The following is a 56574-nucleotide window of genomic DNA, read 5'->3' as shown; positions in this document are numbered from 1 at the left end:
TTCAAGCCTTTTAACACAGCAACACTGTTCTTGGCTGACTTCACATAACATTTGCTAATTCTTAATGCTAATGAGTCATTTAGACTTCCAGATCAAATTGGAAGCCCCTTATTCTCGCTGAGTCTGGTGCAATAGATAAAGCATTTTGCTAATTACAAAGTTTGCTTTTTTTTACTGAATAAATAATGTTGATTAATTAGCAAGTCAAAATACGTGAAGATGATCTATGTAGTATATATCACTGTCATTGCAACGCGCTGAAACGTTTCATTTACATTGCTCGACTTCTTAATTACCTCCGTCCAAACTTTCCACGTCTGATGGAAATTTAATAAGTTGTAAGGTGAAAGGTTTCATGGAAAACCTGCCAACTTCAACTAATCAAGGCGATTGAGCAAACAAAGCATAGACAAAAAAACATCTTAAGGCGTCAAAACAATTTATACTGTATTCATAATAATACCATCATGGATTGCAACAGCTAATGTTTGTTCTTTCTGTCTGTCCTCCTGACAGACAGATTTTTTATTTTCTTCAATTCATTGTATCTATTATTTATTTAGATTTTTGCTGCTACATTTTTACCCTTGTTTTTATGAAATTATATTCTTACCGCTAACCAAAACTAGCACAACCTCAATTGTATAATACTTCCAATAGCTATCACTACCCAAAACACAGAAGATCAAAAAATGTCTGAAATTAATGAAAGAGTGAAAGACTGCTGTAGACAAAAAAGGTTATATTGTGTAATAGTAATAGTGTGTGGATGGAAATTACACAGCTTGTGCACAGCGTTAGCAAACGGCCCTACTGAGCAGAATGGAAGCAAACGTGCCAGGTAATCGCTATTACACCCACGTCAAACATTCATCACCACCAACTAAAGTCCCAATTAAAGTCAAACATATCAAAATACATTCATGGGGGAAAAAATGAATACAGTGTAATGACATATCATTCATTTTGTTCATTAGGAGCATTACTGTGAATTTAGAGGATTCTAAAAGCTAATTTGGTCATTCAACCTTTGAATGTTTTGGGTCTGTTAGCTCTTCGAATGGAGAAGAGGTGGAACACGAGCACGATTCAAGGGTTTAGAGGTTCTCTGGCTGAAAAATTGCCTGTAATTTACCTGTAATCACCTTCTCCATAAAGGAAAAATGTCACGGTTTATAGCTACACATCATATTACACTGAATAAATTTGCCACAATCTTGCTAATTAGTTTAGCTCTCTCAGACAGACCACCATATATTCATATTTATCGTTAAACGAAAATAAACGTTTGTTTTTGTTAATCAATCGGGCAACATTCTCCCAAGATTATCTTGCCCTGATTTAAATAACAACGCACAAACAAAAGGGTGAAGAAAATCTGAATTGCTACAAAAAACATCTAGTTAATTATCAACATAAAAATGCCAATTGTCTACAAGTCTGGTCAGCACATGGCAGGCTCCTTTCAAGACCTGTTTCCCTCATTCAACTTGATTACACTGCAATTGATATTTAGGTAATTGATAATGCCTTTGTGAGTAATGTTGTCAATTTGGAACCTAAATCCTATTTTGGTGGCCATCTGGGCTCAGTAAATTGCTCCCTTGGGTTATAGATAGTAATTATTCAGAAGTCATTTACTTTAGAGGTGTTTAGTGCTTATCTGTTTTTTCTGTTTAGTGGAAATGATTGCAAGCTATCAGCATACCTCATTCAAATGTCGAGCCACTTTTAAACTTTGCCTCCTCTAACATTGTAAGGAAAGTGTGAATGGGGTCATTTGCGCGGCATAAAAAAAACGATTAGGATGATTATGTCACCAAATGACAACTAATCAGACAATGTGTTGCCAATGTTTAGGCCTAACTCTGCACATGATTATTAGCATAAAAGCTTTACTGAATACTTATATTCGATTTTATTGTATTCATTAATAGTATATATACAAATTCCCTGTATTAAAATACAGTCTGATAATATAATTAGCAGTTATCAGTATGACGTTTAATATAACGATATTGAAGAGAGACTTTTGTCCTAATAAGCCAATGGGCAGTGTCTTCAGGGTATTGTCTGGATTAGCAAAGCTCAGCCTGATGTACACAATCCATAGACTTCAGCCCCCATTCCAGTGTGAGGACACTTTGTCAAATTGATTACCCGTTCAACTACTGTGTCTTCAAGTCCCAGTCTATGTTTAGCCAAAGTATGATAGAATCATTGGCTCCCAGGAGCCCAATTCTCATTTGTGTGTCTGTCTGTGTGAGCGAGTATTTATGGGAGAGGGAGTAACTAATCAAAGAACTGGGCCAGGAATCGAGTGATAAACCAAAGGGGGCAGTTATTGGATGTGCTTTTTTTTTGTTGCAGTTATCAATGGCCAAGAGATAAACATGGTACGATGGGCCATAACTTTGAACCATCCTATCGAGGAAGGAAACCAAAAATACAGCATTGCCTGTGACAGAAGCTTTTCTCTAGTAAATCTATTCAAATAAAAATAAAACAAAAAAAGATATATGTAGTATTTAATATATAACCTAAAATATATATAATATATAGATAGTATAATCTCAGATTTATCCAATTTAGTTGAGATCATTGCAGACTTGAGATCCTTGTCCTCCTGCCATTTTTTTGAACTGCTCACAACTAATTGTTAAGGTTTTGACCATGATACAGATTTAATCACAGCAGGGATAAAAAGCTGCTTCCTTTTAATCAGATGGAGCTGCGCTGCTTGTAGCTCGCGCCATAGCCTTTGGGGGCTCCGGCTACGTTAGCACGTTAGCGCAGGACCATGTGAGGTTGAGCACGGTTCAATGGCGGTTGGTCACACAAGGACACGACAAGGTACTTTATTTGCTAGTGGAGCAGAAATATCTTTATTGCATTATCCACACGGCTCCTGGCCGGGCCCCGGCCAGCCAGCAGCGTCCACGGAGGGGAGGGGGGGCTGTGTGTGTGTGTGTGTGTGTGTGTGTGTGTGTGTGTGTGTGTGTGGAGGGGGGGGGGGGGGGGGGGGGGGGGGGGGGGGGGGGGGGGGGGGGGGGGGTGAGAGGGGTCATGTAGAACCAGACAGACACTGGTGTGACACTGTGACGTGTTCAGATCCCCTCCACTGAGCTGTGCCATGCACAACAACGCCGGGCGCGAGGAAATGAGCCACAAACAATGTTGTCCTGACCTCCTGAAGCCAGACAGACGCAGGGCCAGGCGCATGCGGGGCATGGGGCCACGCATGGACGTTCACGCATGTCCACTCACACCACGCACGCTAGTGTGCGACGTGCGCACAAACACAGGCATATGCACAAAAGCCCACAATAGTACATAGTATTCCAAGCAGGATTCCCCCCCCCCCCAATGAAATTCCAGACAATGAATGAAAACAACTAAATTATTGACTAAATGGACTTAATGTGGACTAACAATATCAAAATGATCTTGTTGTTATCACACATAGGGAATTCTGATGTTTATTTTAATCTTGCGCATGCCTGGAAGCTCTTAAGCACTGCAGGATGTTATTTCTGCACAATGGGAAGGACGGTCCGGTGTGCAGGATATCGCCGTGCCGTTCCTGTGTGTTCATCTTGTTCACGCGCCGGGGCTGACAAGGCTCCAATGGAAAAGGGAATTATAAGTCCTCCACAGGGTCTTCCCTCTAAATGAGAGTCATTGCCCCTATTAGATAAAGGTTAATAGTCACTTGGTGGAGGGGCAGAAAAAACGACACATTTTTATGTCTGATCTGAAAGCAAAATATGTTGGCCACAGGATAATATCCATTCCTTTTCTTTACCAAAACCCCTAAACATTTAAATTTTGACCGTGTGAAAAGGTTTTTTTATGTTCATTTCGTCGTCTGTAGCCCGCGGGCAGGAATCAATGACATTTGAAATAATTGTTGGTGCAGGGGTAATCTCTTGAGGCAGAATAGGCCCCCCAAAAAAGAGAAAGCGGCAGAGAAGATTTGAGTAGATTACTGTGTCAGCTTGTATTTATTTGCGACAGCATTGCCAGAGGCAGCACTTCAAGATGGCCATTAGGAGTCGGGGGGGCAATAAAGACAGAGCATGTAGCCATTGTGGAAAAGTTAGCGTGTAATGCTGCAAGTTATCATCAAAGCGCTCCCCGCCGTGAGCGCGGGGCGCACACTGAGGAGTGTACATGTGAGGAGAACCAATTATAGCGTCTCAAATCCCACTTTCACAGGGGGAAAGACCATAAATAGATTCTATACGATTGAGTTTGCGCTATCAGGCAGCGGGCCCACATGGAGTTGCAATCTGTGGGAACTCCACCTTAAACAGAACCTGCATTAGCCACCCGCCATCCCGGGCCCTTTCACTCACAACCTAAACATATGGTAGATCTCTTAAACCAAGATATAGCTAACAAACTGAGGAACAGGAGTAGCCAACTTATAAATGAACTGATGAATTAGGTAACTCGCTAACTAACTAATTGGCAAATTTTTGCATTTGGATTTTCGAAATAAACTTGTTAATTTATCGGCCTGGTAAAATAGTTAACACTGGTAAAGTTGTTTATGAGAGGTTCACTCAATATGTGTATATTAGTCAAAGACACCTGCAGTGTTTGAGTTTGATTTTATTATATTATCATGTCATATTGTGTCAAGATTATTAGGAAATGACAAGGGTGTCCGGGGAGGCCCTGGTTAATAAAGAAATCGCCATGACAATTTAAAATCCTCGCTAATCCTTTTTTATGCTGTTTACAGAACAAGTCTCACCTCTTAAACCCGAATGTCTGCGGTTATGAATTGGAAATAACGATAAAACAATGAATATGTAAGGTACTCATAATCCCGGGGCAAAAACGACATTTCTTTAAACCCCTTAGCTATTCAAATATATTGTGATAACCTGGCGGAGGCAGTTGACTTTTTAAATCCCCCTGACTTAAGAGAGGGGCTTGAAAGGATCAAACAATGAACAGGAAGTGGGGTTGCGAAGGGGAGGGCTGCATTAATTAGATGCCTGGCGATAGGCTGGGGCGTCGTGGGGGCGGGGGGGAAGGCCCCGGCAGAAGAGAGGGGGTTGGAGAGTGTCTGTAGGGCCCTGCTAAACAAATGGTGCGAGGTCCCTGCGGGGAAAAGGGATTATTACAGGCTCTGTGTCTGTCAAACATGCGAACACAATGCAGAGGAGAGAAGAGAAGAGGTGGGTGGTGGTGGTGGTGGAGGCAGCGTGTGTGTGTGTGTGTGTGTGTGTGTGTGTGTGTGTGTGTGTGTGTGTGTGTGTGTGTGTGTGTGTGTGTGTGTGTGGGAGGGGGGGGGTACCAGGCAGGCGCTACAGCCGCTGAGGGCCACGAGGGCCCTCGCTGTCCGCGGCAACACTGACCCTGGCAAAGAATGCCTGTAATCTGGTTGGGGGGGGGGGGGGGGGGGGTCCCTGGCTTCTCCCCACCACCCCATTGTCCGGCGTGCCTCAAAGCAGAGCTTGGAGGAGAGGAAGCCCGAGAGAGGAGGGAGAAGGTTTCCCTTTTCTCAGCCTTCTTCTTCTGAGAGCCCCCCCCCCCCCCCCACTTGCCGCCATTGTCCGAAAACTACAATTGCACTTTTTTTTTCTGATCTTTTGTTTGCGGCCCTGTTGACTGTGGTTCTGCGGTTATTGACTAAGCGGTTGGACATGGAAAGGATATGACCCCCAAGACCCCCATCCCCACCCCCCTTAACCCCACCACCACCACCACCACCACTCTCTCTCCCTCTCTTTTTGGGGGGCCTTGACAAGAGAGGAAGCGAGCCCGGGGTTTACATGTAGCATTAGCCTCAGAAAGAGGCTTTGAGGAGGCTTACGGGGAGTAGCAGCGGAGCAGCGGAGAGGCGGTGGCCGGGGCCCTCCGACAAAGCCTCTCTACGCCGACACACAATGACCAAGAGAGAGAGAGAGGGGGAGAGAGAGGCAGCCGAAGGAGAAGAAAGCACTTTCTCCTCAAAGCGGAGATTTCTTCTTTCTACTTTTTTTTTTTTTGTTGTGTTTCCATTCTCCACTCAAACAGATGCGGGGGGCAGATGGTAGCAAATTAGCAGAAAATGGGCAGAGAAGGAGGAAGGAGACAGTATATTACAACAGGGTCCGGGGAGGACGGACATTACGAAATAAAGATTAAAGTGGCAGAGGGAGAGGGCGGCACGTCCGACCGGGAGAATGTGGGAGGTCTGTGTTGTCGTTCTAGAAATATATAACGCTCAACACAACAACAGAGATGAGGGATACACTGTGGGCCCTGTGAGCAAGGAACCACATTACACTATTAACCAACAGCATTGTTTTCCTGTGTGTAAAATACTGTGATAACTATAATGACTATAGTAGCTACTTATTGACGTATTTAGTTAGTGAAACAGTAGACAAATATGCAAACACGTCTTAAGCTTAATTAATACCATTTAAAAAAGGATTTCTGCATTTTTGCTAAAACAGATGGTTGCTGAGAAGTAAAGACAAATAAGTGTGTGAGCGATATGTCTTGCCCGTATTAACGTTACAGTCATAAAAATCTGCTACCAACAAGCTGCCCCACCGTCAGTTAGCTAAGTCAATTAAACGTAGGATATAGCCCATAGGATACGGCCCGGTTCGCTTGCGGTTTGAAAACGTTTGGGTTGAATCCATGCCAATGTGAAAAGGAGGATTCAGAAAGATAAACACAAGAGAACGGAAGAGCAGACTAGGTTAAGACTACACAACATCACCACCTGTGATTGTGGCTGCCAGGGAGATATATCAGGCGCCGTGCTCGACGAGAGGACGCACTTTGTCTTCGGACATGAAAACAGCATCTCAAGTGTTCCCAATTCCACAGGGGTGGGTGGGAAGTGGAATTGCTGTTCTTTTACATTCCTGTATCTTTTTTTTTTTTTCATTTTTTGCCCATAAGGAATATGGATAACAAATGAAATATTCAGCCCCATTGTCTGATTTATTTCTTTTATTATCTGCACATATCACCGGGGCAATTTAAAGGCTAGGATGGGCCGCCTCATTCCCATTCTGTTCGCTTGGGGGATGGGGGGGGGGTGTTCTGACAGCCTATCAACTTCCTACTGCATAAACAGGTCAGGATTGTCTGAGCGTTCCAATGTGCTATACTTTAAGGTTTTGAGCACACTGAATTTCTAAATAGATATTGAAGAAAAAAAATGGACAGGGGTGGGAGAAATGCATCCTTGAGGGGATGGCTACAACAAGCACCACACACACACACACACACACACACACACACTCACACACTCACACACACACATACACACACACACACATAAACACACATACAGGAATTATAAATTTACACTGTGTCCATTTTGAAAACAGGAGGGAGAGGATTGGGGTGAGTTAGGGGTGGGTTGGGGGGAGTGATATGTTATTAATTTCAAACCAACGGGAGACCACCCTATCACAATTTCTCAGACTTTAAATAATATGAGGCTGGCGGTAAAGATGGCTGACTGACAGGTGCTTCTGTGTGGCTATTTCTTTTCGGCGTGTGTGCGTCTCAGAGCTCATAATAGGGCTCCCCAGTTCTAGGTCTCCACTGTTGATTCACTGTATACTCCCATTAGTGGTCAATAATTGCTCAGTGATATGTCTCCCCTGTCAGCGGGAAAGGGCCTGAGCCTGTATACAAAGATACAGGCATTGAGAATATCACTGGGGCCCAGAAGCATATACATGCCTCTATGAAAAATTATTTAATGTTTAATTTTTAATACAGGGTGAGGTTATCCTAATGTATAATTTACATCTGCCCTTTGTCTCAAACAATACTCCTTTTATTTTGTCAATAATATACTATATTTGCATTTAATAATATACCAAAAAAATAATAATTACATTAACAGTTGCCATATTAATTGTCGTTTGCGTTTCTGTGACACATGATCAATGGGATATTTCACATTAGCCATAAGCCAACCATAACAAGAACAACACCAACCCTAGCCCTTTAAAAGACAAACTAACACAAGTCCACCGTGAGTGAATAATCACTGCTACCAGAGTGCGAGTCCACTCTTATAGAAGACCTCCTCAAATATTTACCCCGGGAGGCATTGCACAACACCATGATGAATAAACTCCCTGTGCCACCACAACACCATGACCTTGACAGTGAACGTGAACGGGTGCCTCTCCGGAAAGCTCTCTCTGCTCCTCGGTATATACACTCTGTCCCTCGCTTCGAGTCTCCACCTCCACCACCTCCTCCTCCTCCTCCTCCTCCTCCTCCTTCTCCTCCTCCTCCACCTCTTCCACCTCCTATTTCTGTATTTCTGCTTTTCTAAACACACCGGCTAAAGATAGTTCTTTCCCTACCTTGAACCGATCTGCAGCGCCTCCCGGGAGAGACACGCTCTCCCACAGGCAAAACCCAAACCTCAGTACAGCAATGTGTGTGTGTCTGTGTGTGTGGGCGGGGAGGGGGGGGGATAGGGGGGAAGGATGGATGGAGGGACGGAGGGATGGTTTGTGAGAATATTCAGAGGGAGAGACCCAGTTTAAATCAAGATAAAAGACTGAAATAGAAAATAATAGTTGGGTGTGGGTGTGGGTGGCGGGCGGGGCTAGACGGTGGACCCCCCCAGGACCCTAATGGAAACACATGGCTGAAGGCTGAGGTGTTGTCAGCCTCATCCAACGAAGAGACGTTCCCCTTCTGATAATCTGGCCTGCCACCAAATTAGGCTAGCACAACGCCCGGTGACAGAGATGCATGTTCCTCCTCCATAGGGCCATCATAAAAATAAGAAAGAGGGAGAAAACCCTCTATGGGTGACTCTGAGCTCCACGCAACTTCAATTTAAATTTACAGCGCCGCGAAAAAAAAAAAAAAAGGTGGGGGTGGGGGGTGCGAGAAGTGATATGCGCTCAGAAATTTTAATAACCTATTAAGTTACGACTTCAATTTCATTTTATGAATATTTTCCTTGGGGAGCAGAGCCATCACCAGAGAAAGATAGAAATTTAAAAAAGATAAATAGTGCCATTAATCTCCAACATTTCTCTTCCATTATCCCTGAAAATGAGGAGTTATTTTTGCTCAGATCCTCACATAATTAGCTCCTTACACTTGATTCACTAGCCAGAAAATGACCATGTTCAGAAAATTAAAAAATTGTCATTAAGTGGGATTTAACATAATACCATTTATCTTTATATATTCCTGGGCTGACATGCGGCAGCCTCTGGAGTGTGAACAGGCTATTGTTCCACGGCAAAGACACTTTAAAAGGGGGACTTTGTGCTTTAACAGCATCTGAAAATTGTGGGTTACCAGCTTACCACCAGGTTCACTGCTGTGGGGGACTTGGTCCACGTCTGAGAATATTTATCCCACTAATGGCGCTGTCATTTGATAATAAGAAAGGGACTTGCTGCCATTTGTGTTGGAATGAGTGTCGGGAACGAAACACACTGTGTGAATCCGCTGCCTACTTGAACTCTATTATGAAGATGAATGCAAACGTTTGGTTCACTTTATGTGTTCGGTTCGCTGTGAAGAAGGTTGCTGCTGAGCCTGTCCACCTCCAGCATGTGTTCTTTAACTGTAAAACACTAAAGCTTGATTGAAGTATTATCTATATCATTTTTTTCAAAAATGTGCAATCATTTATATTTCCAGACAGCGCCACACAACTCAACTTTCAACACCATGAGACATTTAGTCTACGTTTTTTTCTCTTTTAATTTACATTTAGCCGGGACACAAGGAGACACATTGCCCTTCTTACATGACACAACAGATTCACCAATGTCACTTTTTCTCATTTGGATAATCATTAACTGAAACGTGGTTCCATTTATTTAGATAGATTGGGGCAGGGACAAACATTCCACTCCATGTGCCGTCGCTGAACTGTTGTGTCATTTAGTTCAAGATACGGAGAAGAAGAAAAAAAAGAACGCAAAGAAAAAAGAGAAAACAGATGAAGACGAAGACGACGATGGGGAAAACGTTGAACGTGGTCATCATCAGAGTGCACAGCAGGCTATCCATTAAGATCTAATTGATCATCAGAAGGAATGGGGCAAAGAAATGGAGTTGATAATGGCGAGAGAAATCATTTTGTGTGGCTCCTATTACGTGGGGGGCCCGATGCTCTTGTTTAGTTATTATTCTCCTGTGACTAAGAAAAGAGGAAGTAAAATAGCCCACCTGCTGTACTATTCTAATGTGGTCCCGGAAAAACCCTGTCTCTGAGACCACAACACAGACACCAAACTACCCCATCATGGTAATAAGACCCACTGTGGTACACCTGTGGGTACTGGTGGAAGATATGTCGTTGGATGGACACTTTTACACAAAACAGAGACAAAACTGAGACCATACTCAAAGCATAGAGGGGGAAGAAAGGTACAAAAATGGGGCAATGTTTCTATGTAAAACTTCCCTTGTCAGGATGCAGAATCCTAACCTATTGTCACTATATGCTTAATGATTAAATAATTTGTGTGATTGCGTTGCATAGCACTGAACCAAATGAGATAGACGAGGTAAAAAGAAGAATTCAGGTGAATTCATGTGGTTAATAAAAAGGCCCACGTCACCCATGCCTGCTCCCCTAAAGCGCAAACACATTACCGCTAGATTTAAAACTAATAAACTCATTTCATAATAATATGTGCATCTGGGCAGGTAATAAATCATTATGGGAGTTCTCGTTCCCTTGGTACAGTATTGAGGCATTGACCCCAATCAGGCACTTGTGACAAATACTTGGAATTACAATGGGCGGAGTTGATTAATTTCCACAGATTGTATTAGGCACCATGCATCGAAACATGGCCTGGTTGTGTGAGAGAGAGACAGAGAGCGAGAGCGAGAGCGAGAGAGAGAGAGAGAGAGAGAGAGAGAGAGAGAGAGAAGCAAAGAAAGAGAAAAGGAGAACAAAAACAGAAGAGTAGAATGGAAAGAGGCCAGCCAAACCGAGAAAGGCATTCAGATTTCAGTACAATGGAACACAGAGCCTTGTGATCTTTCCCACTCATGATGACAAAACACCGGCCTTTACACAGCTTTCCAACACAGCTTTCTTTCTTCCAACATCTTGAAATCAAGCGAAACTATTGAGTATTGTTTTGAGAAAATTCTTGTGCAGTGATAAAGAGGACATCTTTAGTGTAAGAACCTGCATATAAACAGAGATCATAATGAAAATGAAGACGATGGTCCATTGTGCATAATGGCAACGTGAGAACATGCTGTAGAGCTGCCAAACTCAACCATAGATATTTTTCAACAACATCACCACCACCACCACCACTACTGACCCCCCCCATCTAAACAACACGGCACAACCTTACATGCAACTCACATCGATTCAGTTTCCCAGGGGCTCAAACCAATTTCTCTTGTCTTCTTTTTCGGCCAGTCTTTTATTTTTTTTCTTCTTCTGCCTCAACCTCAACAGCTATCAAACCCATTAATCCATCCGCCGAAGATGACTATGAGCGATTTGGTGGCCAAACAATCAATTTGTTACCGCTCTCTCTCCCTCACTGTCTTACTCTCTCTCTCGCTCTCTCTCTTCTGGTGCGGATGTACAACATATCATGAAAAGGTGTCAGAGGTAATAGTTCCAGTGGTGTGAAATAATAGAGTAATAAGCCAATCAGCGTTGACCTTGGTGGACAGCTAATTCATCTGCCCATCTATCTTAATTATTTCCTCTGAAATGGCTGGGAAAAACAGAACAATTTGTTTGTTTCCTGGTGACAATTCCATTTTTTTGTGTGTCATGTCCTCGTAATGGTTTTATTTTATTTTATTTGAGTGTGATGCAGCAGTTTCTAGGCGGGGCTCTGTACCAATACATGATGAGTTGTACTAACTGCACTGTATTCAAACTCCTGAGAGCAGCCTTAATATATAGCATTAATATTATATATTAATGTATTAATATATAATTGAGTTGGTATTATTACAAACATCCTCTGCATAAGCCACAGAGGCCCAAGTCTCTGAAGAGAGCTCTGTACCCAAGGCAGAAGACAGAGCCTAAAGGAGAAATGATGAAACGTTTGTATGTATTTCAGTCCATAGGGAAGAGGAGGGCAATCTTTGCTGGATTAACATAAAATACAGTTGTTGTTGTTGTTGTTGCGGTTGTTGTTATTATTATTATTATAAACAACTTCATCCATAATACACGTTGGACACAAGGCAGAAAAGAGAGCATATAGGATCAATTATTAGAGTATTAAAAAATATATATATTTTGTCAGTCCACAAGGAAGAGTGCATAATATCTTCATGTCGCTATACATATTTCCTTATTTCTCCTTACAAGTTCCCCTTATGCACAGGAATGAATTCCAGTTTGATAAGTATTATCTTATCAAACAAACATGTAAGATCATCTACTAAGCTAATAGTTGAGTTATTCGTTTACTGTAATGGCAGCCCATAAAAAGTATTTTATATAGCATCATTGTGGGCCAAAATCATGACATTATATATGTCTCATTTCATTACAGTCGAAGTAGGTATGTTCTATTTTTTCACAGTTCAAATACTTCCAAGACCAGAATACCGTGGTTTGTTACTGTCTCTTTTGGGTCATTACAATATGAGAGATATGTGCATTTTACACTTTTACATTTCATGTTTAATAATAACTGACCGACCATGAAACATATTGTTAACATTTTGGAATAATTTTGAATTGAGCAAAAGTAACCCATTTTTGTCTAAACCGTGTCTTTCCGAAACTGAAACATATTAGATATGAATAAATACATACATACACACATGCATAAATACTCTATTATATATACAATATAATTTATTCAGCTTTTTTCCTTAAAGTACATTTACCAATAGTGAAAGGCAGGGAAGATAACGAAAGAAAAAGTACATCCAGTGATGTATGTTTGGATTATATTTGCATTACCCCAAAGGTTATATTGCATTATTTACACAGATACACAAATTTCTGATAATGAAAAAAAGTGTCTTTCAACAATTGCTATACAAAACGTAATTGGAGTATGATAAAATCCAAGTCATACCGGGGCTTAGTTCAGACTAGTGGGATAGGATGGTTGGGGGGTCCATGTAGATAATGCAAAGCATGTCTAACCCTAGGCCTCTCTCTCTCTCTCGCTCTCTCTCTCTCTCTCTCTCTCTCTCTCTCTCTCTCACTCAGCAGGACAAACATGCTAGAATGCAAAGCAGGGAGCGCCATCTGATAGCACAGAGCAGAAGGTAGCAGAGGACGCATGTGTCTGAGAGCGAAAGAGAGAGAGAGAGAGAGAGAGAGAGAGAGAGAGAGAGAGAGAGAGAGAGAGAGAGAGAGAGAGAGAGAGAGAGAGAGAGAGATAGGGGACAGCGGAGCCACATTTGTCAGGGAGAAGATGACAAAGGGGGCGGGGCTAAAGGGGCCTTGCTCGGCGCTATTCACAGATAATTTGTAAGCCAGGCTGTTGACGCGGGGCCAAAGACTGGCGAACAGCTGGAGTCCCGCCGTGATTGATAAATGTGTGGAGTGGGGTGGGGCAGCGGGGCTGGTGGGTGGGTGAGGGGGAATAGGCCCCCAAGAACTTCATTTTGATATGAATGAAGACAAAGGCGCGACAACGCGGTGCGAGTGTTTAATATTACCATCATTAAGTGGCGACAGTGGACAAACCCCCGCGTGTCCTCAGCTGGGGATACACACACACGGAGAGCGAGGTCAGCACCCACTGGTAATTAACATTGGAGTGTCAAAACCAAAACACCCTTTTTCTAGGGGGGTAAGGGCTCGGTAATTAATTCAAGACGAGCGATTAAAGGGACGTTTAATCTGGATTAAAAGGGTTGGTTTGTTGTATGTTGTGATGGGATGGGGTGGAAGACATAGTGGTTAAACGCTGGTCTCAGGAAGGGAATGTTTCGTGGCGCTACATATGCATTGTTTGGAAAGGCTGTGTTTGACCCTAAATAGAGGGCACACTGTATTTCGATAAATTGCTGTTTGATTTACATTAGAAGCAAACATTTGAGCAACAATAATCTTACAGAATGAAATGTAGCATGTATAATGTGTGGTACACATAAGTGTTATCAAATTGGATATATAGCAGTACAACAACTACATATTGCAGAACAACAACTACACAAGCTAACAACACAATGGCTGAAGTTGCACTGGACAATTTGAAAGAGCAAGAGGTATTCTGATTGTCCTGACTCTTTTTGACCCTTGTGGACCAGAAAAAAATTACTAAGGTAGGATAAAATGGGATATACTCATTAAATATTGGGTTCACGGCCTGCTGGAAACAGCTTTGGCAGACGCTCCTTGTTTTTGTTCAGTTTATTTATTATCAGTATTTGTGTCACTATTTTGATTTCATTGTGTCACTTACCCTAAAACTAGTGACTTGCTGTGCACTGTATTGTGTTCATACAAAGTCTACTCGAAACTACATTGACTAATCTTCAGTATAGCTGTTATGTAGTGTAAACCAAATATATTCACCCGTATTGTATGGTTGTGGCAAGGATCTACAAAAATATTGCATATATTTTTCCTTCTGTCATTAAGTGATGTATATAGCTATGACTGGGGTCAGTAAAAATTGGGAATTGTTCCAAACTCATTTAAAATTCCATTTCACATATTCTTCACAGCGACAAAAGGAGGGCATCCATCCAGTGATGCAGTAGAGAATTTGCTGCCAGGATTCACGATGAATGAGTGAATATTGATGAAGTAAAAAAAAAAAGATTTTTCTTTCTACATCACTTCAGCTCAGGATTGAATGTGTGTGTGTGTGTGTGTGTGTGTGTGTGTGTGTGTGTGTGTGTGTGTGTGTGTGTGTGTGTGTGTGTGTGTGTGTGTGTGTGTGTGTGTGTGTTTGTGTGTGTATGTGTGTGAGGGAGGCAGGGTGTTTATGTGGGTTTCCATGGAGAGAAGAAGCTCTTTTTTGTGTCACCATCCAGAATATTCCAGTGTTCTGTATGAAGTCTCTAAAGGATATCAATCTCACTTTGAAGCACTGGGGGCTTCATTTGTTTGTGAAGGATGTGAGGTGCTGCCTAAATGACTATGCCAATTCTTCAAAACCCACTCGCACTTGACACACCGACGCCTCTCTATTCATTGTTCCTGGGCTCAAGTTCGCAGAACCGTAATTGAATATGGGCGCCACTTTTTCAAAGAAGTGAACTCCTACTATAGGGGAAGATGTAGGTACTTCATTCAGGGCTGCGACTGAGGCCTAAACTTTGGTATGAAAACAGAGCTGAGCTGTGACTAGGGGCTAGAGTTGTGTACAACTTCAGTTCTTAACCACTTTGCAAAGGGAAAAAGTACTCATTTCTGCTGCACCAATGTAAATATAGTAGCCTATAGAGCTTATAGTTTTATTTTGTATTTTTTTTCTCAGGATATATTGGAGAACTTGATAAAACTGTTAAAACCCAACAACAACACTGCCAAAGCCAACAAGGCTGTATGTCAATTATAAATGTCACTTTTTTCAAGTCCCTCCTTAGATCCTGACACAAGAAGAAGAAAAACAGCATCCTGAACGCTGTTTTTCCCTTGCTGGCCTGGGCTAAACTTGCCCCAATCAGGTCCTCTGCTCGCTTTTTATCTTCTGTGCAATGGGCCATGCCCCTCCCTCCCAGAGAGCCTTTGGAGAGTGGATCGCTCGGCTCTGCCTGCTTTACCAACACTATTGATCGCAGGTGATGTTCTGGACAGAGTCCATCTGACCTCTGGAGGGGGGTTTAAATACATCATTGTCCAAGGAGAGACCCTTCGAGACTCTGCTGGTCATACTGTGTGTGAGTGTGTGTGTGTGTGTGTGTGTGTGTGTGTGTGTGTGTGTGTGTGTGTGTGTGAAGTGTGTGCGTGTGAGTGTGTGTGTGTGTGTGTGTGTGTGTGTGTGTGTGTGTGTGCGTGTGCGTGTGTGTGTGAGAGTCCGTTCCACCACTAGACACCACTGATAGAGTGGCCGCCACAACAACAACAGAAAGTCCAAGAGGACACATGGCTAAGCACTTCTTAGCCATGTGTCTCTAACCAGTTCTTAGCTTGCCAGTAGACCGAACCCTAACAGAAAAACCACTACTCGAATCCGAGACCGCTTGGCTGGTTGATACTAACGCAGCGCTGCGTCACGTTGGGTTTGATCAGCTCTCTGGACATGAAGCCTACAGGACCGAGCGTTTTATTAGTTTAAGATGCGGCGGTCACCACCGGCTTCAAACCGCCGACCGCCGTTTAGAGAATCCTCCGCGAGCCTTGTCCCAATCAAGCCCATCCACCCTCTCAGCCGACCCGGCGCCGAGTTCTAATTGGCGTTATTAATAAGCAATCATGTTAACACTCTCTACCCTGGTTCCGCGCGCCATGCCTTTGTTACGAACACACCTCAGAGCCATTGATGGAAATCCAATAACACATAGGTTTACCTGCCATGAAAGCACTTTACCTCGGCAGCACCGATCGTCAACACGTTGTGGAGGGAGGGGTGGAGGTGGTGGTGGTGGTGGCGGGGGGTGGGTGGGAGTAGACTTTAGATTAATTAACATCAGACATCTTGTAGCAGTTCATTTCTGTAAACAAACATTCTAATATGGAGTAATTAATTAAATATGCCATGCTTCCGTTCGGGTTCCCTCCTCCTTGCTGATCTCGCCCTATCACAGCTCAGCTGAGAGGGAGGAAGACACAGACCCTATATAAACAATAGATTAAAGAAATAGAAATACTATAGGCTTCTTCTGCCAGCACTAATACCACAAATAATAGTATGGTTAGGTTTAGAAGGAGTGATAAGAAATCATCATCATCATCATTATGTATTAATATAGGAGCCTAGTAATAATAAAATAGCAATATGGTGAATTAATTAATTATTAATAATAATGCAAATAAGAATAAGAATACGTTTAAAAATAAATAGAATAATAATAGTAAGTCAATAATAATAATACATAATATAAATAAGAAGATGTGCTGATATAACGCACAGGAAAAAAATCCGGACATGCTGTCTTCGTGCGTTCGCCTTGTCTTTGTTTAAAAAAAAGAGATGTGCTTCCGATTTTCCACTTTAAATACAGGACACAACCGGCTGAGCCATCCGGCCGAGGCTGGTTGCGTTTGGCCTGGAGAGGGGAGCGCCATCCAGCGAGCTGAGGGCAAGCATGGCTGGTCCGAATCATGAAGAATAATGTTTAGGCTGGCACACGATTAGGGATGTTAATTTTTTAGGCGGGGCGGGGGCTCGGGTTGGGGTTCAGATTTAGGGTGGTGGAGGAGGTTGCGATGTTGGCACTTTGTGGTATCACTTTGGCTATCCGAGCTCAGTCTGGCAGTGAGGGGCCCCGATTTTCTGGCTCCCAAAAAAAAAATAAAGCTCAGCTCAATTTGTGCGGCTCCTGCTCCATTTGCCTGTTAATGAGCGCTGTTGTTGGAGGTACCCATGTGTACCATGTCACCACGCAGGCAGGCAGCGCACCTTCACCTGCCGCTCTGACCACAGAGAGAGAAGCAGCAGCCGCAGCCGCAGCCGCCATGACAGATGTTTCCACCAGCCTGGAGGGCCAGGGGAGCCATGGAGGAGAGCGAGAGAGAGAGACAGAGAGAGTGAGAGAGAGAGGGAGAGGAGGTTACTCTGGCCCCAGTAGCACAACACACTGCAGTGCTTGACATGTCATCTGCCTCCGATCACCTTCAGTGAGAGTGGTGAAACAAAGACTCAGCTGTTTTTCTGTTTCTTTAGAAACTATATGAAAGGTGACACGAGTAGGCTACAGCTCATCATACGGCAGCACCAACACTTTTATTTTCAACGAAAAATCTGCGATGAAAACCGAACATGGATATCTTTGTAGGGGGTTGGGGGGGGGGACTTCGAGAAGAAGAAAAGAAGATTCCGGTTCCATGAAGATCTCCCAGGGTGCATCTGTTGTGCATTCTTTAAAACGACATGCTGTGACTAAAGTGTGTATTGTGCGGGCTGTGACAGCTCCCAGTGAGTCAGAGATCCCCAAGGCGGAGCGGGCCCCTCCTGATCACTGTCAGCGGACAGAGGGGCCCGTGCTGAACTCATTACATCACACCACGACTAAAACAACACTTCATTACGAGCAAACAGGGGTCAGCCGTCCCCGTAAGACACCTTATTGTGGTGTACAAGGTCTTGATCCCTCAGCATGAAGGACTCAGGAAGAACCTAAGAAGTGATCAAAGGTTCACAGTTGGAATGAATTCTTATGACAAGGGAATTGGGTCATGGTGTGTTGTACAAAATATACACTAAGTAGTGGAAAATAAAAATTAAAGTCAAGTCTTAATATCAAATGAAATATATTGCCGGCAAGCAATATGTGAACAACGTGCCCTCAAGCCAAACTTTTATTCATCCGAGAAGATTTGTGTTGAAGTTGAAGGTTCTTTAGTTATTTATTGCAGTCCTTGAATGGAATTAGCAAATAGCTCAGCTATACATTGAGGCAATTACCCAGCGCATCATTAACCCGATCCATAAAAAAAAAATACACCGGCAACCGGAGCTCCAAAAAATTTAATGACAAGAGCACTGATCTGAGATCAGTATAAATATGGCGCGATTCAGCAAAGGTTTCACGGCTGGTTAAGCATGTACATCTTCCGGTGCAGGCGTTAACTGGTATTCTTCCAGCGCGATATATCAGAGCACATCAGCACCGGGGTAGAATTAACAGTGATGTGTGTGAGCAGACCCGCAGGTCCAGGGGCTGCAGCGTGTCTGGATGATTATGTCAGATGATACAAGCCGTCCTGTCCAATCCGAATAGGTGTGGCATAATGTGAACGCCGTCAGTCTAGAGGGCAGGTTAGAGAGTGGAGTCGGGGAGAATAGGGTAAAACGTTTTGGATAGTTGTTTTTTCTTTGGTGTTTTTTTGGTTGAAACCAAAGGCTGCCTCTGTTTTTCTACCCGTGGGTCACTGAGTCCAGCAGTTGTAAATTCAGATCTAAATATACTGCTTAGACAACTCCCCTCTCCCCTCTCCTCTCTCATCCTTGCAGCACCCCCCCCCCCCCCCCCCCCATCACCCCCCTGTTTCCTTCCATCTGGCAGACAATAGTTTCAAAAATTCTTAATCCATGAGCAGCCATCGAACATTAGCACATTGCAAATTACAGCTGTTTTACTGTCTCCACCACACACCACACACACTCCTACCCCCACCACCCTCATCCCAACCCCCACCACCCTCTCTATTCCTTCCTCTTCTTCCTCTGCTTTCTTTTTTTTTAATATTTTGATCCCCATTGTCACTCAGTGTCACGCTTGCAATCCTCGTTCGGTCTGCATTCATTAGTCGCTCTGTGCCATCACGGCGCCATATGACACTGTCATCATTTGGTAATTAAACCTTTGCTCGTTTAAATATGAAAAGCTGGCAAGGGTGTGCTTATAAACAACGTTGCGCAAACCCGATTCTTGCAGACTAGAAGAGGAGGTCTTTTGGTTGGAAAACGGGAGAGCGACATCACGGGCCGTTGTTTCTTCAACTTGGAGCAGAACAGCTCCCCCACCAGCCCCCTACCACCACCACCACCACCCCCACCACCACCAATAACCACGACTGTGACCAATTTTAGTTTGTGCATATTTGTGTTTTATTTGCATTTATGTTAATACAAGCATATTTATTTCCAATGATAACTTTCATTGTTACATTGGGCAAAAAACATAATTACAACACTTTGATGAGTTGGTTTTCTTGTTTGATCAAAATATAAAACGCTACTTTTCATTCATGACTCATTGGTTATGTTAATCACAGCCCAGGCTTATTATTGCTATATTTCTCCAGGGCAATCATATTATATCTCCCGGTTGGAGTACCAGGGCCATAAGCACGGACGTAAACCGATGCTCGCATCGATTGATCCGTGATTTCCACTACCGACAACCACCACAACAAACAACAAACAACACCATAACCACAGAGATCTCTAAGAGGGAACACTTAAACGACACAACAAGCACACAGGACAACAATACAACAACCCCAGCGTCACCAGCCTATCTGAAGCGGCTTTATGGCATCCTATTACCGCCGCCACACAAGACGATAAAATAAAACCCGGGGCCCCAAGACAACTGTCAGCGTCTCCCGAGTCGAATCTACATCCACGCCACCGCGCGGACCGCCGCCGCGAGATTTAGCCAAACCATTCCCGGAGCAGTGTGAAGGAGGAGGGGGGAGGACGGCTGAACCATTATGGGCTAAAACTACCGGCTTTTTATGACCACTAAACAATCCCCCCTCACCCACTCCAGACCCCACCCCCGACTCTCTGCTACCCCCGGCCCCTGCGTGCTCAGAGCCAGGGAGGAAGTATGTGGGAGGAGGACATTCAGTCACATTATAGCTTTCCATAGATCAAGGTCACAATTTTCATGATCATTACGCTACCGAAGGTGACAGGAAGCATTTACAGAAGTGATCAGAAGCTTATGTGGAAACTGCTCATCCGTACGTTTCTGGTTGGGGGGGGGCGCTCTGTGTGGTGTGTGAGTGTGTGTGCGTTTGTGTGTGTTTTCGTTTGTGTGTGTGTGTGTGTGTGTGTGTGTGTGTGTGTGTGTGTGTGTGTGTGTGTGTGTGTGTGTGTGTGTGTGTGTGTGTGTGTGTGTGTGTGTGTCTGTGTTCAACAGTCCCACACACAAAGTCCCATAGCCTCTCTCTCACTCTCTCTATCGTTCTCTCTATTGCTTTATCTCCCATTCTCCCTCTAATACACACACTCACACACAAACACACAAACACACACACACACACTAATGACCAAACCGCACACATGTAACGGACACGGCGATGACAGCATTACACCATTACCACCAAAGACAACCAACATGAGTTGAAATGAGGAGAACAAATTTCAAAAATGAAGAACAATAACAACACAAACATGGACACTTTGCTGAGATGCCGACCCCACCTGCTGCCATGAGGTGGTTGCCACATTACGCATTCACACGCCATAGGCTGTACCACATGTCAGCGGGCTCCGTCGGACAGACGCTCCGTACTCAGGCCCCATATTGCTGACACGACTCGGGAAGATGTTGGCTGTCTGGTCGGGGCCCAGGCAGCTGGCGGGCCACCCCGGAGCGGCCCCGGGGCCCGGGTCCCAGCAAGACACCGCCCCTCCGATCCAGCATAAAGGCACGGGGCCCGTGGCAGCAGCAGCAGCAGCAGCACAGGAGCCAGGCCCCATGGTGGAGGGGCCCGGGCGGGGGACTGGAAGCCACCGCAGAGAGAGAGAGAGGGATGGTGGATGGTGGTGGTGGGGCTGGGTTGATGGAAGTGTTGGGTTTTGGGGGGATGCTGTTAGTTTTGGGGGGAGTGTGTTGTGGTTTTGGTGGTGGATGAGTGAGGACTTGGGTGGATTTAGGTGTCTACCATGTGTGTGTGTGTGTGTGAGCAAAGACGTTGGGGGGATTCTGGTGAGAACAAAAGAGATTCTTTGGGAGATGGGTGATGGTAAATACGGTGCGGATTGAGGTGATGACTAACTAACAATTCATGACAGATTTAAATTGTGCAGCGATATAGGTAACAAACTTGCCACATGGGCAAAGCCTAGTGATGCTCACAGAGAAATGAGGGATGCTACAATGTAAACGTGCAGACGTGTAAATACAAATATACACATACACACACGTTCAAATAAATAAACACACGTAATACATTATTAAAAGCTCTCAAAGTTCAGCGATGAATTCACCTTTCATTATTTGTTACATGATAACTTAGAGGGGCACACACTTAACTATTCATGTGGAAAGTTTGATAGAGGATGCGGGGGTGTGGAGGGAGGGTTGGTGGTGGTGTGTGTGGGGGGTAGCCCTTGTTCCCAGTGCAATGCAACAAAGTGAATATTTTTGAAATTATTTCCTATTTTTAATCCAACCACTGCAGGGCATATTTAACAACTACTCCCCAAATCTACATATTATATGATGAGAGGATTTGATCCCAGAGTGGTTTCAGTCAGAGGGGATTTACAGCCACACACACACACACACACACACACACACACACACACATTGTGGAGAACATATTAGAAAAGTGTTCAGAGGATAGGTCATAGAGACCAATGTTGTTCACAGCCCATATCTTTCGTTTTTTTTGTAAGGCTTTTTTCTTTTGTTTTTAAGCAAAGAAAAACTTTTTCCTATATGAGGCATAGAACAAGAATATTGTGACAAATTGATAATCTTATTTGTGTATTGGAATAAACAACTACCACACCAATATATTATTAGTATTAATATTAATATTATTAATTGTAATGATAATAATAAATATACAAATAAAAATAATAATAATATAAAATGGATTTATAATTATATTATCACCAGAATCTCTCTTGACGTAAGGTAATTTTTTTATACGTTTAAAATGCTAATTAGATGTTAATTTTACTTAATGATTTGCTCTACCTGAGGCGTGGAAAGCTCAGAACCTCCACTGTCTGACTGCTTGTGTTCTCAGGGTATGAAAAGTAATTTAACTAAGTGTTTTCCAATCAAAGTAATATAACCTGATATCTTGTGCATTTGGACATAGAGCCCATGTTTAAGCGAATCACGGACATGGTGAGGGTGATGGTTGAGAAAGTCGTTGTGTGCGTGTGCGCGCGTGCCTTTTTGACGGTTCGCGCGCGTGTGTCCTTTGCTAGAATGGGGTAAAAAGTGATGATGGGGACATCAGACACAGCAGATATTATTACACTCTCGCAATGGGATGACATGCAATGAGGGCTACTATTTTAAGGGCGATGTGTCTCAGCCCATGCTGTGTGGATGGCATGCCTTTTATCTGAGGGAAAGCTTATACATGATAGTAGGCATATCATAGGCATATCACTTTCATGGCAAATTAATAAATACACAATAATAATAATATGTCGATATAATCACAACAAGTGATGTTCCAAGATTAAATAAACGTGACATGAATAACGATAATAATAATAATAATAATAACCCAGGCCTATAACATTGACGATAAGAATAATAATGTCAAATCACAATAGAAATATATAATTAACCAAATTAATTAGAACTAATGAACAGAGATGTTCACAGCCTACGACATATAGATCACGGACTGATTCACGTTTTAATTTTACATTCAAATTGGAAGATCAATGGAATGCAGTGGTAATGATCAAATTAATTATGGAAAAATTAAAAGCAAGTACAAAATCAATCTCTCGTTGTGTCGAGGACGGAATTAAATTGATGCTCCATCTGTTCCACCAGCAGGATGTGTTGCCTAAAGTGCTTGTATGGGCAACATATCAGTAGTGTCCACTAGATAGCCTGGTTGCAGGTTATTCTGATGTCTGAATAATTGCAGACACACGTCCGTTCAATATTATGTCCAGGAATATATGTCCTGACAACCCTCCAGCAGTTAGTTCTGGTGTGGAACTTACTTACTTTATTGTATTTCTCTCATTATTAGTATTATTATATTTCTTTATTATTTTTTAGTTTGTTGTGGTTTTGTTTTTTTCGTTATATGACACACATGACGTTTGAAGTTTCCATTGAATATATTTCCTGCAAAGCCGTGTGTGGTTACATAGGGAGATGGTTGCCAATAGGCCTCCGCATTGAAAAGCCGTTCAGGCTATATTCAAAGGTTTATTTTACTTAAGCTAAATAGTGAAGTCCAGTGTTTGACAGACCCAATAAAAAATCTATTTTCCAAACAACCTATCCATGACTACCATTTAAGCCAGGAAATGAACAAACAAAAATCCGAAATCAGGGAAGATCAGTCTGTTGAATTAAAATTAAACTAACAACAACAGACAGGCCCATAAGCTCTTCAGTGCACGAATCATCGATTTGTGACGTTGGGACAACCGACGGGATGAGAGCGTGCAAAGGATACAGAAAATCAAGATCACCTGACCACTTGAAAAGGCAAACAAATCAATTATTAACGTTAATAATAGGGGAAAAAAACATCGTTGTAACTCAAACTGTTCCTCCTCGAAATTATCATGCATTTGTGAACGTTTTCTTCTGATATCCTGCACGCATGTGCTCCCCAGTCCTCCTCTTCACACGTCTCTCTCTCTCTCTCTCTCTCTCTCTCTCTCTCTCTCTCTCTCTCTCTCTCGTGCCACTTATAGACTACACAGACCATTAGCAGGCGCGGCAAAGATAAATTGCTCTCTGTCAAAGTATCACACCTATCTTAATGGGTGCACGCGGGCTCCAAAACATTTTCAAAACTCTTGACATCATCGTTGTCTATTTGCCTAATACTTCAGTGATGTAGCCTATGCAATTAAACAAATCAAGTCCAATTTTATATCGGACAAAAATATAGACTAACAGAAATGTAATTCGTCATTTGCCACGTGCATGGCTTTAAAAAACAATTATTTCAAGTTCGATTTTAGCAGAGGGTGCTTTGACAATGTATTCAGTCATTCTATTGTTTATATGTCTGAATAGCTTTTAAAGAGACTCCGACCCTGTGTACCGTCTGAATAGAGTGGCCTCTTTAAAAAAAAATAAAAGAGGGGTTATATCACCAAGTATCGGAGCACAGAGTCAAACACGATGCACACGTGCTTCACAAATACAAAGACAAAGGGGGGGGGGGGGGTTAAATGCGTCTATTCATTTGGAAATGTTGACACAAATATCCTCGTATTTTGTCCTTCCAGGTTCAAAAAGGCCTTACTTCTTAATTTTGGTTGCAGTGGGACACTGAAATGTGCAGAGCTCGCGCAAGGGCATAGGCAAAGAACTGGTGGGGGCTGAGGGTGGTGGGGTGGGGGCGAAGGGGGAGGGGGGGTGTCTTACAGAAGAAGAAAAAAAAGAATGTAGCTTTAAGGGAAATGTGCAGTCAAGTGTGAAATTACAGCCTATAGTGCTACATATTGTACCAGAAGCTCGCTCCAAAAACAGTAACAAAAAGAGAAATCATCCCCTAACCTGACCAGAAGGCAGAGCAAAGATGTGACCCTCTGCCCCGAGGAGATGGCCCCTCCAAATGCCCAGATATCAGTGGCGCTCGTTCCGGGCACAGGGGCCGCTGGAGCAGCAAAATAGCCGATTAGCAAAAAATTAGAAAATAAAATATTAATAATAATAATAATAATAATAATAATGATAATAATAATAATAATAATCACAATAATATGAAGTAGTTTAAAGAAAACATGTAAATTGATTTGCTTATTATTTTCACATTAATAATATAATATTATTATAATTTTTTTTATTATTATTTTTATAATAAAAAAAATAGGGTAAATCATTATAGGTTCAAAAATGTTGGTCTCTTAATAATTGTACATAATATGTAATATATAATTCAAACAAGCACATTTGATATATATATATAAACATTTTAAGCGATTTCAACCCTTTTTCTCGTTAATGAGAGTCAAGGACTCCTGCTAACATGAAGTCGTTTAACCAGCTGCCTTATACCCAATTTAAGTATAAGACATGTTTCCATGCAGAAGTCAGAAGTTGCGGTGGCCCACCTAGCTGTCTGAATCAAAGCACCTTAATTGAATTGCCATTTAGCTTCCTCGAGTTTTAATTTCTTTGAAGTGCCCCCCATGCATAGAGACTACACACAGGCCTACTGCACTGTCCGTTTAATAATCTGCATTTGTGAAACGATGCAGCGCCATCTACAGAATAGAGCAAGCAATGCTGTACGGTGATGCACCTGCTGTCTCTACAGAGCGGCTCGCTTTTACCTTCCACCTCCAACACAGTTCCCTGCCTGCAGGCTCAACCGAAGAGGGATGTAATAATCGGGCTATAAATAAAGGTCCACTGCATCTGCGACCAATCGTTAGGCCCGAGTACATAACGCATTGCCTCAGCCCTGTACACATTAAAAGAAAGTTACTAATAATTCGGTTGCAGCACTTCCATTGCTTTGCTATTGAAAATCATACTCCGGCATGACAAATCCAAGGGTGTGAAGACAGAAAAAAGAGATGCATCTATGCAAGCCTGTGGACATATTTACCGTCTATATCTTCAAGGCAAGGGTGCTATAAATCCGCTGACCAACGGGGATATCTGTGCGTCGCTGGTGCTATTACTGCACACCTCCGCTAAGCATCACACAATTAGCACTGTAGTAATGTCTCCAAAACTCTGATGCCCGCAACTCCGAATCCATTTCTTATTTATTTATTCCCTCCCCCTTTTCTCGGTGTGTCAGACCTGCAGAACCTCCTCGTTTCGGACTCCGGGGTTCTTGCGCTGGCGAATCACAAAGTGTTGGAACCTATTGCCTTTGTCTGACAAGTCATCCATATAAGCAAGGGGGGTCTGCGGAGGGGAGGGAGTCGCTGCTGCTTTTAGAAACGCACACCACGCGAGGGGGGCTTCATTCTCAACCCAAAGACCCTGGCTGGCGCATCCCTGACGGTCTTCTGTGTGAGAGACAGAAGGAAGCCACACTTTTACCCGGTGTGTTTCCCCACCCACTCCTTTTTCTGATGTGTTTGTGTTTGGACGTTTCTGAACATCGGCCCATCCTCAGCCAGACCACCGGGACTAACAGCGAGCTGCGGAGAGTGGAGATGAACATTTCCTAACGTGGTCTTTCTTGAGTCGTTGCTGTGTATACTGAGATCACCTTCCGCCTTGAAAGCTTTGCAACGAAAAACAATCCTAGAAACATAAACAGGAACAGCGTCCTCGGTCATGAAGTGCACCTGTCGAGACCACCTCCCCGGAACGGACTGTTGAGATAAAGGCAACTTTTTCAGGAAGAAGTTGCCTCCGATCGATCGAAGTCCCCTCGATCGAGCAGGCTGATACTTGAGTCGTTGTTTTTTTTCGTAGCACTTTTATCTTCGTTACTAAGTCGAAACGGCGAATTCAGTTGATTATCTGTCCTTTCTTTGCTATCCAATGGATATTCACTGCAAAGGAGACCCCTTCTCTGCGATGCACTGTAAGTAGAAATGACCTGATCTGAGATGGTGCTGTTTGCATGCGGAGGAGAGTAGAGAAGATTCTGCATGATCGAAGGCCTTTGATGGGAAAGAGACTTTTCTTTTTTTAATTCATGTTTACTTTGATAGGAGTCTAACTGAACTCAGCTTCAAAACGTAAGCATTACAGATGTGGGAATGGAGGAGTGAGTATGATCTGGGAATCATACTAGCCATCACTCATTTGATTTGGCTATTTCAGTAATTGCAATTCTGCTGCCTTCAAGGAATTAGTTAATCGACCGTAAAAGGCAGAGATTTAACAGATGCAAACTTACAGCAAACTAGGGTAAACAAACCAACGAATATGCTTAGAGTTGAATGTAATTAGACCAGGAAACGTTGTGTTCCCCTTACTGGGATTTTCTTTAATAAAATAAAATAAATAGTAATAAAAGTAACTTACATTTAACTAATGTCAAAAAGGCATCAAGCATTAGTAGCCTAATATTATGATACCAGTCCTACATTTATTATTCATTATTCTAATAATAGGTAGCCTACCAACACACGTGGCTCCTCTAACTAAATACACCTGCCAGAAGTGGACTGTATTTTGTTCACTAGTAATTTAGTGACTCTTTAAATAATTCATAGCTTCTTCGTTTACCATATAATATGTAATATGAGAAATCAAAGCTCATTTAATTATTTAGCCTCCAAGGAAAATGAAAGAGCTTGCAATTGAGTAGCCCACATGAGCTGCGGACGTGCTAAGATAATGTAACCTCCATGTTTTCAATAAGAAGGTAAGCTGAGAGACGTGAGGTCATTATTTATAATAATAATATGGCCTAATATCAGTCAGGAAAATTTGACTCTTGATTTTTATGCGCCAGCATAATGAATATAATTTAAAAACACAATATTAGGCCTGGATTATATATGTCAAGTCTATGCAAGCATTAATAGTCAAAGATAATATAACCTATATATATTAACGTGTAGGACTGTGCAATGCATTGCTTTACCATTATAAATAGGCCTTTTGGTTTTGTTTCTTACCACGTTTGAATATTAATTTCTAGAAACATAGCGAGGCCTGGCGCACACAAACCCGGGCACGGAAACTGTGGAGAAAGCAGTAATCCTGTCCATGAAATAAAACATCGAACCCAAACTAAAACGAACCACCAACTCGATCTCGACGAGATAAATGTTCGCTCCACGCGTAAACACAGGCTTTGCGTAATGTTAGGTTCTGGTGTCTTTTTTTGGTGCTGTTGTGTCCCACGTAGGGCACGGGGGGGTGAACCAGCTGGGCGGGGTGTTTGTGAACGGAAGACCCCTGCCAGACGTGGTGAGGCAGAGGATCGTGGAGCTGGCCCACCAAGGTGTGCGTCCCTGCGACATCTCCAGACAGCTGCGGGTCAGCCACGGTTGTGTCAGCAAGATACTGGGCAGGTAAGAGAGTGGAACTGGGATCCCAGGCGCAATGCATCCCCCCCTTTGAAACCCCACGGTGTCCAATTCGATTGGATGCAGGCTTGTAGAATGCATGCAATGCATATGAGGCGATTGCTCGAACTGTTGTTGTTTTTTTAATGAGAGAAAGGGACCGTTGTTGGGGAAATGTTTGGAGTTGCATACATTGCTACCAAAATAGTATCACGAATATCATCAATAACTGTAATTGAAAATGATGAGCTACGGAAGTAGGCCTATATTCTGGTGTTGTTCATTTAATGAGCATGTGTTCCTCCGAATAATTTAAATGAAGGGGACCTGTAGGCCTAATTATTCGCGGTGTCCTACATATATATATAATAACTAGGAGGCAGATTTAGGAATATCGGTGGATAATGCAGCCTATTTGGAAACCATTTGAAGGCTGGAAGGTAGTCTGACTCAGGCAGGGATCCGGATCATGGTCGTCATAGGCCAATATTAATGGAACAAATGCAAAGAATGGCGTGATTCAAATCTACATCATTACAATTCTACATTATTTCCTTTAGGCTTGGATAATTTTACTAATCATAACATTTTCTATATAATCATTTTGTGGCTTTTATTTTTTTATTTATTTTAATAATTGTATTATTATTTCCAGATATTACGAGACTGGCAGCATAAAACCAGGAGTGATCGGGGGGTCGAAGCCCAAAGTGGCCACGCCAAAGGTTGTGGATAAAATAGCCGACTACAAAAGACAGAACCCCACCATGTTTGCGTGGGAGATAAGAGACAGACTCTTAGCAGAGGGCATCTGTGACAACGACACCGTCCCGAGCGTGTCGTCCATAAACAGGTAATAACCATTTAATCAACTGCATTCATCAGCCGGGGGGATTGGAAGGAGAATGAAAGCTTTATTCTTATTTTGGATGGTAAAAAGGGTATTGTAGAAATATTTTTCGATTTTGTTTTGGTCTTGTATAGGCATATCCCTGCATAAAATATATATATATATATGCTTATGTAGGAGTCTACTAACCGTTGTATCCTAAAAATAACTAGAACTAACTAGAACTAAGCCTATAGGGCTTAGAGCAGACCTGTGATTGTTCCATGTTGGGTCGTGTAGCTAAAACAAAATAACCGGAATTATCGCTGCACAAATGTAGAAAGGTCTCGAGGAAAGTGCAAAATACAGCAGCGTATTGTTTGACCAACTTCTCGCGATAGTGGTCTCAGAGGGGTATTTCAATCTTCCACACCGGGCTCCCTCAACAATCAGCATTTCATCCAGACTGAGGGAATCTGTCTGGATGAAAATCCATCAATATTTGGTGACCGTATCCCGTGATACTATAAAACAGGGCAATTTGGTTTTGCACATCTAATGTGTGTGTGGCGAAGCAAGGTTTATTTTTTTTGTTGGCATTAACCCGAAAACGGTTTAATGTTACCTTGATATGCAATTAATTCAAGTGTTTGTTTCTTTCGCAAATCAACGTTTTAATTCTATACCAGCACCAATAATGGTCCACTTAGCTATAACCTTGTTTTTTGCCAACGTTTTGTTGTTTTTTGCAAAGGTTATTGATTTTAATTTAATTAAGATATTGCTGGCTGCATTGTTTATTCATTGTTACTATTGTTTTTTTTTTACATTTACATTTGGCATAGCCCTAGATGAGGCTTTGTAGTATTTCCCAGCACATTTGCTATTATTTATTGAAGTTTACGTTTAAAATAAAGACAATTTGAACTTGGGACCCCATAGGCCTTGGTCAGGCTCGAGACCACATTTCTTACCCGCTGAAAAAAAACACCCAACATCTCCCCCATTAGTGCTAATTCCTAATAGTTCAACACAATATGATCCGGGAAGAGTGCTAAAGCCAGACTGTATAAAATCAGAGGGCGAACAACCGACCGACCCCAGCAGCCACCCCCTACTCCCCCCACCACCCCTCTGAACTTGGCCCCTCCCGCTTCCCCCCACCAGAGATCTCGCGCGGTGAACTTTGGTTAAGAGGCAGTGTTCCATAGAGCCAGCATCAGCATTACGTTTTAATGAGTTGATGTGAGAGCGCGGACAGCCTCGCACAAGACATCTTTTAAATAGAGAAAGGCTGAAGAAAATTCATTTCATGGTTCGTGGTCGCTTAAAAAGGCCCATTTAGGGGAGCTCAGACACATGTATGTGATAAATTCAGAATGTACATTAATATCATTCAAAGGCTCCTATGAAGTTTTTCAATTCTAATTAAAGATCAGTGTGTTTGACTGAGGGCACTTATGTGTCTTTATTTATGTAGAAAATTAAATTGTGACTACAAAGAAATGTTATTCTATTAAGAAAATATGAGAATTACTTTGAATCATTATTCCTGCATAATGTATTTTTCATTCAGAAACCATTTTAGAAAATTGTAAAGATTAAATGCAGGACTGACTCACGCACGCGCACACACACGCACATTCACTGACACATTCACTGACACACCACCACAAGCGCACGCACACACACACACACACACACACACACACACACACACACACACACACACACACAGAAACCGGCACTAAAAACAACACACACACACACACATACACAGAAACCGGCACTAAAAACAACACACACACGCGCGCGCACACACACACACACACACACACACACATAAACCGGCACTTAAAACAACACACACACACACACACACACACACAGGGATTCATACATTAATTTATGTCTTACACAAAAAACATTAAGCTTTACTGAAACATATGAAATGTATACTATTATTTCAGCATTTGAAATGTCTTACTGCTGGTCATTCAATCCACTCATATTTAGTTATATTCATGAAAGAACCTGTTAGAATCCACCAGGTTGTTTATTTTTCGGTTCACAGCAACAACAACAACAACTTAATTAATAACTATGTAACAACAACATCGCATTCACTCCACAGTCCAGTGGGTTTCATGTCTGGTGGGGTAACATAGACGAGAGGCAGGCGAGGTGTGACTGTGTGTGAGCGATCGTGCATGCGTGCATACGTGTGTGTGTGTGTGTGTGTGTGTGTGTGTGTGTGTGTGTGTGTGTGTGTGTGTGTGTGTGTGTGTGTGTGTGTGTGTGTGGGTGGGCGGGGGGGGCGGGTATTCCCCCAGTAAAAGACAATTTATATAAAAAATATATAAATAAAAGGAGGGGAGGCAAGCCTTTCCAGATGAGTGGGTATGACGGGGGGGGGGGGGGGGGGGGCGCCAGTCGCCGTGGCAGCCGGTGTGACCTCAAGGCGGCAGAGTGGACAATGGAGGATGTTCTATTTAAACACTCCTTCGTCAGCCTTGTGCATGATAAAAACGGCACAGTGATACTACTAGTGCTGCTGCTGTAGTGAACAGCCACTGGTCCCGCCGTTTCTGTGTATTCCTTAAGAAATTAAAGAATAAAATAATCTATTCATATGATTGTGAAATGCTACATGTAAGGGTAGATTTACAAAATAAAATAAAAAGCTTTTAGATGCTAAAGTTTGATAGCATTGATTCATGGGTGAAGCCGTTTTGATGTTTCTGGGGGGGTTGTCGTATAAGTCATTAATGCATTTTTCCAAAACGCTTATTCAATATCAGGAACACTTTGGGTTTTCGGGGTCGAAGAGACTGTTGCGTACGAATGTAAATCATCAACATTGTCCTTGGAAAGAATATTGTAGTTGTTGTTGTGTCGTAGCCGTTCGGCCCCCCAGGAGGGTTTTGACAGTGTTGAATACCTTCCCTCCAGCCCCCCCCCCCCATTACACCTGCATCCCAATATCAATATCTAGATGGTCCGATGCGGCCCTGATAAACACTAAAACGTTTTAATAGGAACACAAACCTCAAAACAGGAATGCAGAGGTTCACCGACAAAGGATCATTTTGTTATGATGAGTCCTTTAATAATGAATTGTTTTGATAATTGATGCCAGAAAATAGCAAAAAAATCATTCGTCATGTTGATGTGTTGAAAACAAGAAGGAGCAACCAAGTATAAACAGATAGGAGTATAATGGCCAGAGGTAAAAGCAAAGCGACCAATCAGCCCTTCTCTCTCTAGAACCCCTCCCCAAAACCTTCCCCACCCAGAACCATCTAAACCCTGCCTAATACAGGATGAACAGTTTCAAAGTTCACAAATTATTGTGACAGCTCTCTCTCTCTCTCTCTCTCTCTCTCTCTCTCTCTCATCTCTCTCTCTCTCATCTCTCTCTCTCTCTCTCTCTCTCTCTCTCTTCTCTCTCTCTCTCTCTTCTCTCTCTCCTCTCTCTCTTCTCTCTCTCTCTCTCTCGCTCTCTCTCTCTCTCCATGTGCCATTCAGATTAAAGGAATCTAATGCTGGCGTAAGCTTGTGCAAGGCAATAAGGAACTATTGCTTTCCTGTCACATGTAATTTATAGCTTTCTATTTGCATCTGTTTGCCCGTGTGACTAATCCCCAACTTTTTCCTCCCCTAGCGCCGATCGATACACCCTCATCCGCACATTGGCACCTGGGGGTGGGGATGGGTGGGGGTGGTTGTGTGTGTGTGTGTGTGTGTGTGTGTGTGTGTGGGGGGGGTGGTGCTGTCAGTTTACAGAGATGTGTGATCTGGGGAGCCATGTGCAGGGATAGTGGTCTGTGATGCTCCCCTGCCCTCCCCCCTTCTCCCACCTAATCCTCTGCCTATCTATAGTGCGGGAGAGGAGAAGGGAGAAAGTGGGAGAGAAGGAAAGGGAGAGTCTCAGGGAGGGAGAAAAGGAGGAAAGGCAGAGAGAGAGAAGGGAAGGGAGAGAGGGACAGAAGGAGAAGGAAGATAGAAGGAGAGAAGGAAATGGAAAGATGGGGTAGACGACAAGAGAGATTGAAAAGGGAGAAAGAGGGATAAAATGGGGAGAGAGAGAGAGAGAAAGGGAAGAGAGGAAGGGAAAAAGGAGAATGGAGAGCGAGAGAGAGAGAGTGGTAGAGAAGGGGAGAGAGTAAGTTAAGGAGGGGAATGAAGAGAGAGGGAGCTGATTAGTAGGGTCCAGGTAGAGGCAGTGAAGCTAATCATTGAGGTGAATTGATGTGATTTCATGCTTTGTTTGCAAGATCACCCGGACCAAAAGGGCAATGGAGACTTTTCTCTATATTTCACCTTGAACCTATATAAAAATAAACAACACTCAGTAGAATGTGAAATCATCATCTTTGAGGAAATGTATTTCAATCTATGCTAAAGGTCGGACAGAATTTAAGGAATGGCAAGGAATTGCAAACATGGAACCAGAAATTGTAATTGCAACCTTTTTGTATGGTTGTCAAAGGACTAAAAAGACGTTTGCCGTTTGTCCTTGCCCTGCAGGATCATCAGAACAAAAGTCCAGCAGCCCTTCCATCCTTCTCCTGATGGAACATCGCTCTCAACGCCCGGCCACACCATCGGTAAAGCGCATCACTCCATTTAAAGGCCATTCTAACAACAACCCGCAGAGAGCAAGCCGTTGCTCTTCAATGCAAAGCAATGTAGCCTGCAACGTCGCCTGTGATGTAACCTGCAACGTAACCTGCAATGTAGCCTGCAAAGTGGCCTGTGACGGAGCCGTATGCGCCCCGCATTTAGCTATAAGCTGGAGCCCTAACGATAGCTTCATGTGTGTTTCATCTGCCTCAGTACCAAGCACAGTGTCTCCACCAGTAACTACCGCCTCCAACGACCCTGTCGGCTCCTACTCCATCAACGGCATTCTGGGAATTCCACGATCAAACGGCGAGAAGAGGAAAAGAGACGAAGGTGAGAGAGAATTCTGTAAGGAAATTTTTCTTTTTGACTTCATTTCATCTTAATGCTACAAAGGCAACAAGCACAATGCAATACATATTGTGAAGAGGCTAGCACCATTGTGACAGCAATTCTGTAAAGGAGGCCTGTGCCTTTAAATAGGCTCTTACCAACACACATCTCCAACAAGCAAAGGCATTATATAAAAATGTGCAAAGTTGCAAGTGTGTCAATCTGACAAGGATGCCTGCTTGATTTGAAGACACAGCCTCCACTGTTGTCTCCTGCGATTAATCTTTATGGGCGTGATTAAGAGGCCTCAGATAATTACATGTCAAGATGATGTAGCCAGCCACCTAGGTCAGGGCAGAGGCACCCATCTCCCCGGGAAAGAGCTTTTCAACAAAACTGTCTCCACTTGCCGCTGCTAGTGCTGCTGCTGCTGCCGGAGTCGTAGGTTAGTGGCGAGAGTAGTGCCTGAGGTGATATAGATTATTGGCTCTGTAAGCAATGGGCTTGCTTAATGTCACCACATAAGCAGCCTGATGAGAATAGCTTAGCAGATGCAGTCGCTACCCGGAGAATTAAAGACGCATTTCGCCGTACGGGTGAGTGGTTGGGGGGTGGGTGTTGATGTGGCTCCCAAAAGGGGGGGGGGTGTATATATACAGTATATCAAACAAGGTCGGGTGGGGGGGGGGGGGGGGGGGGGGGGGGGGGGAGGAGACAGTAGATTTATTTCTGCAGTGTTTCGGACCGGGGAAGCTAATCAGAGCACGCGGCGGTTTACATAGCGTTTTTCTTTGTTCTGGCATTTGAGCGAGGCGCAGGGGTTTTCGCGAGATATTGAGTGGAATCGATGTTTTATGTGTTGAGAGGGGGAGGGGGGGGGGGGAGAGGAGGCGGGAAGGGAAGGAGCGCGGGATGACTAATGACCTGTCAGAGGTAGATTTCCTGGCAAAGATATAAAAAAAACAGCATGACGTGGACATGGCAAATGACATAATCAAGTCCCTCCTTCCCTCTCTCACCCGCTTCGATCCCCCACCACCACCTCCTCCTCCTCCTCCTCCTCCTCCTCCTCCAACTCCTCCTCCTCCCCCTCCTATAAGAGATGCCATTGTGAGGGCAACGGGCTGCAAACGTCTGGTGTCTCTGAGAGTTCATTTACAGTCTTTGCAGAGGACGTGGCGTATTAGCCTGCATGTAATGTCTAGTCACCCAGTGATAGAATGCACACATTTCTATGCAGATTGCTACTGAAGGGCAAAGAGGTATTAAAGGGCAGGCGGGGAGGAGTGAGGTGTGTGCCATGTGTGTGTGTGTGTGTGCCATGTGTGTGTGTGTGTGTGTGTGTGTCTGTGTGTGAAGACGACAGCCCCCATGTTTCTACGGCTGTTCAGACTCAAGTCATCCCCCTGATGTGCTGCCATTTCTGTGATTTAGGACCTCGGCCAGCGCTGCGATGGAAGGGAAGAAGTGCGTGTGTGTGTGGTTTTGCGTGTGTTTGGTTGTGTGTGTGTGTGTGTGTGTGTGTGTGTTTGTGGGGGGGGGGGATGTTTGTGTTCACGTGTGTGGGCATGCATGTGTAAACATACATGTGAGTGTCTTCATGCGGAAAGATTTGCATACATGTCTGTTTGTTCTATTGTGTGTGTGTGTGTGTGTGTGTGTGTGTGTGTGTGTGTGTGTGTGTGTGTGTGTGTGTGTGTGTGTGTGTGTGTGCGCTTATGTTTATGTGTGTGTGTGTGTGTGGGCGTGTGCCCAAACATACATGCATGTACACAAATGATGTTTGTGTGCGAGTGCACTGTGAGTGTATGCGTTGCAGCGGTGTGTGTATGCGTCATTGCGGTGTAGCAGGGGAGTGACCGGGTTGGGGGAGGCGGTGTGTGGTTCTTATATACTCTCACTGCCTCTGTAGCCAGTCGGAGCCCACCTAGAAACACAGTGTCAGGGACACTCTATCTTTCCCAAACATAAACCCCATGCCTCCACACACACACACACAAACACACACACACTCCCACGCACACACACACACAAACACCCACACACACACGCACACACACACACATACTCATGTATCATCAAAACAGTGCTTCAAAAACAATGTCTTGCCCGGGGCCACAGTTTGTAAGAATAGTATATTACATACTACGGTACCCTCCAGATAGCATTGTCGTCTTGCTGTCTACTGTTTTAAAGCGCACCTAACCCAACCCCAGACAGAATGTCTCTCTGTCCTCACTGAATGATGTGCAGGGATGTCTCAGAATATCCCCTCTGCACATACGCATGCGTTCCTTCAACCCTACACTACTCTTTTATCTTATCAATCGAGATCACCCGCTACGATCGGTTCGCCTATTGTCCATCATTAGCTCTTAGCGAGGATCATTATTTACATCCGTCCATTGCACGCCTCATCCATTTGATTCCACAAATCCCTCTGAGGTTTGCTCTACGCAGACTGCAGCATGTTTACCAATCATAACACTGTATTGTTTTCTGCTTGGCCCAGTAGGCAGTGTAAGGCATCGCATTGTAAGGCAGTGTATATTCCAGTTAATGCTTGCATTCAATTTCTCCCCACCGCACACACACAGGCACGCACACACACATGCACATACACGCATAAGCGCAAAAACACACAAATACCCAGTAGCGATTGAATGCCTGAGCCCTATTTAACTTGGTAAGCCCCATGATGATTATGGCACAGGCAGTCATTATCAGCGGCTGGAAACAGGAGCAAAAATGGAGTCCGGGAAAATAGAATGGAGAGGAGGGTTGAGGAGAGTGTGGGTGAGGCCGGTGGTGGTATGGGGTGAACGGGAGCACATTACCGGCCCCCGAGTATTTGTTTTAGGGCAGTGCCGTGGCATTCTGCCCAGTGTGGGGGGAGGGGGCAGGTGACAGCCATCCTAAGTTTCCCCAAGTCTGCGTTGCCCTTAAAGGAAAAAGTCGCCAGCATTACAGGAGGGGGTGTACAGATAATGTGGTGTGACACTCGCTGTGTACACCCAGGTCTCCTCCAGAGCCGCTTCGGGGACACAGGTGTCATAGGACCAATTAATCTGCTATTGCACGTGTTGTCGCAAATTAAAAGTAGCATGTTACACTTGGCAGCGACCGTCGCTGATGGAGGAGTTGGTGGGGCGTTGGGACCCCTGTAGATTGTGTGTGTGTGTGTGTGTGTGTGTGTGTGTGTGTGTGTGTGTGTGTGTGTGTGTGTGTGTGTGTGTGTGTGTGTGTGTGTGTGTGTGTGTGTGTGTCTCTCTCCCTCTCTCTCTCTCCCTCTCTCTCTCTCTCGCTTCTGTGAACATGGCTGTCCCGTGAAGTGACATATGTATGAGAATTTGCAATTCTGCGGGGAAAAGCTATTACCTCACAGATGAACATCCAAGTACACCCCCCCCCCCCCCCCCCCCATCCCCATACACCCCCGACCCACCCACACACACACACACACACACACACACACCCACACACGCACGCACACATACACTCCACCCCACTCTACCCCGCTCCACCCCGCTCCAGCCCACCGCACCATCACCACCACCTAGCCCGGCTCTGACCTGACCATCCATCCTGCTGTCGGCCAGCCCTCCACCCACCACCAGTCCCTGCTCACTAGGGTCTGGCCTAGGCCCCTCGTCCTTGTTATTACTGGTCCTTGATATTAGGTTATGCTAGCATGCTCCGTCTTTCAAAGTTGTATCCCACATCCTTTTGGTCTGAACAACCACCCCCCCACCACCACCACCTTAGTGGGTGGCTGGATCGATTTTAGGGGATTCTTAAAAAAAGAGTTTCAAAAGTATCCAGTCGGCCTTCACTTCTTTTTGATTCATGAGCGAGAGGGTGGTGCCTCAATAGGGCGATCATCACATATTCCTGTAAAAACCCCAAACAAGTAAAAGAAATTCAAGCCAGTTGCAGTGACAGGATGGATGCGGTGCTCTGCTCCAGTAGCTGTTGAATTAATTATACCTCCCTCTCCGAGCGTGTCTGTGTGAGCAGGGAACAGCGAGCACTGGGATGAGTGATGGGGAAACGCAGACTCCTCGCCTTACCCCCGTGTCCCGGCATCTGTCGGGGCAGGAGGGAGAGGGAAAACAGGGAGTTCCCCTTCCCAACCTGATGTCAGACGTGGCGACACGACCCGTCGCGGCGCTAAATTAGATTAATAAAGACTTCTCAAGAAGCCCCGGAAAAACACAGCACAGGAAATTAACGGCCTACAGTTTGTTGTGCGATTGCGCCACTTATTACGTACTGATCGCATTTCCCACCACTCCCCCCACACGCACACACTTTGCCTGTAATTACAGATCTCTTTCCCCGGGAACTTATTCTTGTGTCGGAGGAGTCGAGCGAGTGTACAGCAGCTTGTGACATCGAATCCGCAGGACTTGGGTTTGCTTTGCGTAGATCCTGATTGGAGCGAAGAAACCCATCTGAGTCCTTCTCAGTCGAAGAGCAAATGAGTGTTCCCTGATTTAATTTGGCAACACGCATATGGAACTGACTAACTGTAGCACGGTGCAGAGTTTGTGTTTCGACGTAAAGGCATGCGGGTATATCCGAGGGAAAGCAGTGAATGTATGTTGACATGTTATTGAAAGGCCGGGATAAGCCCATTCAGGTGAGAGGATCCTTTTAACGACCCTGAGGTTTCAGCCCAGCCCCCTGCGCCTCAGATAAATCAGAGGATTTAATTTGCCCAATGTAATTCTGTGTAAACAATCACAGGGTGTTTGTATGTGATCATCGGTATTCAAGGAGTGCGTTCCGATACATCTCCCAGACTTCTGATCCGATATTTTTCCTTCCACAACACCGACCATCTCTTGTTCTGTCTTCAGATCTCCGCCGATTGGGGTGATTTTTGGTAATCATCCTTTGATCGTCCCCCTGTCCCCCACCCACTACTAGGGGTCGTGACCCCCGGTTGCCAAACCCACAGAGAGACGGCCGGTTATCTTGATGCACCGGAGCCGGCTCCCTCATTAACTAGGTGTTAATACAGTCCCACGTCAAGACCAATACGCTCCAGTCAGCCGCAATGATCAATATCCTGAGCGGAGCCTTCCCCCTCCCCCGATAAACGGCTCAAAACAACACAAACACCGGGGCAGCTCCCGGAAGGTCAGAGATAACTTACTACTGTTGCACGATGGGGCAATTAAAGGGGAGGAATTAAAGGGACAGATCAAAAGGGATCCGAGCGGTCAGGATAGCGACGCTTACATAGTAAGTAGAGCGGCAGATTAGCTGTGCGCACACCTTTTCCTTTTGTACTCGCGGTGTAATTGAATATGCTAAAGCACATTAGGGATGCATAAAATAGATTCATGTCAGTCGACCGAGCGCGATTAAATGTTGACAGTAAGGTTCTAAATGTCACGGGTCCTTCATCAGCGCAATATGGACAGTGACACAAATTTCATGAGCGCAATATATGATAATAATAATAATAGGGGGTTAAAACATAGAACAGACCTTCCAGTGAACAAACGGAACAGCTGGGAGCAGTCTCCTTAATCCGGGTCTGTAGGTTGGCCTGGGATGTGTGTGTGTGTGCGTGCGCCTGTGTGTACGTGTGTATGTGTGTGTGTGTGTGTATGTGTGGGATGTGTATTCCGCAGTGTGTAAATGACAAATGTGGCGGCATCGATTATGCTCCCCACTCAGGCCGGGGCTGATGGAAAGGAATTGATGAGTGTGTTTGCGTTTGGTAAAACACCACCGCCGACAACACCATCAACAACAACAACAAATTGAGCTTGATAAACCGACAACGTGGTGGAATGCGGGCATCTGTCGAGGCCTTCCACCAGGGAAAGAATCGCAAAGTCGTCGTTTGCTTTCCGATTTTGTTGTCGTCCCTTTTGTCCAGCTCGACACAGCGGTTTTAGTCTTTTAGCAATAGCACGGCTGTAAAATAGATACGACCACGTCGTCATAGCTGACCCCTTGACGCCCCCCTAGTGTATCATCACGATCCCAAGAACACAAGAACACATACATGCCGACACTTAACATGTTCACACAAACACACGCACGCACACACACACACACACACCACTCCATCCAGAGTGGCCTTCATAACAGCGTGAAACTCTTTATAAGAATCAGGTTTCACACGATGGCTCCCCAGGCTGGGAAAAATAAAAGAAGATGAATAATAAGGTCAAGCGGTTAGACGATAGACCAGCGGCCATAACTATAACAGAGACACAATTGATCAATTGAATTCCACGCATGAAGGGGAATGAAAAATAAATAAATAAATACGAAAGAAAGAAAAACAAAACAAACATGGGATTAAGTGGAGCATTATACACACAATGAGTTGAGGCATGATTTTCATTTCAAGTTCATTCCAGCTCGCTCTCACTGGCGCCCAGATCAGGCAATCAATAAGAGGCCATTGCATATCATACATCACCCACGCTCCCAGCCCTGCACAGAACATAATCTGCCGCAAATTTAGAATGACAGATTTGTACTGGAGCCCAAGTGTCATGGGGGGTTGGGGGAGGGGGGGGGCTTGAGGGAGAGGTGGGGAGAGCGAAGGCAGGACAACAGCCAGGACTAGGGGGTGGGGGAGGAGGGGTGGAGGGGTGAAGGGGTGGAGGTTGAAGGGAAGGGTGGGGTGAGGTGTTGGGTGAGGTTTAGGTGGAGGCACCGAGGTGAGGGGAGGGGGGTCTCTGCTGCACACGCTGGTGGCTGGCCCGGGCACCGGGGCGTCTCTCCCCCTCTCATTAATCAGACAGGGTTATTGGGTCGCCCGGTCCTCTGTGGTTGTTTGTAAACGTGAGTGTTTGCGAGATGTGTCTGTGCTCAGTGAGAACTAGAAGCAGCGGTACAGGGTTTAAAAGAGGCTCTACGAAAAAGGGGCATTTTACTCATTTTAGGCGGATGCAGAAATACATATGTGGTGTAGTCACAGCAGTCTGCGGCTTTCGTTTGTCAACCCCGTGAGCGGCCACCAGTGCATGCGTTTCAAAGCAATGCTAATCCATCAATTACCGAGGGGGTCTTCTGGATAGGATGGTGTTGATACTGTAGGGGGTAGCCGGCTCTCCGGCAATTAAGTTAAAAAATAAAAACAATTGCGAGCAGCACTGTAGGCAGTGGCTCAGCATAGCCCTTAAGACATGGTGGAAGAACTGTCTCTTGAAGGAGCCTGCACATACACAAACACACACATACACTGGCACACACTCTGACATACAGAGTGTGTCGGACATACTAACATGCATGCATGTACACATGCTGCCACACACGGACACATAAACACTGACACATAGACATGCATGCATACACACACTGACACACACACACACACACAACCACACTGACAAACACATGAATTAATACACTCACGCTGACACCACACACACACACACACACACACACACAGATCCTAAAGTGAACAGACCATGAAAAGGGGGTGACATCAATAATGACACAAATCTTGCAGACCAAAAAAACAACAAACAACAACAAAAGACAACAAGTGCCCAGCTTGCAGGGTCAGCATCTCGATTGTTGCTCTCTCTCCTTGTAGATGGTTCAGATGGTTCAGGCCCAAACAGTGATTCTCAGGGTAGTGTGGAGAGTTTACGGAAACACCTCAGGGCCGATGCCTTCACGCAGCAGCAGCTGGAAGCGTTGGACCGGGTGTTTGAGCGGCCGTCGTACCCGGATGTCTTCTCCACGCCGGAACATATCAAACCCGAACAGGTCAGTACCGCCACCGCGTCGCTCCCACCTTTGTTTTTTCTGTTCTGCTGGGGAGTTTGGTTTTGTTGTTTATTTTTTTGCTTGTGTGTTTTGCTTGCTTGCCTTCATTTCTTTGATTATGCATGTTCAGATTTGATTTATTTTATTTTAGAGGTGTAAAATTGACAGCTAAAGTCCTGAGACGGCCAAGCAGTAATTCCTGTTGGATTATGAAAGCAGCATGTAAAATGCTGGAGGGATCTGCTGGAAAACTCCCACATGGTATTGATTTTGTGATGAAAAACGCAGGCCTTGGATTGCCTATAATAGAGAATAACAATAAGGCAACGGGAAATTAATCGATAACCCAGATTCTTCATTATTTTGTTCAAGTCACTGACTGCATTTTGTTTTCTTGTTGTCTTGCTATTGGGAATCTGCACAGAATATATATTTATATATAATTATATATAAATATATATACATAACTATATATAACTATAACTATATATATTTATATAGAGAGAGATTTACCTCACACATATTTCTTTAAAGCTTTCATTTCTCACGTGTTACAAGGCAAAGAATCACTGCTACAATCCATCATCATTTAAAATAATGAAAATAATTAATATGCATTCGGTGTAAATCCGCTACCCCACAAAAAGCCATAAACCATGTAACATATAAGAATACACATATATACTTAAGATATATATACTTATATATATGTATGCATACATATAAACATATATACATATATATATATATATATATATTAATATATGTATATTATGTATTTATATATTTATAAATATATGCATATACTGTGATATACATACATATATATATATATCACTTTCTGTTAAAAGCACTGGGATTATTGCAATGGATAACCCTTATTTACTTTCATCATACTCTTAAACAACAAGGGACTTCATTAATTTCTACCATGGACCTACAAGTCAGACCCATAAAGCAAAGGCAATCGCCTAATTGAGTTCATTTTAATTTCTCTCCAATCGGGGCGAATTACGCAGGTGATAAATCAGTGGGACAGCCCTCACCTCCAGAAGAGGGCCTAATTTGCAGCTAATTACAAAACTGATTTCTACTGGAAGATCAATACTAAAGCGAATTGGAAATGACTTGCAATCACAAAGAGCATCAGGGAGCGTATTATAGGCAAAGGGGGGGAAAAAGGGGAGGAATGAATAAAAATAGCCGCCAAGTCGAAGGAAGGGACGAGAAAAAACGGCGCCCTAGAACAGTCTAGAAAAATCAGCTTTAATTTGAGACGATATTAATCAGGGTTCTTTCCTTTCCCTTTTTTTTCACTTTAAGTCCAACCCCCCTTTCGAGAAAAATGTGTCCCTATTAGCCAGTGTCTGGGCTCGGTAGCAGGGCATTAAAAAGCCATTCTGGAGTAGCAAAAAAACAAAAGAATGCAGTCACTCCTCCCACACTTCTGCTAGCCATGTGGTCATCCTTTTCAAATCTATTTTTTTCTTTTCATCCCCCCCTGCTGCTGCCCTTTATCTGCATAATAAAACGGCCGTTGTGCGAGCCAGGTCCCCGGAGAATAGAGGAAAACATCCGACAATGTGCCGGCTAACAGTTGTAGCAGACAATTAGAGTTTATCTGTGATAGAGGCAGACAAGGCTTGGGGTCGCAGGCGTGTCCCCTTGTGGGAGCAGCAGATACACCCCCCCACACCCCCACACATACACACGCACACACACACACACACACACACACACACACACACACACACACACACACACACACACACACACACACACACACACACACACACACACACACACACACACACACACACACACACACACACACAAACTGGGGCTTTGGACAAAAACTTGGTCCGGACACTGAACCTCCGGAAGTGGCATCTAATTACACCGTGAAAACTTGTGACATCTGCTATGACTTCAGCTTCAGCCGAATTAACAGAAGTTGCGCGGTGGTCACGTAAAAAACAATCTCTAAGTTGAGATAGCCGGAAACAGACAAATAAAAACTAAAGGAAGGGTTTAACCTCACTCGATTGAAGCGCAGCAACAATTATTCCTTGAGGGTGATGGGCAATTTACCCATTCACACCATGTGTAGTAAAAAGCAAAGGAAATTTGTTTTGAGGATAGGGGCTGCAAATTAAAAGCTTAAATAGTGCATGGTGTTGCTGAAACAGGGCCACATGGTGTCTGCAACAAAGCACAAGTGCTTCCTCCCTTGGCTGATCAGGGGTAAGGGGCTGCAGCCAAGCACAAAGAGCCAGCTGACGCCGTGGCTCCCTTTCTCTCATCTCAAAGTCCCACTTCCTCCCAGACAATACCAAAATACATTCATGATATGCTTGAACTGTCTCCCAGAGCTTAACGCACACACACACACACACACATACAGACGCAAACACACACTCATCCGTGCGCACACATACATACACACAGATATGCATACCGGTGCGCACAAACACACACACTCGTGCGCTCACGCATGCATGCACACTCATACGCACACATGCACACACACACACCGTACAAATACACCGTACAAATGCATGCATACATACAAACACAAACCCACACATGCAGTCCCCTACACAAACACACACACATGCAGGGACACCCACGTACACACCCAGGCATACACATGCACAAAGGCCCACACACACACACCCACAAGCACCCACACGCACATACGTGCCTATGCTAGGGGTGTTAGCGCGGAAGTACACTGATAAACAGGCACACAAACCAAACCAACAAAGACACACACAAACGCACATGCATACCACACACAATACAGTCACACAGAAGTATACCCACGTAGGCCAACGGGGGCCGCGTTTCCTGGGGAGGGGGGTGGAGAGGATTTCCATCTAGGTATTGTTTGGTTGTGTAATGACGACCACGTCCTCTTTTTTCCCAGGCTAATGAGTACTCGCTGCCTGCCCTGAATACCGGCGGCATGGACGAAGTCAAGCCCAGTTTATCCTCCAGCGCCAACCCAGACCTGGGCCCCAGCGTGTCGCAAAACTACCCTGTAGGTAAGATCAACATGCTGGTGGTAGAGATTAGGGCCCCCGCCAAGTACACTGGGGGCAGCTTTCACCCTCTGTTTGTTTCTTAGAGCGACAACAACAACGAAGTATGTAACACATGAAAAATGAAAAAAAAAACGAGAATAAATTCATGCTGTTAAATTCTTTTGACCTGGCGTCCACAATTGCACAAATTGAAAAAAAAATAAAAGCCAACCGGCAAAATCCAAACAAAAAAAAGTAAGTGTGAAGACTTTTTTGATCACGGGCGAGCTTAATAGGTGGTACGTCATTTTGATGGAAAGAGAAAGTGATTTTAGACATCCGAAGTAATGCATCGTATGGTTTTATTGCTGATCAAGCAGGGCAGTGGAGGGAAGTGTGTTTGTGTGGGCCATATATGTCTGTGTGTGTGTGTGCGTGTGTACGTGTGGGTGTGTACTTGTGCTTGGCTGTATGTTTCTATGTATGTGTGTGTGTGTGTGTGTGTGTGTGTGTGTGTGTGTTGTGGGTGTGTGTGTGTGTGTGTGAGAGAGAGAGTGTGAGCGTGTGCGTGCGGGTATGTATCTATGCATTTCTATGTGTGCGTGTGTGTGTGTGCGCGTAAGTATGTATGTATGTATGTAGTGTTATAGGTTATGTGCAATAGGGTGGGGTGGTGGTGGTGTTGGTGGTGGTGGTGGTCAGTCAGGGCAGGACAAGGACCTTTGACGTCAGCTCGCAGGAACTATATCGGTGGAACAAGGGAAGGTCTTGTCAGGCGACAAGAGTAACTGCGTTATTTGTTTCTCGCTTTTTTCCGTGCCGCTCCACTCTTGCGTGGCCTTTGTGATCTGTTCGCTGAAGGTCTTGTCAGACCTACTGCCTGTGTTTGTGTTTGAAAGAGAAACCTGTGTTGAGGCAGGAAAACGTTTAAACGCGTAGGCAGGTGTGACGCCCAGACGCAAGTTCATTCATTTACTTCTCATTGCACTGCTCTCTCTTTATCCCTTCTGCTCTCTCTTCTCCCTCTTTCTTGTCTTTCCTTGTGGCATCTCTCTTTCGGTTACAGTAAATGGCCGCCTGGCTAATTGAAACACTGTTCCACAGTTCCCGTGTTATAAGTGGAAAAAAAGAAGGGGATAAGTTTACCAAAAGTTTATGATGACTGTCACGGGGGGGGGGGGGGGGGGGGGGGGAAGGTGGCTGTTAATAAAATTCACACAATTATGCAGCTGCCATTAAAGGCAAGGACTTGTATGTGGGGGAGGACAGAGTGATTGAAAATTGCAGCAACCCCCTCCCCTACACCACTCCACACACACACACACACACACACACACCCCACCCCGTTGCTCGCCCATGATAGCCGGAGCCAGTCTTATGAGAACACAGAACAGGCTCCTTACTTATTAATATGTGGGAGGTAGATTTCCCCTTAAGGGGGGCCTTGTGAGAAAGCTGTGCGTGTGTCTGTGTGCGGGCGCGCCCGTGCGTGCCTGTGTGTGCGCTTGTCCTTTGCGCCCTGATGGTCCTATGTAAGCAGGTTTAATGCTATGAACGCACACGTTTGCAGGTTCGTCCGTATCCACATGGGAGGCCCTCATTGGCTACACGTCCCTTCGTTAAGGACATCATTATTATTGTTTTAAAACTCAAACTGATATTTTCTCTCATTGAAAATAATATACATCATGACGAGATAACATAGTTGTAAAAAAGTTTGGGCAAAACTTCCCCAGTGCTCTGATTGCAGCGAAAAAGGGACAGAACTCACTTCCTATCTCACCCTGGTTTTATGCTGGTACAGTCTACTTGAAACAGAGGCACGCAGTGTTCCAGAGGTCATACTGGGAGAACAAGCACAGCTCTGACTTCCTGTTGGTAATTAGTATTTGCTTAGTGTTGGGTCCCCTTGGTTTTCCCCTCAGTGGTTCCATGGATAAATGTTGAAATTCAGGTGTGTGGTCTCTCTCTAATGGCTGAGCATTACAGTTGACTTATCTGCGATAAGCCTTGCAGAGGAATTTTAAGCCCCCTTCCAAAAAAAAAAAGCTAGTAAATTATCTACAGCATTTAGGCTCGGATCCAATTTCAAATTAATTGTGTCTTTACGAGGGGGGGGGGGGGGGGGGTGTACTGCAGATTATGTTCATCCTTAAAAAAATGCTTTCTAACACCAATTAAAATGCCTGCAGTTATTGATCTTGTTGATTTTGTGTCCTGGAATTTGCATAATCTATTAGAAATGAATGATTCATGAAGTGCTCATTGCCAGAGATCAGGATTCACAGGGAACTGTGAGGCTTGAGAGATAGACATCTTTTGTGTCCTCTGCTTATCCTATTAGGGCTTGAGAAGTACCGGCAGGCCGGGCTCCAATAAGAAAGGGATTTAAAAAGGCATTGTGCACATCATCGAAATTCAGAGGCAAGAAGCCACTTCCATTAAAGCATTTTCTCTCTTTTCTCTCTCTCTCGCTCTGTCTCTCTCTCTCCCTCTCCTGCACATTAATGCAGTATTACCTACTAAATAGTCCCTATTACCCCATAAAAACACCAAAGGGTTTCCGTGAATATGGGCACAGGACAATTGCATATTGTGAGGTAATTTCTATTGTTGATATGGGAAGTAATTTCTTTGATGAATTCCCTTCGAGCAATGGATTTCCATTCGTGGTGGGGGGGAGGGGTGCTTCTTATTCTTGTTTCGTTGAAACTGCTTAAAATTCATACGGTGTGAGTCTTCGGGTGGAATTTATGAATAGTTCAAGAAGAACTTCATGTGTATTTTGAGCAATAAAATGCAGAGAGGGCTTCGATACCGGGGTCGAAACTCCGGGCTCCCGTATCGCTTGGGTTTCTGTATTTCCAGAAACGACTCAAGCCCACCCTAAGTCCTGTTGGCATTTCTGTCTCTCGCCCATCGCTGAGCACTGTGGGGGTCAGGTCCTCTGAGGATTCAGTAGAAGTTTTACACATATCCATGGACTGACTGTAATGTACCACTTCGTGACGTATTCCCCGCTGGGCCTATTAACCAGACTCTCCAAGGACTTCCAAATCCCTGCGTCAATGACACTTTTCCTTTTCCTATCTCTTCCTTTTTTACAAGGTCCTTAAGAAGGTGCTTCTGGTCACTTCACTTCGGTCCATGTGCGTCCCTCCTCAGGGGATGTGAGCCGTCATACACAGGCGTTTGGAAAACCCTACAGTCAATTAAGCGTTGTAGCAGCAGCAGTGTAGTAGTAGTAGGTAGAGAGTGAGCGATCTCTGTGTGAACAAGACAGACCCACCCTTGTCCGGTGAACAGCGAGCAAGGATCAGACAGCGAGCCTGCCTTCAGTGATGTGTGGCCTAATGACAAAACCACTTGTCTCGAACCCCGCTGGGGGAACTTGGCTTAGGGGTCGGGGCTCTGAAATTAATGCTTAATTTCGCCTTGCCCAAAAAAAAAAAGAAGCAAACTAACCTTTGAGCACACATTTGATAATGAATGACTTTCAGTCGTTGTTTAGGGAATTAAAGCAATTTGGCTCTCCAAACATTCTTTACTTTAGTTGTAATTAATTAGGGGTGCCGAGATTTCGGGCGAGTGATAAATCGCTCGGTTCCGCGCATAGCCTAGAAATTTGAGGTCGGAGATTTTTTTCCGTCGTTTGTTGTTGTAGCAAACATGAAGGTGTCCCCGTCATGGTAAATTTAATACTCTTGCAAGCAAAAGAGTCGTTCGCAAATGACTTTGGCTCTGTGCCAAATAAAAAAGAAGGTCACCCGGATATTTTTGTTCAGTTTTTCAGTTGGTGGTTTTATTTTTTTGGAGGGAAAACCAAACTGATGTAATTGCAAGCAATCGTATATATCATGTGGTCCATGTTCCTGTCATGTTGGAATCGGTTAAGATAAAACACATGGTGTGCTGTACTGTGCATCTCAACTTAGCTTCTTCATTATTTGCCACTTTAAATAGGATCCAAATGGCAATGATCGCTTTAGGGTCTTCATGCCTACTTAGTAAGCATTCTAAACATGTCTTTACCCAACTGTTTCTATGACTTCCCACTGCACAAAGAGTTTCAGATGAATAATCTAACTCAATGTTTCCTATAGAATTCAATACCTCAATTCAATCAGGCGATATTGTACCCGTGGCTCAATAGAGCCGGTTAAGAGACACTTATCGAATTAAGACAAGAAATCAACAGTCCTTTGTAACAGCCAAACCAGGGAAGGGAAAAAGAGGAGAGGAAAATAAATAGCTTGATTTGCTGGCACTCCATCTAAGGGGACCATCAATAGAAACAGTCGGTTTGAAGTAGCCCATCTTTTAATGAGAAACTAGCGCGGCGGCTCTGTTATAAAACAACATTGCTTGGAAGCAAATAATGAGGCTATCATTGCTGTACAGAGGGTTTTCTCCACTGGTGCCTCGTTGAAAGAGGCTTTAAAAGGGGGGGACATTAACAGGAGTTTACGCAATCTGGGCCAACAGCATTCTGGAATATATTTACAAAAAAAAAACGGGGGCCCTCCCATTCAGTGGAATAACTCTGAAGTACTTAGAGGCGTTGTGTGTGCTCACATACATAACGGTGCTTGTGTTTCGCAGTGATTTAGAATAGAAGAAATGTCTTGTAATATCCATGGGTCAAACAGTGCTACAGTTTAGTTTTCGCTTTAAAAAAATACCTATTATGCCCTTAGGTCACCAAAACTAAGTGAAAGTGATAATGACGTTGTGACTGTGACTGTATTTGACATATTTCCACCATTACACTTGTTCAAAGTTTCAATGCAAGGCTGAATATCATGTCTAGATGAGTTTAGTTTTAAATGTGTATTGGTATGGAAAGTTTCGCTCGCCACTGGCTTTTTACTTTGAGGGGATTAAAAAGATTTAGTGTCACACTTCAGGATGCCAATTACACTGTAACTCCTTTACCGTTGAGGAATAACAATTGTCGACGTGAATGTTGTTGACTAATACAGAAAAGAATAAACAATTAGATGTACCCATGTATGCACACACAAACACACACACACACACACACACACACAACACACAACACACACACACCTGCTATTCCCACCCCATAGTGCACTGGCTTGTGTCTGACTAATTCTTATTAAAATTTGGAAGGTCCTTCTTTGCTCGCCTCTCTAAAGCTCTTAATTATCTTAAAACTTTCAGTCTAAACACTTTTAATGACACAGCTTCGCTCTGATTCCTTGACATAAATCTTGCGTTAGAGAGCAACGGCTGGGTTATTAAATGTCCCATTTATAATTCCATATGTCATCTTATTTTGAGATGAATACAAATGATGGCTATTTAGTAAGTCGTTTTTTCATCCAATAATACAGTAAATCCATGTGTGTTTGTCTGCGTGAGTCTGTGTGCCTGTGTGTGCATGAGTGTGCGTGTGCACATGTACATGTGTGTGTGAGTCTGTGTGTGTGTGTGTGTGTGTTTGACTGTGTGTTAGCGCACACGTCTGCACAGCACACACAACAAACCCATACCTAAGTGTGCCCAGTGTTCCTCATGCTGCGTGTATGTGTGTGTGTTTGTGTGTGTGTGTGTGTGTTTCTCCTCCACTCTGGCAGAGGCCTTCATCCCTCCACCACCCTCCTCATCGTGTATTACACAGGAGCCGTACGAGGCTTCCATGGCTCCCTTCACCCCCATCTCCTCCTCCTCCTTCTCCTCCTACACCACCTCCACCTCCTCCTCCTCCTCCTCCTCCTCCTACCCGTCCTCACTGGCCTGCCTGGGCCTCGCCGACCACCAGCACGGCCACCCTGCCGCCCTCTCACTGGAGGCCCCGGCCCATTCATTCCCGGGCCCCCGACCCCCCCGCAACACCCAGTATGCTCACCAAGCTATACTAGCAGGTACCTCACTGATCCCACCGTCCATCCCTCCATCACTAACCCCACTCATCCCCTCCCCCGCTCATCCTACTAACACGCGAGTGGTCCACGGGCCGACACGAAGGACCACTTACAATGCGATTGATTTAAGTCTGTGATTCAGAGATGAAGTTGTTTCATTTCTAAGCATATTTGTATTATACGTTCTTAGAACCAATGACGGGATTTTTTTTTAGACATGAACACGCTGTTGTAGGACTTTGATTTTGCCCAATATCCCCCTTTTACATGTGTCCAGACATCACTGTCACATGTAAATACAAACAACCCAGGTACTAAAGGTCCCAAGTAACCTAGATACGTGTTCCACCTGCTGCTGACTACAACTGACCAACTCTGGCCAACCAATTGTTGAACTTGTTCAAGGAGCGCAGCGTTGGCAACGAGAGCGGACTCTCGCCTGATTCCTCGAGAACACAGATACTGTATTATGTAGCTCTGCGGACACAGGCTAGTCACAAGGCCTCCTCATTAGAGAGCCGTCGAGAGCAGGGAGGGGGGGGGTTGCCCTCTGAGACGGCCCTCGCTAGCTCTCTCTGACAATGTCGCTGGGGCCTCTATCTGCCACAGAGGGCCCGCAACGTATCCCCCACCCCCTCTAACGTCCACTAGACACTCTCTCACTAGAAAAGAGAGAGAGAGAGGGACAATCAGACGTCAGCGTCAATTAAAGGAGTTGAATGTGGAGGGAACGTACGCCTTTGAGCCGAGGGGGGCTCTGTGAAGGGAGGCCAGCGCCACGCATGGTCGTTACTGGCCCGGCTCAGACCCGGCTAATGGATAGAAGAGGAGGAGGAGGATGAGGAGGAGGAAGAGGATGCTTATGGCGTGTAGCAAGGGGAGGCTATATTTAGATGGGATTAAATAGAAATCTATAGTGTGGTGGGTCTCTCGTGGCGTATATAGGTGGACGAGCGGATTGCTTTGTTTGTTCTCCACACAGTGGCCCAATCGAGTGGCGATCTCGATCGATGTTTGAAAGGCGTAGATGGAGCAGTCTTGTTTGTAGTTTGTGGAGGCGCAGAGAGAAAAGTGTGTGTTGGACACACAGGACTGTTGGTGGTGGCGCTCTGTTCCGTGTCTGACGGAAACGTATAGGAAAAACGCTATGCCTGGAAGTCTAACCCTGGATTATTTGCTGTTCGTGGACAGCACTGTGTCACGTTGTGTCGTCAAACGCGGTGACACCGGCGACCCAGCTGTCATGTCTAACGATTAAGGAGGTGTGTGTCATTTTGATCTAGCGCCCCAAATGGAAAAATGAATAATGTGTTTTTGTTTTCCTCTCCCCGCGCAGGTCGGGACATGGCCAACACCACCTTACCCGGGTACCCCCCCCACGTACCACCTACAGGCCAGGGCAGCTATCCAACCTCCACCCTCGCTGGAATGGTTCCTGGTAAGCCCGAGCACTGCTCATTGGCTCATATCGCATTAGGCCACGTTTAACAGATGGAACTGTCCTCTGTGCAAACAAATGAAACAGATGAGAAGCGCACACGGGGAAACGTGTAGAAAAAAAACACAACTTAGAAAAAAAGGAAAAACGCCACCAAATTGCCACCAGGAAATGCAATGAATATTGACCTGTGGGGCTAACAGACGCACACATTCCTCCATCGCCTCTCCCTCTGTGTGTGTGATTGGATTAGACAGGCTGAATAAATGATCCGATGCCGGGGAAGAGGACAGTGGCTCTCACCACCACCGGTCCTGTCCCCCCCCCCCCCCCCCCCCCCCCCCCCCCATCCCCCCCTTCCCTCCCTCATACCCTGATTCGGCTCATTATCTGCCTTGCGTTGTCCGTTCTCATTCGGGGCCGTCAATAAAACCGTGGTCCCCGGTCTCTCTCCCCACCCCCCCTCCCTCCCTCCCTCTCTCCTCCATTCCCCTGCCTCCGTGCTTCCTATCCCCCCAGCCCACCCCACACTACTTAACCTGCAGTTCAGGTTCACAGCAAACAGTTGAGGGTCAAAGAGCGGCAGCGGCCGCAGGGAGGGGGGTGTCGTCGTGTCGGCAGCACGGGGTCCCGGTGAATATTGAAATGACCGTCTCTCAGAGGCAGGTCCCGGATCGGGTTTCACCAGCGAGACGTGGGGCAGGGGGGGGGCTGGGGGGGAAACACCCGCTTGGTGCTACTGGGTTTCCCTTGTTCACCGGCGGCATCACCATCACATAGGCTCAACAGCGGCGGCACAGCTGTGCTATTGAATGGCGGGTTTTAGCTTTGAGGTGATTAACCCACGCGGAGAAGGGAAGCAGATCAGGTGTACAGCTGTGTAAGCGAATCATTGGCTAATCACACACCAGGCATCAAACGGGGGTAGAAGGGGAAGTGAAGAGGGGTGGGGGGGTCTCCTTGTTACTTATGAACGAAGAGCCACCAGATTGCTCCTCCAGGTGGTTTCAACCCGTTTTTTTCGGTCGTTATGTTGTGTTTTTATGTTCATCACTCTCCCTTTTCTGGAGTGATGTGGTTATTTAACTGTCTTATCTGACACTGTTTCCCCCAAACAGTGAAGAGCCTTAATCCAACACAGTGGTGTTTGGGTGTTTAGACGATCCATTCATCCACCTCTCTGCAACTTCTCTGAGATTTAGAGACAGGCCATAACAGCAGTAAATTAAAGCCATTTCTCAAACGCTCTTTTGAATCAAGCCTTTTATGGTCTCATAAAAGGAGGAAACACAGTGAACCAACAGCAATGCACACGGACATGCCCTTAGCCACTCGCACTGCAATGAATTTCCTCTTTTCGCCAAACGTTAGAGCCCTAACAGTAAAGGTGCTACGACAGAAGATGTTAAAAGCTGTCCAAGAAGGGGCTGCAAGATTTATGGCGCCATTTCAAAATTTTAGGCATGCAGTCATTTATTACCACTAGGTATTTATTAGAATAGTATGGAACAGACTTGAGTATGAAGAATGGGCAGATATCCACAAATGGGAAAGCTGCCTTTACCGTCACATCCCGCATTGTTCAGTGTCGCATAACTTAAGTGAAATGAAAAAGAAATAAATTACTTGGTTGACTGGCCCCACATATAGATGGCTATCATTTCCCTCTCAAATTGCATCCTGTTTGAATGATGAGAAACGGCAGCATGTGAGAAGGTAATGGTTTTGACGTATTGAAATGCTAATTGATTTGTTGTTTTGTTTTTCAGGGAGCGAGTTTTCGGGAAACCCCTACTCTCATCCACAGTACACAAGTTACAATGAGGCATGGCGATTCAGCAACCCAGCACTACTAAGTGAGTACAGGTTTACATTGGCGTCATTTTTGGAACAGTATCCTAATGTTAATGTTTTGATAATAATAATTATTATTATTTGTATTATTATTAAAGCATTAATGATATAAGGATACTGTTCCAAAAGTGTAATCATTATTATTATAACAATAATAGCAATCGTAACAATACTAAAATAATACTATAAATAATTGTAACATAATTAAATTTTTTGATAAACTATTGGCTGAAGGAGGTTGACTCTGTCGGTGTGTAACAAAGAAATGGCAGTTAATATTGTTGTTCAAATGGCTCGTTCTTCTGTTAACTTCCAGGTTCCCCTTATTATTATAGTGCCGCATCGAGAGGCTCCGCCCCTCCCACTGCTGCCACTGCCTATGACCGTCACTAGTTACCATGGAAACCAAATCAACCTTCAGGACCATGGGCTCGGCCTCCGTATTGCCCCGGTGTGAGCGGCACGGTCGACTGGACACTGGGCGAGTGTAGCCCCCTCTCACACAATGAGGAACTAATCTTTTTGTTTTCGCTGGGACTTCAAACTGGAAACTTCTCACTCCACAATTTTCCAACATTCAACGTCAACCCCCTCCACAACTCATTCAAGTCCACAAGACGCTCGATATTCCCAGAGACGTTGATGACTGACATTGTCACGAAGTACAACCTCCAGACACTCCAGTAATTCCAAATGAAGAGAGCTCATTTACAAAGAGCCATCCACTTGCTGAGACAGTTTTTGGAAGGTTCCAGCACAAGTTTGTTTGTTTTGTTTGTTTCTCCGTCACGGAACATCCACAAGACGTTGTACGTTCTCCATGGAACGTATCAAGAGGTCTGCCCCCCGTGAGCTTGCAGTCTATCAGCCTCCGTCTCCCCGTCTGTCTTCCACTCACAGGGGCGTGCAGAGAGAGAGAGGCGTGCATAGGACATTGGTGATGCCAACCGGGGTGCTGGCTGTTGTGTTTTTCTAGGATTTTTACGTTGATCCATCTTGAACTTGCAGTTACTAATTAACCAAACCAACCCCGACATTCAGCATGAATATTGCGCTTCAACGGATGCTGTGAGAAGATTAGGATATGTTCTCTGTGAAACACAATCAAGATGTAAAAATAAAAGTACAAAAAAAAATATGATGAAGAAGCATTGATTTAAAAAAAGAAATGGAGGGAGCCATGAACCTATATTATTATGGCCCTCTGTTTGCAAGGTTTCAATAAACTAGTAAATATATTCTTAAAATAATTTTTTATTTCATTTTTATAATTGGTAATGACTTGTGTTGTCTTACTATAGCAGACTGCTTGACGATAGCATTTTCGATTTCTTTATCAGGATCAAAAAAATTAAACAGATCATCCAGACAACATCTTTGTGTTAATTTTGCACTATTTTGGAGGTTTGCCTCATTGCTGAGGCAGGATGACGCCTACATCGATGAGGACGGGGTTTGATTGAGTACGATGTGCGAAGGCAAACGCAAGTCGAAAAACATTTTTGGGAAGTGAAAAAGGCACTTGTGGTTTCAAATGGTTGTTGTTCTTCACTCTATATACATTTGTAATTAAAGGCTTTAGTAATGGTTTACTACCGTTTGACAGGCCTGCTGGATTTATTTTGTTTGTTATGTCACTGTCTCTACATGCACTATTGCTATTTACAGTACGTTGGACCTTATGAACCCTCCTTTTTAAGTTGATTAAGTCTTTGGCATTTAACTTCAGCATTGGATTTGAGACTTTCAAAAAACAATTTCAAATCAACATTGCTGTTGCTACATTTGACAGCAATTATGCAAACAAGGCTATAAATACATTAACCAAATTCACTCTGATAACACTCTTAGTTAACAATGAAGCAAAGAATTCAGCGAAAAGCAGGACCATTTTTCCGTTAATGCCTTAAACCTGTTTTCCTGCAAGCACACACGACTCAGTGTGTGTTTTTAAGCCAAGGTGTTGTGAAGGAGAAATTTGTCTCGAAAAATCAAGGGATAGATAAGGACTGTTTAAAAGATCCCTCAGACAATTGCTGCAACTGAATGTATTTATTGCATTTGCCAAAGACTTATTTCTCATTATTGTTTATTTACAGCCTCCCTATTATCGTCATGAGAGCAGTATTATTATTATTATTATTATTATTATTATTGGTAAAAACACCCATTCTTCATGATGAAATTATATGTATAAATTCTATGCAGTGCAAAGATGGTCCTCATATGCATATTGAGCTGTAACCCTAAAGGTAGGTGGATATTATTTAATGTTATTTACAAATTGTTCGTTTTTAGATTATAATTTTTTCGGTGTGTGTTGTGTGAAGACACCCCTTCTGTAAATACAGTCAAAGAAAACTTGTCATTCTTGTTCATTGGTATTATCACTTTC

General features: G+C 44.3%; 1 protein-coding gene across 4 annotated transcripts; it reads left to right on the top strand.

The window, feature by feature from the left end:
- Positions 1 to 26949: 26949 nt before the first annotated feature.
- On the top strand, positions 26950 to 54636 carry pax2b (paired box 2b; the record flags this gene model as incomplete). 4 transcript variants are annotated; one of them, XM_079756479.1, is made up of 10 exons in its annotated part: positions 26950 to 26998; positions 28277 to 28442; positions 29092 to 29289; positions 33796 to 33875; positions 34105 to 34224; positions 41798 to 41973; positions 44903 to 45020; positions 52224 to 52325; positions 54095 to 54181; positions 54496 to 54572. In XM_079756479.1, 10 exons carry the CDS (start codon positions 26956 to 26958, stop codon positions 54570 to 54572), a joined length of 1167 nt encoding a protein of 388 aa, XP_079612605.1. The 4 variants fall into 4 exon arrangements, with proteins under 4 accessions (XP_079612605.1, XP_079612604.1, XP_079612602.1 ...); XM_079756478.1 differs by having other exon boundaries at positions 26956 to 26998; positions 54515 to 54636; XM_079756476.1 differs by having other exon boundaries at positions 26956 to 26998; positions 41711 to 41973; positions 54515 to 54636.
- Between the last annotated feature and the right edge of the window lie 1938 nt (positions 54637 to 56574).

The sequence above is a fragment of the Pollachius pollachius genome (genome assembly GCF_949987615.1).
Source record: "Pollachius pollachius genome assembly, chromosome: 19".
In the NCBI taxonomy this organism is placed as follows: Eukaryota; Metazoa; Chordata; class Actinopteri; order Gadiformes; family Gadidae; genus Pollachius; species Pollachius pollachius.
This window is presented reverse-complemented; position numbering and strand designations above follow the sequence as displayed.